Consider the following 72,089-nt stretch of genomic DNA (forward strand, 5'->3'; position numbering starts at 1 on the left):
TAAGGGCTCGTTTTTCCGTGTTTTAACACAATAATAATGAGATCTAACAGACAGTAATGCCAAGAAATGTAGAGGGAAAGTTATTAGAACCAATGGAATGTAAATAAGAAGAAAGATAAGTATATGAAAAAATAACCACCCGTGAGCAGGAATCGAACCTACGACCTTCGAATAATTCGTTCGATGTTCTAACCACTGAGCTACCACAGCGGCCTTCCCTCCATCCAATTTTTTGGGATTATATGTGAATTTAGAATTAGGAGTGACAGTCAGCGCCACCTATAGGCCAAACGACAAGTGTGAAAACACTCTTATGTGCACGTTCGCGTCACGTAGAACGTGAACCTATTATGAGCGGGCAGCTGATTAATTGTCCCTCTTATACAACCTGAACACACCAAGTCTGCCATTACGAGACCCTCGTTCAATGAAATAAGGGAGAGAAGTGTATACCTGAGCGCTCGTTTTTCCGTGTTTTATTACAATAATAATGAGATCTAACAGTCAGTAAAGCCAAGGAATGTACAGGGGAAGTTATTAGAACCAAAGGAATGTAAATAAGAAGAAAGAAAAGTGGATGAAAAATTAACCACCCGTGAGGAGGAATCGAACCTACGACCTTCGAATAACTCGTTCGATGTTCTAACCACTGAGCTACCACAGCGGCCTTCCCTCCATCCAATTTTTTGGATTTATATGTGAATTTAGAAGTAGGTGTGACAGTCAGCGCCATCTATAGGCCAAACGACAAGTGTGAAAACACTCTTATGCGCATGTTTGGCGTCACGTAGCACGTGAACTTATTATGAGCGGGCAGCTGATTAATTGTCCCTCTTATACAACCTAAACACACCAAGTCTGCCATTACGAGACCCTCGTTCAATGAAATAAGGGAGAGAAGTGTATACCTAAGCGCTCTTTTTTCCGTGTTTTATTACAATAATAATGAGATCTAACAGAGAGTAATGCCAAGGAATGTAGAGGGGAAGTTATTAGAACCAAAGGAATGTAAATAAGAAGAAAGAAAAGTGGATCAAAAATTAATTACCCGTGAGGAGGAATCGAACCTACGACCTTCGAATAATTCGTTCGATGTTCTAACCACTGAGCTACCACAGCGGCCTTCCCTCCATCCAATTTTTTGGGATTATATGTGAATTTAGAATTAGGAGTGACAGTCAGCGCCATCTATAGGCCAAACGACAAGTGTGAAAACACTCTTATGTGCACGTTCGCGTCACGTAGAACGTGGACCTATTATGAGCGGGCAGCTGATTAATTGTCCCTCTTATACAACCTGAACACACCAAGTCTGCCATTACGAGACCCTCGTTCAATGAAATAAGGGAGAGAAGTGTATACCTAAGCGCTCGTTTTTCCGTGTTTTATTACAATAATAATGAGATCTAACAGTCAGTAAAGCCAAGGAATGTACAGGGGAAGTTATTAGAACCAAAGGAAAGTAAATAAGAAGAAAGAAAAGTGGATGAAAAATTAACCACCCGTGAGGAGGAATGGAACCTACGACCTTTGAATAACGCATTCGACGATCTAACTACTGAGCTACCGCAGTGGCCTTCGCTCCAATCACTTTTTTGGGTTTATATGTGAATTGAGAAGTGGCAGTGACAGTCAGCGCCATCTATAGGCCAAACGACAAGTGTGAAAACACTCTTATGCGCATGTTTGGCGTCACGTAGCACGTGAACATATTATGAGCGGGCAGGCGAATAAATGTCCCTCTTATACAACCTAAACACACCAAGTCTGCCATTACGAGACCCTCGTTCAATGAAATAAGGGAGAGAAGTGTATACCAAAGGGCTCGTTTTTCCGTGTTTTAATAGAATATTAATGAGATCTAACAGACAGTAATGCCAAGGAATGTACAGGGAAAGTTATTGGAACCAATGGAATGCAAATAAGAAAGAAGAAAAGCGGATAAAAAAATAACCAGCCGTGAGCAGGAATCGAACCTACGACCTTCGAATAGCGCGTTCGATGCTCTAACCACTGAACTACCACAGCGGCTTTCCCGCCATCCACTTTTTTGGGTTTGTATGAGAATTTAGAAGTAGGAGTGACAGTCAGCGCCATCAAAAAGCCAAACGACAAGTGTGAAAACACTCTTATGCGAATGTTTGGCGTCACGTAGAACGTGAACCTATTACGAGCGGGCAGCTGATTATTTGTCCCTCTTATACAACCTAAACACACCAAGTCTGCCATTACGAGACCCTCGTTCAATGAAATAAGAGAAAGAAGTGTATACCTAAAAGCTCGATTTTCCGTGTTTTAACACAGTATGATGATATGGGGGTTTAACGTCTCAAAACCACTATATGATTATTAGAGACGCCGTAGTGAAGGGCTCCGCAAATTTAGACCACCTGGGGTTCTTTAACGTGCACCCAAATCTGAGCACACGGGCCTACAACATTTCCACCTCCATCGAAAATGCAGCCGCCGCAGCCGGAATTCAAACCCGCGCCCGGCGGGTCAGCAGCCGAGTACCATGGCCACTAGACCACCATGGCGGGGCGGTTTTAACACAATGATAATGAGATCTAACATATAGTAATGCCAAGGAATGTACAGGGGAAGGTAATACAACGAATGGAATGTAAATAAGAAGAAAGAAAAGTGGTTGAAAAAATAACCAGCCGTGAGCAGGAATCGAACCTACGACCTTCGAATAACGCGTTAAATGCTCTAACCACTGAGCTACCACAGCGGCCTTCCCTCCATCCACTTTTTTGGGTTTATATAAAAAATTAGAAGTAGGAGTGACAGTCAGTGCCATCTATAAGCCAAACGACAAGTGTGAAAACGCTCTTATGCGCATGTTTGGCGTGACGTAGCACGTGAACTTATTATGAGCGGGCAGCTGATTAATTGTCCCTCTTATACAACCTAAACACACCAAGTCTGCCAATACGAGACCCTCGTTCAATGAAATAAAGGAGAGAAGTGTATCCCTAAGGGCTCGTTTTCCGTGTTGTAACACAATATTATTGAGATCTAACAGACAGTAATGCCAAGGAATGTACAGAGGAAGTGATTAGAACCAATGAAATGTAAATAAGAAGAAAGAAAAGTTGATAAAAAATTAACCAGCCGTGAGCACGTATCGAACATACGACCTTCGAATAACGCGTTCGATGCTCTAACCACCGAGCTAAAACAGCGGCTTTCCCTCCATCCAGTTTTTTGGGTTTCTATGTGAATTCAGATGTGGCAGTGACAGTCAGCGCCATCTATAGGCCAAACGACAAGTGTGAAAATACTCTTATGCGCATGTTTGGCGTCACGTAGCACGTGAAGAGATTATGAGCGGGCAGCTGATTATTTGTCCTTCTTATACAACCTAAACACACCAAGTCTGCCATTACGAGACCCTCGTTCAGTGAAATAAGGGAAAGAAGTGTATACCTAAGGGCTCGTTTTTCCGTGTTTTAACACAATAATAATGAGATCTAACAGACAGTAATGCCAAGAAATGTACAGGGAAAGTTATTAGAACCAATGGAATGTAAATAAGAAGAAAGATAACTATATGAAAAAATAACCACCCGTGAGCAGGAATCGAACCTACGACCTTCGAATAATTCGTTCGATGTTCTAACCACTGAGCTACCACAGCGGCCTTCCCTCCATCCAATTTTTTGGGTTTATATGTGAATTTAGAAGTAGTAGTGACAGTCAGCGCCATCTATAGGCCAAACGACAAGTGTGAAAACACTCTTATGCGCATGTTTGGCGTCACGTAGCACGTGAACTTATTATGAGCGGGCAGCTGATTAATTGTCCCTCTTATACAACCTAAACACACCAAGTCTGCCATTACGAAACCCTCGTTCAATGAAATAAGACAGAGAAGTGTATACCTAAAAGCTCGATTTTCCGTGTTTTAACACAGTATGATGATATGTGGGTTTAACGTCTCAAAACCACTATACCATTATTAGAGACGCCGTAGTGGAGGGCTCTGGAAATTTAGACCACCTGGGGTTCTTTAACGTGCACCCAAATATGAGCACACGGGCCTACAACATTTCCACCTCCATCGTAAATGCAGCCGCCGCAGCCGGGATTCGAACCCGCGCCCTGCGGGTCAGCAGCCGAGTACCATAGCCACTAGACCACCGCGGCGGGGTGGTTTTAACACAATCATAATGAGATCTAACAGATAGTAATGCCAAGGAATGTACAGGGGAAGGTAATAGAACCAATGGAATGTAAATAAGAAGAAAGAAAAGTGGTTGAAAAAATAACCAGCCGTGAGCAGGAATCGAACCTACGACCTTCGAATAACGCGTTAAATGCTCTAACCACTGAGCTACCACAGCGGCCTTCCCTCCATCCACTTTTTTGGGTTTATATGTAAATTTAGAAGTAGGAGTGACAGTCAGCGCCATCTATAAGCCAAACGACAAGTGTGAAAACACTCTTATGCGCATGTTTGGCGTGACGTAGCACGTGAACTTATTATGAGCGGGCACCTGAATAATTGTCCCTCTTATACAACTTAAACACACCAAGTCTGCCATTACGAGACCCTCGTTCAATGAAATAAAGGAGAGAAGTGTATCCCTAAGGACTCGTTTTTCCGTGTTTTAACACAATGTTATTGAGATCTAACAGACAGTAATGCCAAAGAATGTACAGAGGAAGTCATTAGAACCAATGAAATGTAAATAAGAAGAAAGAAAAGTTGATGAAAAATTAACCAGCCGTGAGCAGGTATCGAACATACGACCTTCGAATAACGCATTCGATGCTCTAACCACCGAGCTAAAACAGCGGCTTTCCCTCCATCCAGTTTTTTGGGTTTACATATGAATTCAGAAGTGGCAGTGACAGTCAGCGCCATCTATAGGCCAAACGACAAGTGTGAAAATACTCTTATGCGCCTTTTTGGCGTCACGTAGCACGTGAACAGATTATGAGCGGGCAGCTGATTATTTGTCCTTCTTATACAACCTAAACACACAAAGTCTGCCAGTACGAGACCCTCGTTCAGTGAAATAAGGGAAAGAAGTGTATACCTAAGGGCTCGTTTTTCCGTGTTTTAACACAATAATAATGAGATCTAACAGACAGTAATGTCAAGAAATGTACAGCGAAAGTTATTAGAACCAATGGAATGTAAATAAGAAGAAAGATAAGTATATGAAAAAATAACCACCCGTGAGCAGGAATCGAACCTAAGACCTTCGAATAACTCGTTCGATGTTCTAACCACTGAGCTACCACAGCGGCCTTCCCTCCATCCAATTTTTTGGGTTTATATGTGAATTTAGAAGTAGGAGTGACAGTCAGCGCCATCTATAGGCAAAACGACAAGTGTGAAAACACTCTTATGCGCATGTTTGGCGTTACGTAGCACGTGAACCAATTATGAGCGGGCAGCTGATTAATTGTCCCTCTTATACAACCTAAACACACCAAGTCTGCCATTACGAGACCCTCGTTCAATGAAATAAAGGAGAGAAGTGTATACCTAAGGGCTCGTCTTTCCGTGTTTTATTACAATATTATTGAGATCTAACAGACAGTAATGCCAAGGAATGTACAGGGGAAGTTATTAGAACCAATGGAATGTAAATAAGAAGAAAGAAAAGCGGATGAAAAATTAACCACCCATGAGGAGGAATCGAACCTTCGACCTTCGAATAACGCGTTCAATGTTCTAACTACTGAGCTACCACAGCGGCCTTCCCTCCATTCACTTTTTTGGGTTTATATTTGAATTTAGAAGTAGGAGTAACAGTCAGCGCCATCTATAAGCCAGACGACAAGTGTGAAAACACTCCTATGCGCATATTTGGCGTTACGTAGCACGTGAACCTATTATGAGCGGGCAGCTGATTAATTGTCCCTCTTATACAACCTAAACACACCAAGTCTGCCATTACGAGACCCTCGTTCAATGAAATAAGGGAGAGAAGTGTATACCTAAGGGCTCGTCTTTCCGTGTTTTATTACAATATTAATGAGATCTAACAGACAGTAATGCCAAGGAATGTACAGGAGAAGTTATTAGAACCAATAGAATGTAAATAAGAAGAAAGAAAAGCGGATGAAAAATTAACCACCCGTGAGGAGGAATCGAACCTTCAACCTTCGAATGACGCGTTCGAAGTTCTAACTACTGAGCTACCACAGCGGCCTTCCCTCCATTCACTTTTTGGGTTTAATTGTGAATTTAGAAGTAGGAGTAACAGTCAGCGCCATCTATAAGCCAGACGACAAGTGCGAAAACACTCTTATGCGCATGTTTGGCGTGACGTAGCTCGTGAACTTATTATGAGCGGGCAGCTGATTAATTGTCCCTTTTATACAACCTAAACACACCAAGTCTGCTGTTACGAGACTCTCGTTCAATGAAATAAGGGAAAGAAGTGTATAGCTAAGGGCTCGTTTTTCCGTGTTTTAACACAATATTACAGAGATCTAACAGTCAGTAATGCCAAGGAATGTACAGGGGAAGTTATTAGAACCAATGGAATGCAAATAAGAATGAAGAAAAGTGGATGAAAAAATAACCAGCCGTGAGCAGGAATTGAACCTACGACCTTCGAATAGCGCGTTCGATGCTCTAACCACTGAACTACCACAGCGGCTCTCCCGCCATCCACTTTTTTGGGTTTATATGTGAATTTAGAAGTAGGAGTGACAGTCAGCGCCATCTATAAGCCAAACGACAAGTGTGAAAACACTCTTATGTGAATGTTTGGCGTCACGTAGCACGTGAACCTATTACGAGCGGGCAGCTGAATAATTGTCCCTCTTATACAACCTAAACACACCAAGTCTGCCATTACGAGACCCTCGTTCAATGAAATAAGAGAAAGAAGTGTATACCTAAAAGCTCGATTTTCCGTGTTTTAACACAGTATGATGATATGTGGGTTTAACATCTCAAAACCACTATATGATTATTAGAGACGCCATAGTAGAGGGCTCCGGAAATTTATAACACCTGGGGTTCTTTAACGTGCACCCAAATATGAGCACACGGGCCTACAACATTTCCACCTCCATCGGAAATGCAGCCGCCGCCGCCGGGATTCGAACCCGCGCCCTGCGGGTCAGCAGCCGAGTACCATAGCCACTAGACCACCGCGGCGGGGTAGTTTTAACACAATGATAATGAGATCTAACAGATAGTAATGCCAAGGAATGTACAGGAGAAGTTATTAGAACCAATAGAATGTAAATAAGAAGAAAGAAAAGCGGATGAAAAATTAACCACCCGTGAGGAGGAATCGAACCTTCAACCTTCGAATGACGCGTTCGAAGTTCTAACTACTGAGCTACCACAGCGGCCTTCCCTCCATTCACTTTTTGGGTTTAATTGTGAATTCAGAAGTGGCAGTGACAGTCAGCGTCATCTAAAGGCCAAACGACAAGTGTGAAAACACTCTTATGCGCATGTTTGGCGTGACGTAGCACGTGAACTTATTATTAGCGGGCAGCTGATTAATTGTCCCTCTTATACAACTTAAACACACCAAGTCTGCCATTACGAGACCCTCGTTTAATGAAATAAAGGAGAGAAGTGTATCCCTAAGGGCTCGTTTTTCCGTGTTTTAACACAATACAATTGAGATCTAACAGACAGTAATGCCAAGGAATGTACAGAGGAAGTTATTAGAACCAATGAAATGTAAATAAGAAGAAAGAAAAGTTGATGAAAAATTAACCACCCGTGAGCAGGTATCGAACATACGACCTTCGAATAACGCATTCGATGCTCTAACCACCGAGCTAAAACAACGGCTTTCCCTCCATCCAGTTTTTTGGGTTTATATGTGAATTCGGAAGTGGTAGTGACAGTCAGCGCCATCTATAGGCCAAACGACAAGTGTGAAAACACTCTTATGCGCATGTTTGGCGTCACGTAGCACGTGAACTTATTATGAGCGGGCAGCTGAATAATTGTCCCTCTTATACAACCTAAACACACCAAGTCTGCCATTACGAGACGATAGTTCAATGAAATAAGGGAAAGAAGTGTATACCTAAGGGCTCGTTTTTCCGTGTTTTAACACAATATTAATGAGATCTAACAGAAAGTAATGCCAAGGAATGTACAGGGGAAGTTATTAGAACCAATGGACTGTAAATAAGAAGAAAGATAAGTGGATGAAAAAAATAATCACCCGTGAGCAGGAATCGAACCTACGACCTTCGAATAACTCGTTCAATGTTCTAACCACTGAGATACCACAGCGGCCTTCCCTCCATCCAAGTTTTTGGGTTTATATGTGAACTTAGAAGTAGGAGTGACAGTCAGCGCCATCTATAGGCCAAACGACAAGTGTGAAAACACTCTTATGCGCATGTTCGCGTCACGTAGAACGTGAACCTATTATGAGCGGGCAGCTGATTAATTGTCCCTCTTATACAATATAACACACCAAGTCTGCCATTACGGGACCCTCGTTCAATGAAATAAGGGAAAGAAGTGTATACCTAATGGCTCGTCTTTCCGTGTTTTATTACAATAATAATGAGATCTAACAGACAGTAATGCCAAGGATTGTACAGAGAAAGTTATTAGAACCAATGGAATGTAAATAGGAAGAAAGAAAATATGATGAAAAAATAACAAGCCATGAGTAGGAATCGAACCTACGACCTTCGAATAACGCATTCAATGCTCTAACCACCGAGCTACCACAGCAGCTTTCCCTCCATCCAGTTTTTTGGGTTTATATGTGAATTCAGAAGTGGGAGTGACACTCAGCCCCATCTTTAAGCCAAACGACAAGTGTGAAAACCTTCTTAAGCGAATGTTTGGCGTCACGTAGAACGTGAACCTATTACGAGCGGGCAGCTGATGAATTGTCCCTCTTATGCAACCTAAACACACCAAGTCTGCCATTACGAGACCCTCGTTCAATGAAATAAGAGAAAGAAGTGTATACCTAAAAGCTCGATTTTCCATGTTTTAACACAGTATGATGATATGGGGGTTTAACGTCTCAAAACCACTATATGATTATTAGAGACGCTGTAGTGAAGGGCTCCGCAAATTTAGACCACCTGGGGTTCTTTAACTTGCACCTAAATCTGAGCACACGGGCCTGCAACATTTCCACCTCCATCGAAAATGCAGCCGCCGCAGCCGGAATTCGAACCCGCGCCCGGCGGGTCAGCAGCCGAGTACCATGGCCACTAGACAACCATGGCGGGGCGGTTTTAACACAACGATAATGAGATCTAACAGATAGTAATGCCAAGGAATGTACAGGGGAAGGTAATACAACGAATGGAATGTAAATAAGAAGAAAGAAAAGTGGTTGAAAAAATAACCAGCCGTGAGCAGGAATCGAACCTACGACCTTCGAATAACGCGTTAAATGCTCTAACCACTGAGCTACCACAGCGGCCTTCCCTCCATCCACTTTTTTGGGTTTATATGTAAATTTAGAAGTAGGAGTGACAGTCAGTGCCATCTATAAGCCAAACGACAAGTGTGAAAACGTTCTTATGCGCATGTTTGGCGTGACATAGCACGTGAACTTATTATGAGCGGGCAGCTGAATAATTGTCCCTCTTATACAACTTACACACACCAAGTCTGCCATTACGAGACCCTCGTTCAATGAAATAAAGGAGAGAAGTGTATCCCTAAGGGCTCGTTTTTCCGTGTTTTAACACAATATTATTGAGATCTAACAGACAGTAATGCCAAGAAATGTACAGGGAAAGTTATTAGAACCAATGGAATGTAAATAAGAAGAAAGATAAGTATATGAAAAAATAACCACCCGTGAGCAGGAATCGAACCTACGACCTTCGACTAATTCGTTCGATGTTCTAACCACTGAGATACCACAGCGGCCTTCCCTGCATCCAATTTTTTGGGATTATATGTGAATTTAGAAGTAGGAGTGACAGTCAGCGCCATCTATAGGCCAAACGACAAGTGTGAAAACACTCTTATGTGCATGTTCGCGTCACGTAGAACGTGAACCTATTATGAACGGGCAGCTGAATAATTGTCCCTCTAATACTACCTGAACACACCAAGTCTGCCATTACGAGACCCTCGTTCAATAAAATAAGGGAGAGAAGTGTATACTTAAGCGCTCGTTTTTCCGTGTTTTATTACAATAATAATGAGATCTAACAGACAGTAAAGCCAAGGAATGTACAGGGGAAGTTATTAGAACCAAAGGAATGTAAATAAGAAGAAAGAAAAGTGGATGAAAAATTAACCACCCGTGAGGAGGAATGGAACCCACGACCTTTGATTAACGCATTCGACGGCCTAACCACTGAGCTACCACAGCGGCCTTCGCTCCATTCACTTTTTTGGGTTTATATGTGAATTTAGAAGTAGGAGTGAAAGTCAGCGCCATCTATAGGCCAAACGACAAGTGTGAAAACACTCTTATGTACATGTTTGGCGTCACGTAGCACGTGAACATATTATGAGCGGGCAGCTGATTAATTGTCCCTCTTATACAACCTAAGCACACCAAGTCTGAAATTACGAGACCCTCGTTCAATGAAATAAGGGAGAGAAGTGTATACCAAAGGACTCGTTTTTCCGTGTTTTAACACTATATTAATGAGATCTTACAGACAGTAATGCCAAGGAATGTACAGGGGAAGTTATTAGAACCAATGGAATGTAAATAAGAAGAAAGATAAGTGGATGAAAAAATAACCACCCGTGAGCAGGAATCGAACCTACGACCTTCGAATAACTCGTTCGATGTTCTAACCACTGAGCTACTACAGCGGCCTTCCCTCCATTCAATCTTTTGGGTTTATATCTGAATTTAGAAGTAGGAGTGACAGTCAGCGCCATCTATAGGCCAAACCACAATTGTGAAAACACTCTTATGCGCATGTTCGCGTCACGTAGAACGTGAGCCTATTATGAGCGGGCAGCTGATTAATTGTCCCTCTTATACAACCTAAACACATCAAGTCTGCCATTACGAGACCCTCGTTCAATGAAATAAGAGAAAGAAGTGTATACCTAAAAGCTCGATTTTCCGTGTTTTAACACAGTATGATGATATGGGGGTTTAACGTCTCAAAAGCACTATATGATTATTAGAGACGCCGTAGTGAAGGGCTCTGCAAATTTAGACCACCTGGGGTTCTTTAACGTGCACCCAAATCTGAGCACACGGGCCTACAACATTTCCACCTCCATCGAAAATGCAGCCGCCGCAGGCGGAATTCAAACCCGCGCCCGGCGGGTCAGCAGCCGAGTACCATGGCCACTAGACCACCATGGCGGGGTGGTTTTAACACAATGATAATGAGATCTATTAGATAGTAATGCCAAGGAATGTACAGGGGAAGGTAATACAACGAATGGAATGTAAATAAGAAGAAAGAAAAGTGGTTGAAAAAATAACCAGCCGTGAGCAGGAATCGAACCTACGACCTTCGAATAACGCGTTAAATGCTCTAACCACTGAGCTACCACAGCGGCCTTCCCTCCATCCACTTTTTTGGGTTTATATAAAAATTTAGAAGTAGGAGTGACAGTCAGTGCAATCTATAAGCCAAACGACAAGTGTGAAAACACTCTTATGCGCATGTTTGCCGTGACGTAGCACGTGAACTTATTATGAGCGGGCAGCTGAATAATTGTCCCTCTTATAACACTTAAACACACCAAGTCTGCCATTACGAGACCCTCGTTCAATGAAATAAAGGAGAGAAGTGTATCCCTAAGGGCTCATTTTTCCGTGTTTTAACACAATGTTATTGAGATCTAACAGACAGTAATGCCAAAGAATGTACAGAGGAAGTCATTAGAACCTATGAAATGTAAATAAGAAGAAAGAAAAGTTGATGAAAAATTAACCAGCCGTGAGCAGGTATCGAACATACGACCTTCGAATAACGCATTCGATGCTCTAACCACCGAGCTAAAACAGCGGCTTTCCCTCCATCCAGTTTTTGGGTTTACATATGAATTCAGAAGTGGCAGTGACAGTCAGCGCCATCTATAGGCCAAACGACAAGTGTGAAAATACTCTTATGCGCATGTTTGGCGTCACGTAGCACGTGAACAGATTATGAGCGGGCAGCTGATTATTTGTCCTTCTTATACAACCTAAACACACAAAGTATGCCATTACGAGACCCTCGTTCAGTGAAATAAGGGAAATAAGTGTATACCTAAGGGCTCGTTTTTCCATGTTTTAACACAATAATAATGAGATCTAACAGACAGTAATGCCAAGAAATGTACAGGGAAAGTTATTAGAACCAATGGAATGTAAATAAGAAGAAAGATAAGTATATGAAAAAATAACCACCCGTGAGCAGGAATCGAACCTAAGACCTTCGAATAACTCGTTCGATGTTCTAACCACTGAGCTACCACAGCGGCCTTCCCTCCATCCAAATTTTTGGGTTTATATGTGAATTTAGAAGTAGGAGTGACAGTCAGCGCCATCTATAAGCCAAACGACAAGTGTGAAAACACCCTTATGCGCATGTTTGGCGTTACGTAGCACGTGAACCAATTATGAGTGGGCAGCTGATTAATTGGCCCTCTTATACAACCTAAACACACCAAGTCTGCAATTACGAGACCCTCGTTCAATGAAATAAGGGAGAGAAGTGTATACCTAAGGGCTCGTCTTTCCGTGTTTTATTACAATATTAATGAGATCTAGCAGACAGTAATGCCAAGGAATGTACAGGGGAAGTTATTAGAACCAATGGAATGTAAATAAGAAGAAAGAAAAGCAGATGAAAAATTAACCACCCATGAGGAGGAATCGAACCTTCGACCTTCGAATAACGCGTTCGATGTTCTAACTACTGAGCTACCATAGCGGCCTTCCCTCCATTCACTTTTTTGGGTTTATATTTGAATTTAGAAGTAGGAGTAACAGTCAGCGCCATCTATAAGCCAGACGACAAGTGCGAAAACACTCTTATGCGCATATTTGGCGTTACGTAGCACGTGGACCTATTATGAGCGGGCAGCTGATTAATTGTCCCTCTTATACAACTTAAACACACCAAGTCTGCCATTACGAGACCCTCGTTCAATGAAATAAAGGAGAGAAGTGTATCCCTGAGGGCTCGTTTTTCCGTGTTTTATCACAATATTATTGAGATCTAACAGACAGTAATGCCAAGGAATGTACAGAGGAAGTTATTAGAACCAATGAAATGTAAATAAGAAGAAAGAAAAGTTGATGAAAAATTAACCAGCCGTGAGCAGGAATCGAACCTAAGACCTTCGAATAACTTGTTCGATGTTCTAACCACTGCGCTACCACAGCGGCCTTCCCTCCATTCACTTTTTTGGCTTTATATGTGAATTTAAAAGTAGGAGTGACAGTCAGCGCCATCTATAAGCCAAACGACAAGTGTGAAAACACTCTTATGCGAATGCTTGGCGTCACGTAGCACGTGAACCTACTACGAGCGGGCAGCTGATTAATTGTCCCTCTAACACAACCTAAACACACCAAGTCTGCCATTACGAGACCCTCGTTCACTGAAATAAGAGAAGGGAGTGTATACCTAAAAGCTCGATTTTCCGTGTTTTAACACAGTATGATGATATGTGGGTTTAACGTCTCAAAACCACTATACCATTATTAGAGACGCCGTAGTGGAGGGCTCTGAAAATTTAGACCACCTGGGGTTCTTTAACGTGCACCCAAATATGAGCACACGGGCCTACAACATTTCCACCTCCATCGGAAATGCAGCCGCCGCAGCCGGGATTCGAACCCACGCCCTGCGGGTCAGCAGCCGAGTACCATAGCCACTAGACCACCGCGGCGGGGTGGTTTTAACACAATCATAATGAGATCTAACAGATAGTAATGCCAAGGAATGTACAGGGGAAGGTAATAGAACCAATGGAATGTAAATAAGAAGAAAGAAAAGTGGTTGAAAAAATAACCAGCCGTGAGCAGGAATCGAACCTACGACCTTCGAATAACGCGTTAAATGCTCTAACCACTGAGCTTCCACAGCGGCCTTCCCTCCATCCACTTTTTTGGGTTTATAAGTAAATTTAGAAGTAGGAGTGACAGTCAGTGCCATCTATAAGCCAAACGACAAGTGTGAGAACACTCTTATGCGCATGTTTGGCGTGACGTAGCACGTGAAATTATTATGAGCGGGCAGCTGAATAATTGTCCCTCTTATACAACTTAAACACACCAAGTCTGCCATTACGAGACCCTCGTTCAATGAAATAAAGGAGAGAAGTGTACCCTAAGGGCTCGTTTTTCCGTTTTTTAACACAATGTTATTGAGATCTAACTGACAGTAATGCCAAAGAATGTACAGAGGAAGTCATTAGAACCAATGAAATGTAAATAAGAAGAAAGAAAAGTTGATGAAAAATTAACCAGCCGTGAGCAGGTATCGAACATACGACCTTCGAATAACGCGTTCGATGTTCTAACTACTGAGCTACCACAGCGGCCTTCCCTCCATTCACTTTTTTGGGTTTATATTTGAATTTAGAAGTAGGAGTAACAGTCAGCGCCATCTATAAGCCAGACGACAAGTGCGAAAACACTCTTATGCGCATATTTGGCGTTACGTAGCACGTGAACCTATTATGAGCAGGCAGCTGATTAATTGTCCCTCTTATACAACCTAAACACACCAAGTCTGCCATTACGAGGCCCTCGTTCAATGAAATAAGGGAGAGAAGTGTATACCTAAGGGCTCGTCTTTCCGTGTTTTATTACAATATTAATGAGATCTAACAGACAGTAATGCCAAGGAATGTACAGGGGAAGTTATTAGGACCAATGGAATGTAAATAAGAAGAAAGAAAAGCGGATGAAAAATTAACCACCCGTGAGGAGGAATCGAACCTTCAACCTTCGAATAACGCGTTCGATGTTCTAACTACTGAGCTACCACAGCGGCCTTCCCTCCATTCACTTTTTTGGGTTTAAATGTGAATTTAGAAGTAGGAGTAACAGTCAGCGCCATCTATAAGCCAGACGACAAGTGTGAAAAGACTCTTATGCGCATGTTTGGCGTGACGTAGCTCGTGAACTTATTATGAGCGGGCAGCTGATTAATTGTCCCTTTTATACAACCTAAACACACCAAGTCTGCTGTTACGAGACTCTCGTTCAATGAAATAAGGGAAAGAAGTGTATAGCTAAGGGCTCGTTTTTCCGTGTTTTAACACAATATTACAGAGATCTAACAGTCAGTAATGCCAAGGAATGTACAGGGGAAGTTATTAGAACCAATGGAATGCAAATAAGGATGAAGAAAGTGGATGAAAAAATAACCAGCCGTGAGCAGGAATCGAACCTACGACCTTCGAATAGCGCGTTCGATGCTCTAACCACTGAACTACCACAGCGGCTTTCCCGCCATCCACTTTTTTGGGTTTATAAGTGAATTTAGAAGTAGGAGTGACAGTCAGCGCCATCAATAAGCCAAACGACAAGTGTGAAAACACTCTTATGCGAATGTCTGGCGTCACGTAGCACGTGAACCTATTACGAGCGGGCAGCTGATTAATTGTCCCTCTTATACAACCTAAACGCACCAAGTCTGCTATTACGAGACCCTCGTTCAATGAAATAAGAGAAAGAAGTGTATACCTAAAAGCTCGATTTTCCGTGTTTTAACACAGTATGATGATATGTGGGTTTAACGTCTCAAAACCACTATATGATTATTAGAGACGCCATAGTAGAGGGCTCCGGAAATTTAGACCACCTGGGGTTTTTTAACGTGCACCCAAATATGAGCACACGGGCCGACAACATTTCCACCTCCATCGGAAATGCAGCCACCGCAGCCGGGATTCGAACCCGCGCCCTGCGGGTCAGCAGCCGAGTACCATAGCCACTAGACCACCGCGGCGGGGTGGTTTTAACACAATGATAATGAGATCTAACAGATAGTAATGCCAAGGAATGTACAGGGGAAGGTAATAGAACCAATGGATTGTAAATAAGAAGAAAGAAAAGTGGTTGAAAAAATAACCAGCCGTGAGAAGGAATCGAACCTACGACCTTCGAATAACGCGTTAAATGCTCTAGCCACTGAGCTACCACAGCGGCCTTCCCTCCATCCACTTTTTTGGGTTTATATGTGAATTCAGAAATGGCAGTGACAGGCAGCGCCATCTATAGGCCAAACGACAAGTCTGAAAACACTCTTATGCGCATGTTTGGCGTGACGTAGCACGTCAACTTATTATTAGCGGGCAGCTGATTAATTGTCCCTCTTATACAACTTAAACACACCAAGTCTGCCATTACGAGACCCTCGTTCAATGAAATAAAGGAGAGAAGTGTATCCCTGAGGGCTCGTTTTTCCGTGTTTTATCACAATATTATTGAGATCTAACAGACAGTAATGCTAAGGAATGTACAGAGGAAGTTAATAGAACCAATGAAATGTAAATAAGAAGAAAGAAAAGTCGATGAAAAATTAACCAGCCGTGAGCAGGTATCGAACATACGACCTTCGAATAACGCATTCGATGCTCTAACCACCGAGCTAAAACAGCGGCTTTCCCTCCATCCAGTTTTTTGGGTTTATATGTGATTTCGGAAGTGGTAGTGACAGTCAGCGCCATCTATAGGCCAAACGACAAGTGTGAAAATACTCTTATGCGCATGTTTGGCGTCACGTAGCACGTGAACAGATTATGAGCGGGCAGCTGATTATTTGTCCTTTTTACACAACCTAAACACACCAAGTCTGCCATTACGAGACCCTCGTTCAGTGAAATAAGGGAAAGAAGTGTATACCTAAGGGCTCGTTTTTCCGTGTTTTAACACAATAATAATGAGATCTAACAGACAGTAATGCCAAGGAATGTACAGGGGAAGTTATTAGAACCAATGGAATGTAAATAAGAAGAAAGAAAAGCAGATGAAAAATTAACCACCCGTGAGGAGGAATCGAACCTTCGACCTTCGAATAACGCGTTCGATGTTCTAACTACTGAGCTACCACAGCGGCCTTCCCTCCATTCACTTTTTTGGGTTTATATTTGAATTTAGAAGTAGGAGTAACAGTCAGCGCCATCTATAAGCCAGACGACAAGTGCGAAAACACTCTTATGCGCATATTTGGCGTTACGTAGCACGTGAACCTATTATGAGCAGGCAGCTGATTAATTGTCCCTCTTATAGAACCTAAACACACCAAGTCTGCCATTACGAGGCCCTCGTTCAATGAAATAAGGGAGAGAAGTGTATACCTAAGGGCTCGTCTTTCCGTGTTTTATTACAATATTAATGAGATCTAACAGACAGTAATGCCAAGGAATGTACAGGGGAAGTTATTAGGACCAATGGAATGTGAATAAGAAGAAAGAAAAGCGGATGAAAAATTAACCACCCGTGAGGAGGAATAGAACCTTCAACCTTCGAATAACGCGTTTGATGTTCTAACTACTAAGCTACCACAGCGGCCTTCCCTCCATTCACATTTTTTGGTTTAAATGTAAATTTAGAAGTAGGAGTAACAGTCAGCGCCATCTATATGCCAGACGACAAGTGTGAAAAGACTCTTATGCGCATGTTTGGCGTGACGTAGCTCGTGAACTTATTATGAGCGGGCAGCTGATTAATTGTCCCTTTTATACAACCTAAACACACCAAGTCTGCTGTTACGAGACTCTCGTTCAATGAAATAAGGGAAAGAAGTGTATAGCTAAGGGCTCGTTTTTCCGTGTTTTAACACAATATTACAGAGATCTAACAGTCAGTAATGCCAAGGAATGTACAGGGGAATTTATTAGAACCAATGGAATGCAAATAAGGATGAAGAAAAGTGGATGAAAAAATAACCAGCCGTGAGCAGGAATCGAACCTACGACCTTCGAATAGCGCGTTCGATGCTCTAACCACTGAACTACCACAGCGGCTTTCCCGCCATCCACTTTTTTGGGTTTATAAGTGAATTTAGAAGTAGGAGTGACAGTCAGCGCCATCAATAAGCCAAACGACAAGTGTGAAAACACTCTTATGCGAATGTCTGGCGTCACGTAGCACGTGAACCTATTACGAGCGGGCAGCTGATTAATTGTCCCTCTTATACAACCTAAACGCACCAAGTCTGCTATTACGAGACCCTCGTTCAATGAAATAAGAGAAAGCAGTGTATACCTAAAAGCTCGATTTTCCGTGTTTTAACACAGTATGATGATATGTGGGTTTAACGTCTCAAAACCACTATATGATTATTAGAGACGCCATAGTAGAGGGCTCCGGAAATTTAGACCACCTGGGGTTTTTTAACGTGCACCCAAATATGAGCACACGGGCCGACAACATTTCCACCTCCATCGGAAATGCAGCCACCGCAGCCGGGATTCGAACCCGCGCCCTGCGGGTCAGCAGCCGAGTACCATAGCCACTAGACCACCGCGGCGGGGTGGTTTTAACACAATCATAATGAGATCTAACAGATAGTAATGCCAAGGAATGTACAGGGGAAGGTAATAGAACCAATGGAATGTAAATAAGAAGAAAGAAAAGTGGTTGAAAAAATAACCAGCCGTGAGCAGGAATCGAACCTACGACCTTCGAATAACGCGTTAAATGCTCTAACCACTGAGCTTCCACAGCGGCCTTCCCTCCATCCACTTTTTTGGGTTTATAAGTAAATTTAGAAGTAGGAGTGACAGTCAGTGCCATCTATAAGCCAAACGACAAGTGTGAGAACACTCTTATGCGCATGTTTGGCGTGACGTAGCACGTGAAATTATTATGAGCGGGCAGCTGAATAATTGTCCCTCTTATACAACTTAAACACACCAAGTCTGCCATTACGAGACCCTCGTTCAATGAAATAAAGGAGAGAAGTGTACCCTAAGGGCTCGTTTTTCCGTTTTTTAACACAATGTTATTGAGATCTAACTGACAGTAATGCCAAAGAATGTACAGAGGAAGTCATTAGAACCAATGAAATGTAAATAAGAAGAAAGAAAAGTTGATGAAAAATTAACCAGCCGTGAGCAGGTATCGAACCTAAGACCTTCGAATAACTTGTTCGATGTTCTAACCACTGCGCTACCACAGCGGCCTTCCCTCCATTCACTTTTTTGGCTTTATATGTGAATTTAGAAGTAGGAGTAACAGTCAGCGCCATCTATATGCCAGACGACAAGTGTGAAAAGACTCTTATGCGCATGTTTGGCGTGACGTAGCTCGTGAACTTATTATGAGCGGGCAGCTGATTAATTGTCCCTTTTATACAACCTAAACACACCAAGTCTGCTGTTACGAGACTCTCGTTCAATGAAATAAGGGAAAGAAGTGTATAGCTAAGGGCTCGTTTTTCCGTGTTTTAACACAATATTATTGAGATCTAACAGACAGTAATGCCAAGGAATGTACAGAGGAAGTTATTAGAACCAATGAAATGTAAATAAGAAGAAAGAAAAGTTGATGAAAAATTAACCAGCCGTGAGCAGGAATCGAACCTAAGACCTTCGAATAACTTGTTCGATGTTCTAACCACTGCGCTACCACAGCGGCCTTCCCTCCATTCACTTTTTTGGCTTTATATGTGAATTTAAAAGTAGGAGTGACAGTCAGCGCCATCTATAAGCCAAACGACAAGTGTGAAAACACTCTTATGCGAATGCTTGGCGTCACGTAGCACGTGAACCTACTACGAGCGGGCAGCTGATTAATTGTCCCTCTAACACAACCTAAACACACCAAGTCTGCCATTACGAGACCCTCGTTCACTGAAATAAGAGAAGGGAGTGTATACCTAAAAGCTCGATTTTCCGTGTTTTAACACAGTATGATGATATGTGGGTTTAACGTCTCAAAACCACTATACCATTATTAGAGACGCCGTAGTGGAGGGCTCTGAAAATTTAGACCACCTGGGGTTCTTTAACGTGCACCCAAATATGAGCACACGGGCCTACAACATTTCCACCTCCATCGGAAATGCAGCCGCCGCAGCCGGGATTCGAACCCACGCCCTGCGGGTCAGCAGCCGAGTACCATAGCCACTAGACCACCGCGGCGGGGTGGTTTTAACACAATCATAATGAGATCTAACAGATAGTAATGCCAAGGAATGTACAGGGGAAGGTAATAGAACCAATGGAATGTAAATAAGAAGAAAGAAAAGTGGTTGAAAAAATAACCAGCCGTGAGCAGGAATCGAACCTACGACCTTCGAATAACGCGTTAAATGCTCTAACCACTGAGCTTCCACAGCGGCCTTCCCTCCATCCACTTTTTTGGGTTTATAAGTAAATTTAGAAGTAGGAGTGACAGTCAGTGCCATCTATAAGCCAAACGACAAGTGTGAGAACACTCTTATGCGCATGTTTGGCGTGACGTAGCACGTGAAATTATTATGAGCGGGCAGCTGAATAATTGTCCCTCTTATACAACTTAAACACACCAAGTCTGCCATTACGAGACCCTCGTTCAATGAAATAAAGGAGAGAAGTGTACCCTAAGGGCTCGTTTTTCCGTTTTTTAACACAATGTTATTGAGATCTAACTGACAGTAATGCCAAAGAATGTACAGAGGAAGTCATTAGAACCAATGAAATGTAAATAAGAAGAAAGAAAAGTTGATGAAAAATTAACCAGCCGTGAGCAGGTATCGAACATACGACCTTCGAATAACGCGTTCGATGTTCTAACTACTGAGCTACCACAGCGGCCTTCCCTCCATTCACTTTTTTGGGTTTATATTTGAATTTAGAAGTAGGAGTAACAGTCAGCGCCATCTATAAGCCAGACGACAAGTGCGAAAACACTCTTATGCGCATATTTGGCGTTACGTAGCACGTGAACCTATTATGAGCAGGCAGCTGATTAATTGTCCCTCTTATACAACCTAAACACACCAAGTCTGCCATTACGAGGCCCTCGTTCAATGAAATAAGGGAGAGAAGTGTATACCTAAGGGCTCGTCTTTCCGTGTTTTATTACAATATTAATGAGATCTAACAGACAGTAATGCCAAGGAATGTACAGGGGAAGTTATTAGGACCAATGGAATGTAAATAAGAAGAAAGAAAAGCGGATGAAAAATTAACCACCCGTGAGGAGGAATCGAACCTTCAACCTTCGAATAACGCGTTCGATGTTCTAACTACTGAGCTACCACAGCGGCCTTCCCTCCATTCACTTTTTTGGGTTTAAATGTGAATTTAGAAGTAGGAGTAACAGTCAGCGCCATCTATAAGCCAGACGACAAGTGTGAAAAGACTCTTATGCGCATGTTTGGCGTGACGTAGCTCGTGAACTTATTATGAGCGGGCAGCTGATTAATTGTCCCTTTTATACAACCTAAACACACCAAGTCTGCTGTTACGAGACTCTCGTTCAATGAAATAAGGGAAAGAAGTGTATAGCTAAGGGCTCGTTTTTCCGTGTTTTAACACAATATTACAGAGATCTAACAGTCAGTAATGCCAAGGAATGTACAGGGGAAGTTATTAGAACCAATGGAATGCAAATAAGGATGAAGAAAGTGGATGAAAAAATAACCAGCCGTGAGCAGGAATCGAACCTACGACCTTCGAATAGCGCGTTCGATGCTCTAACCACTGAACTACCACAGCGGCTTTCCCGCCATCCACTTTTTTGGGTTTATAAGTGAATTTAGAAGTAGGAGTGACAGTCAGCGCCATCAATAAGCCAAACGACAAGTGTGAAAACACTCTTATGCGAATGTCTGGCGTCACGTAGCACGTGAACCTATTACGAGCGGGCAGCTGATTAATTGTCCCTCTTATACAACCTAAACGCACCAAGTCTGCTATTACGAGACCCTCGTTCAATGAAATAAGAGAAAGAAGTGTATACCTAAAAGCTCGATTTTCCGTGTTTTAACACAGTATGATGATATGTGGGTTTAACGTCTCAAAACCACTATATGATTATTAGAGACGCCATAGTAGAGGGCTCCGGAAATTTAGACCACCTGGGGTTTTTTAACGTGCACCCAAATATGAGCACACGGGCCGACAACATTTCCACCTCCATCGGAAATGCAGCCACCGCAGCCGGGATTCGAACCCGCGCCCTGCGGGTCAGCAGCCGAGTACCATAGCCACTAGACCACCGCGGCGGGGTGGTTTTAACACAATGATAATGAGATCTAACAGATAGTAATGCCAAGGAATGTACAGGGGAAGGTAATAGAACCAATGGATTGTAAATAAGAAGAAAGAAAAGTGGTTGAAAAAATAACCAGCCGTGAGAAGGAATCGAACCTACGACCTTCGAATAACGCGTTAAATGCTCTAGCCACTGAGCTACCACAGCGGCCTTCCCTCCATCCACTTTTTTGGGTTTATATGTGAATTCAGAAATGGCAGTGACAGGCAGCGCCATCTATAGGCCAAACGACAAGTCTGAAAACACTCTTATGCGCATGTTTGGCGTGACGTAGCACGTCAACTTATTATTAGCGGGCAGCTGATTAATTGTCCCTCTTATACAACTTAAACACACCAAGTCTGCCATTACGAGACCCTCGTTCAATGAAATAAAGGAGAGAAGTGTATCCCTGAGGGCTCGTTTTTCCGTGTTTTATCACAATATTATTGAGATCTAACAGACAGTAATGCTAAGGAATGTACAGAGGAAGTTAATAGAACCAATGAAATGTAAATAAGAAGAAAGAAAAGTCGATGAAAAATTAACCAGCCGTGAGCAGGTATCGAACATACGACCTTCGAATAACGCATTCGATGCTCTAACCACCGAGCTAAAACAGCGGCTTTCCCTCCATCCAGTTTTTTGGGTTTATATGTGATTTCGGAAGTGGTAGTGACAGTCAGCGCCATCTATAGGCCAAACGACAAGTGTGAAAATACTCTTATGCGCATGTTTGGCGTCACGTAGCACGTGAACAGATTATGAGCGGGCAGCTGATTATTTGTCCTTTTTACACAACCTAAACACACCAAGTCTGCCATTACGAGACCCTCGTTCAGTGAAATAAGGGAAAGAAGTGTATACCTAAGGGCTCGTTTTTCCGTGTTTTAACACAATAATAATGAGATCTAACAGACAGTAATGCCAAGGAATGTACAGGGGAAGTTATTAGAACCAATGGAATGTAAATAAGAAGAAAGAAAAGCAGATGAAAAATTAACCACCCGTGAGGAGGAATCGAACCTTCGACCTTCGAATAACGCGTTCGATGTTCTAACTACTGAGCTACCACAGCGGCCTTCCCTCCATTCACTTTTTTGGGTTTATATTTGAATTTAGAAGTAGGAGTAACAGTCAGCGCCATCTATAAGCCAGACGACAAGTGCGAAAACACTCTTATGCGCATATTTGGCGTTACGTAGCACGTGAACCTATTATGAGCAGGCAGCTGATTAATTGTCCCTCTTATAGAACCTAAACACACCAAGTCTGCCATTACGAGGCCCTCGTTCAATGAAATAAGGGAGAGAAGTGTATACCTAAGGGCTCGTCTTTCCGTGTTTTATTACAATATTAATGAGATCTAACAGACAGTAATGCCAAGGAATGTACAGGGGAAGTTATTAGGACCAATGGAATGTGAATAAGAAGAAAGAAAAGCGGATGAAAAATTAACCACCCGTGAGGAGGAATAGAACCTTCAACCTTCGAATAACGCGTTTGATGTTCTAACTACTAAGCTACCACAGCGGCCTTCCCTCCATTCACATTTTTTGGTTTAAATGTAAATTTAGAAGTAGGAGTAACAGTCAGCGCCATCTATATGCCAGACGACAAGTGTGAAAAGACTCTTATGCGCATGTTTGGCGTGACGTAGCTCGTGAACTTATTATGAGCGGGCAGCTGATTAATTGTCCCTTTTATACAACCTAAACACACCAAGTCTGCTGTTACGAGACTCTCGTTCAATGAAATAAGGGAAAGAAGTGTATAGCTAAGGGCTCGTTTTTCCGTGTTTTAACACAATATTACAGAGATCTAACAGTCAGTAATGCCAAGGAATGTACAGGGGAATTTATTAGAACCAATGGAATGCAAATAAGGATGAAGAAAAGTGGATGAAAAAATAACCAGCCGTGAGCAGGAATCGAACCTACGACCTTCGAATAGCGCGTTCGATGCTCTAACCACTGAACTACCACAGCGGCTTTCCCGCCATCCACTTTTTTGGGTTTATAAGTGAATTTAGAAGTAGGAGTGACAGTCAGCGCCATCAATAAGCCAAACGACAAGTGTGAAAACACTCTTATGCGAATGTCTGGCGTCACGTAGCACGTGAACCTATTACGAGCGGGCAGCTGATTAATTGTCCCTCTTATACAACCTAAACGCACCAAGTCTGCTATTACGAGACCCTCGTTCAATGAAATAAGAGAAAGCAGTGTATACCTAAAAGCTCGATTTTCCGTGTTTTAACACAGTATGATGATATGTGGGTTTAACGTCTCAAAACCACTATATGATTATTAGAGACGCCATAGTAGAGGGCTCCGGAAATTTAGACCACCTGGGGTTTTTTAACGTGCACCCAAATATGAGCACACGGGCCGACAACATTTCCACCTCCATCGGAAATGCAGCCACCGCAGCCGGGATTCGAACCCGCGCCCTGCGGGTCAGCAGCCGAGTACCATAGCCACTAGACCACCGCGGCGGGGTGGTTTTAACACAATGATAATGAGATCTAACAGATAGTAATGCCAAGGAATGTACAGGGGAAGGTAATAGAACCAATGGATTGTAAATAAGAAGAAAGAAAAGTGGTTGAAAAAATAACCAGCCGTGAGAAGGAATCGAACCTACGACCTTCGAATAACGCGTTAAATGCTCTAGCCACTGAGCTACCACAGCGGCCTTCCCTCCATCCACTTTTTTGGGTTTATATGTGAATTCAGAAATGGCAGTGACAGGCAGCGCCATCTATAGGCCAAACGACAAGTCTGAAAACACTCTTATGCGCATGTTTGGCGTGACGTAGCACGTCAACTTATTATTAGCGGGCAGCTGATTAATTGTCCCTCTTATACAACTTAAACACACCAAGTCTGCCATTACGAGACCCTCGTTCAATGAAATAAAGGAGAGAAGTGTATCCCTGAGGGCTCGTTTTTCCGTGTTTTATCACAATATTATTGAGATCTAACAGACAGTAATGCTAAGGAATGTACAGAGGAAGTTAATAGAACCAATGAAATGTAAATAAGAAGAAAGAAAAGTCGATGAAAAATTAACCAGCCGTGAGCAGGTATCGAACATACGACCTTCGAATAACGCATTCGATGCTCTAACCACCGAGCTAAAACAGCGGCTTTCCCTCCATCCAGTTTTTTGGGTTTATATGTGATTTCGGAAGTGGTAGTGACAGTCAGCGCCATCTATAGGCCAAACGACAAGTGTGAAAATACTCTTATGCGCATGTTTGGCGTCACGTAGCACGTGAACAGATTATGAGCGGGCAGCTGATTATTTGTCCTTTTTACACAACCTAAACACACCAAGTCTGCCATTACGAGACCCTCGTTCAGTGAAATAAGGGAAAGAAGTGTATACCTAAGGGCTCGTTTTTCCGTGTTTTAACACAATAATAATGAGATCTAACAGACAGTAATGCCAAGGAATGTACAGGGGAAGTTATTAGAACCAATGGAATGTAAATAAGAAGAAAGAAAAGCAGATGAAAAATTAACCACCCGTGAGGAGGAATCGAACCTTCGACCTTCGAATAACGCGTTCGATGTTCTAACTACTGAGCTACCACAGCGGCCTTCCCTCCATTCACTTTTTTGGGTTTATATTTGAATTTAGAAGTAGGAGTAACAGTCAGCGCCATCTATAAGCCAGACGACAAGTGCGAAAACACTCTTATGCGCATATTTGGCGTTACGTAGCACGTGAACCTATTATGAGCAGGCAGCTGATTAATTGTCCCTCTTATAGAACCTAAACACACCAAGTCTGCCATTACGAGGCCCTCGTTCAATGAAATAAGGGAGAGAAGTGTATACCTAAGGGCTCGTCTTTCCGTGTTTTATTACAATATTAATGAGATCTAACAGACAGTAATGCCAAGGAATGTACAGGGGAAGTTATTAGGACCAATGGAATGTGAATAAGAAGAAAGAAAAGCGGATGAAAAATTAACCACCCGTGAGGAGGAATAGAACCTTCAACCTTCGAATAACGCGTTTGATGTTCTAACTACTAAGCTACCACAGCGGCCTTCCCTCCATTCACATTTTTTGGTTTAAATGTAAATTTAGAAGTAGGAGTAACAGTCAGCGCCATCTATATGCCAGACGACAAGTGTGAAAAGACTCTTATGCGCATGTTTGGCGTGACGTAGCTCGTGAACTTATTATGAGCGGGCAGCTGATTAATTGTCCCTTTTATACAACCTAAACACACCAAGTCTGCTGTTACGAGACTCTCGTTCAATGAAATAAGGGAAAGAAGTGTATAGCTAAGGGCTCGTTTTTCCGTGTTTTAACACAATATTACAGAGATCTAACAGTCAGTAATGCCAAGGAATGTACAGGGGAATTTATTAGAACCAATGGAATGCAAATAAGGATGAAGAAAAGTGGATGAAAAAATAACCAGCCGTGAGCAGGAATCGAACCTACGACCTTCGAATAGCGCGTTCGATGCTCTAACCACTGAACTACCACAGCGGCTTTACCGCCATCCACTTTTTTGGGTTTATATGTGAATTTAGAAGTAGGAGTGACAGTCAGCGCCATCAATAAGAAAAACGACAAGTGTGAAAACACTCTTATGCGAATGTCTGGCGTCACGTAGCACGTGAACCTATTACGAGCGGGCAGCTGATTAATTGTCCCTCTTATACAACCTAAACGCACCAAGTCTGCTATTACGAGACCCTCGTTCAATGAAATAAGAGAAAGAAGTGTATACCTAAAAGCTCGATTTTCCGTGTTTTAACACAGTATGATGATATGTGGGTTTAACATCTCAAAACCACTATATGATTATTAGAGACGCCATAGTAGAGGGCTCCGGAAATGTAGACCACCTGGGGTTCTTTAACGTGCACCCAAATATGAGCACACGGGCCGACAACATTTCCACCTCCATCGGAAATGCAACCACCGCAGCCGGGATTCGAACCCGCGCCCTGCGGGTCAGCAGCCGAGTACCATAGCCACTAGACCACCGCGGCGGGGTGGTTTTAACACAATGATAATGAGATCTAACAGATAGTAATGCCAAGGAATGTACAGGGGAAGGTAATAGAACCAATGGATTGTAAATAAGAAGAAAGAAAAGTGGTTGAATAAATAACCAGCCGTGAGCAGGAATCGAACCTACGACCTTCGAATAACGCGTTAAATGCTCTAACCACTGAGCTACCACAGCGGCCTTCCCTCCATCCACTTTTTTGGGTTTATATGTGAATTCAGAAGTGGCAGTGACAGGCAGCGCCATCTATAGGCCAAACGACAAGTGTGAAAACACTCTTATGCGCATGTTTGGCGTGACGTATCACGTCAACTTATTATTAGCGGGCAGCTGATTAATTGTCCCTCTTATACAACTTAAACACACCAAGTCTGCCATTACGAGACCCTCGTTCAATGAAATAAAGGAGAGAAGTGTATCCCTAAGGGCTCGTTTTTCCGTGTTTTATCACAATATTATTGAGATCTAACAGACAGTAATGCCAAGGAATGTACAGAGGAAGTTATTAGAACCAATGAAATGTAAATAAGAAGAAAGAAAAGTTGATGAAAAATTAACCAGCCGTGAGCAGGTATCGAACATACGACCTTCGAATAACGCATTCGATGCTCTAACCACCGAGCTAAAACAGCGGCTTTCCCTCCATCCAGTTTTTTGGGTTTATATGTGAATTCGGAACTGGTAGTGACAGTCAGCGCCATCTATAGGCCAAACGACAAGTGTGAAAATACTCTTATGCGCATGTTTGGCGTCACGTAGCACGTGAACAGATTATGAGCGGGCAGCTGATTATTTGTTCTTCTTATACAACCTAAACACACCAAGTCTGACATTACGAGACCCTCGTTCAGTGAAATAAGGGAAAGAAGTGTATACCTAAGGGCTCGTTTTTCCGTGTTTTAACACAATAATAATGAGATCTAACAGACAGTAATGCCAAGAAATGTACAGGGAAAGTTATTAGAACCAATGGAATGTAAATAAGAAGAAAGATAAGTATATGAAAAAATAACCACCCGTGAGCAGGAATCGAACCTAAGACCTTCGAATCACTCGTTCGATGTTCTAACCACTGAGCTACCACAGCGGCCTTCCCTCCATCCAATTTTTTGGGTTTATATGTGAATTTAGAAGTAGGAGTGACAGTCAGCGCCATCTATAGGCCAAACGACAAGTGTGAAAACACTCTTATACGCATGTTTGGCGTTACGTAGCACGTGAACCAATTATGAGCGGGCAGCTGATTAATTGTCCCTCTTATACAACCTAAACACATCAAGTCTGCCATTACGAGACCCTTGTTCAATGAAATAAGGGAGAGAAGTGTATACCTAAGGGCGCGTCTTTCCGTGTTTTATTACAATATTAATGAGATCTAACAGACAGTAATGCCAAGGAATGTACAGGGGAAGTTATTTGAACCAATGGAATGTAAATAGGAAGAAAGAAAAGCGGATGAAAAATTAACCACCCTTGAGGAGGAATCGAACCTTCGACCTTCGAATAACGCGTTCGATGTTCTAACTACTGAGCTACCACAGCGGCTTTCTCGCCATCCACTTTTTTGGGTTTATATGTGAATTTAGAAGTAGGAGTGACAGTCAGCGCCATCTATAAGCCAAACGACAAGTGTGAAAACACTCTTATGCGAATGTCTGGCGTCACGTAGCACGTGAACCTATTACGAGCGGGCAGCTGAATAATTGTCCCTCTTATACAACCTAAACACACCAAGTCTGCCATTACGAGACCCTCGTTCAATGAAATAAGAGAAAGAAGTGTATACCTAAGAGCTCGATTTTCCGTGTTTTAACACAGTATGAGGATATGTGGGTTTAACGTCTCAAAACCACTTTATGATTATTAGAGACGACATAGTAGAGGGCTCCGGAAATTTAGACCACCTGGGGTTCTTTAACGTGCACCCAAATATGAGCACACGGGCCGACAACATTTCCACCTCCATCGGAAATGCAGCCGCCGCAGCCGGGATTTGAACCCGCGCCCTGCGGGTCAGCAGCCGAGTACCATAGCCACTAGACCACCACGGCGGGGTGGTTTTAACACAATGATAATGAGATCTAACAGATAGTAATGCCAAGGAATGTACAGGGGAAGGTAATAGAACCAATGGATTGTAAATAAGAAGAAAGAAAAGTGGTTGAAAAAATAACCAGCCGTGAGCAGGAATCGAACCTACGACCATCGAATAACGCGTTAAATGCTCTAACCACTGAGCTACCACAGCGGCCTTCCCTCCATCCACTTTTTTGGGTTTATATGTGAATTCAGAAGTGGCAGTGACAGGCAGCGCCATCTATAGGCCAAACGACAAGTGTGAAAACACTCTTATGCGCATGTTTGGCGTGACGTAGCACGTCAACCTATCATTAGCGGGCAGCTGATTAATTGTCCCTCTTATACAACTTAAACACACCAAGTCTGCCATTACGAGACCCTCGTTCAACGAAATAAAGGAGAGAAGTGTATCCCTAAGGGCTGGTTTTTCCGTGTTTTATCACAATATTATTGAGATCTAACAGACAGTAATGCCAAGGAATGTACAGAGGAAGTTATTAGAACCAATGAAATGTAAATAAGAAGAAAGAAAAGTTGATGAAAAATTAACCAGCCGTGAGCAGGTATCGAACATACGACCTTCGAATAACGCATTCGATGCTCTAACCACCGAGCTAAAACAGCGGCTTTCCCTCCATCCTGTTTTTTGGGTTTATATGTGAATTCGGAAGTGGTAGTGACACTCAGCGCCATCTATAGGCCAAACGACAAGTGTGAAAATACTCTTATGCGCATGTTTGGCGTCACGTAGCACGTGAACAGATTATGAGCGGGCAGCTGATTATTTGTCCTTCTTATACAACCTAAACACACCAAGTCTGCCATTACGAGACCCTCGTTCAGTAAAATAAGGGAAAGAAGTGTATACCTAAGGGCTCGTTTTTCCGTGTTTTAACACAATAATAATGAGATCTAACAGACAGTAATGCCAAGAAATGTACAGGGAAAGTTATTAGAACCAATGGAATGTAAATAAGAAGAAAGATAAGTATATGAAAAAATAACCACCCGTGAGAAGGAATCAAACCTAAGACCTTCGAATAACTCGTTCGATGTTCTAACCACTGAGCTACCACAGCGGCCTTCCCTCCATCCAATTTTTTGGGTTTATATCTGAATTTAGAAGTAGGAGTGACAGTCAGCGCCATCTATAGGCCAAACGACAAGTGTGAAAACACTCTTATGCGCATGTTTGGCGTTACGTAGCACGTGAACCAATTATGAGCGGGCAGCTGATTAATTGTCCCTCTTATACAACCTAAACACACCAAGTCTGCCATTACGAGACCCTCGTTCAATGAAATAAGGGAAAGAAGTGTATACCTAAGGGCTCGTTTTTCCGTGTTTTAACACAATATTACAGAGATCTAACAGTCAGTAATGCCAAGGAATGTACAGGGGAAGGTAATAGAACCAATGGAATGCAAATAAGAATGAAGAAAAGTGGATGAAAAAATAACCAGCCGTGAGCAGGAATCGAACCTACGACCTTCGAATAGCGCGTTCGATGCTCTAACCACTGAACTACCACAGCGGCTTTCCCGCCATCCACTTTTTTGGGTTTATATGTGAATTTAGAAGTAAGAGTGACAGTCAGCGCCATCTATAAGCCAAACGACAAGTGTGAAAACACTCTTATGCGAAATTTTGGCGTCACGTAGCACGTGAACCTATTACGAGCGGGCAGCTGATTAATTGTCCCTCTTACACAACCTAAACACACCAAGTCTGCCATTACGAGACCCTCGTTCAATGAAATAAGAGAAAGAAGTGTATACCTAAAAGCTCGATTTTCCGTGTTTTAACACAGTATGATGATATGTGGGTTTAACGTCTCAAAACCACTATATGATTATTAGAGACGCCATAGTAGAGGGCTCCGGAAGTTTATACCACCTGGGGTTCTTTAACGTGCACCCAAATATGAGCACACGGGCCTACAACATTTCCACCTCCATCGGAAATGCAGCCGCCGCAGCCGGGATTCGAACCCGCGCCCTGCGGGTCAGCAGCCGAGTACCATAGCCACTAGACCACCGCGACGGGGTGGTTTTAACACAATGATAATGAGATCTAACAGATAGTAATGCCAAGGAATGTACAGGGGAAGGTAATAGAACCAATGGATTGTAAATAAGAAGAAAGAAAAGTGGTTGAAAAAATAACCAGCCGTGAGCAGGAATCGAACCTACGACCTTCGAATAACGCGTTAAATGCTCTAACCACTGAGCTACCACAGCGGCCTTCCCTCCATCCACTTTTTTGGGTTTATATGTGAATTCAGAAGTGGCAGTGACAGGCAGCGCCATCTATACGCCAAACGACAAGTGTGAAAACACTCTTATGCGCATGTTTGGCGTGACGTAGCACGTGAACTTATTATTAGCGGGCAGCTGATTAATTGTCCCTCTTATACAACTTAAACACACCAAGTCTGCCATTACGAGACCCTCGTTCAATGAAATAAAGGAGAGAAGTGTATCCCTAAGGGCTCGTTTTTCCGTGTTTTATTACAATATTAATGAGATCTAACAGACAGTAATGCCAAGGAATGTACAGGGGAAGTTATTAGAACCAATGGAATGTAAATAAGAAGAAAGAAAAGCGGATGAAAAATTAACTACCCATGAGGAGGAATCGAACCTTCGACCTTCGAATAACGCGTTCGATGTTCTAACTACTGAGCTACCACAGCGGCCTTCCCTCCATTCACTTTTTTGGGTTTATATTTGAATTTAGAAGTAGGAGTAACAGTCAGCGCCATCTATAGGCCAGACGACAAGTGTGAAAACACTCTTATGCGCATATTTGGCGTTACGTAGCACGTGAACCTATTATGAGCGGGCAGCTGATTAATTGTCCCTCTTATACAACCTAAACACACCAAGTCTGCCATTACGAGACCCTCGTTCAATGAAATAAGGGAGAGAAGTGTATACCTAAGGGCTCGTCTTTCCGTGTTTTATTACAATATTAATGAGATCTAACAGACAGTAATGCCAAGGAATGTACAGGAGAAGTTATTAGAACCAATGGAATGTAAATAAGAAGAAAGAAAAGCGGATGAAAAATTAACCACCCGTGAGGAGGAATCGAACCTTCAACCTTCGAATGACGCGTTCGATGTTCTAACTACTGAGCTACCACAGCGGCTTTCCCGCCATCCACTTTTTTGGGTTTATATGTGAATTTAGAAGTAGGAGTGACAGTCAGCGCCATCTATAAGCCAAACGACAAGTGTGAAAACACTCTTATGCGAATGTCTGGCGTCACGTAGCACGTGAACCTAATACGAGCGGGCAGCTGAATAATTGTCCCTCTTATACAACCTAAACACACCAAGTCTGCCATTACGAGACCCTCGTTCAATGAAATAAGAGAAAGAAGAGTATACCTAAAAGCTCGATCTTCCGTGTTTTAACACAGTATGATGATATGTGGGTTTAACGTCTGAAAACCACTATATGATTATTAGAGACGCCATAGTAGAGGGCTCCGGAAATTTAGACCACCTGGGGTTCTTTAACGTGCACCCAAATATGAGCACACGGGCTGACAACATTTCCACCTCCATCGGAAATGCAGCCGCCGCAGCCGGGATTCCAACCCGCGCCCTGCGGGTCAGCAGCCGAGTACCATAGCCACTAGACCACCACGGCGGGGTGGTTTTAACACAATGATAATGAGATCTAACAGATTGTAATGCCAAGGAATGTACAGGGGAAGGTAATAGAACCAATGGATTGTAAATAAGAAGAAAGAAAAGTGGTTGAAAAAATAACCAGCCGTGAGCAGGAATCGAACCTACGACCTTCGAATAACGCGTTAAATGCTCTAACCACTGAGCTACCACAGCGGCCTTCCCTCCATCCACTTTTTTGGGTTTATATGTGAATTCAGAAGTGGCAGTGACAGGCAGCGCCATCTATAGGCCAAACAACAAGCGTGAAAACACTCTTATGCGCATGTTTGGCGTGACGTAGCACGTCAACTTATTATTAGCGGGCAGCTGATTAATTGTCCTTCTTATACAACTTAAACACACCAAGTCTGCCTTTACGAGACCCTCGTTCAATGAAATAAAGGAGAGAAGTGTATCCCTAAGGGCTCGTTTTTCCGTGTTTTATCACAATATTATTGAGATCTAACAGACAGTAATGCCAAGGAATGTACAGAGGAAGTTATTAGAACCAATGAAATGTAAATAAGAAGAAAGAAAAGTTGATGAAAAATTAACCAGCCGTGAGCAGGTATCGAACATACGACCTTCGAATAACGCATTCGATGCTCTAACCACCGAGCTAAAACAGCGGCTTTCCCTCCATCGAGTTTTTTGGGTTTATATGTGAATTCGGAAGTGGTAGTGACAGTCAGCGCCATCTATAGGCCAAACGACAAGTGTGAAAATACTCTTATGCGCATGTTTGGCGTCACGTAGCACGTGAACAGATTATGAGCGGGCAGCTGATTATTTGTCCTTCTTATACAACCTAAACACACCATGTCTGCCATTACGAGACCCTCGTTCAGTGAAATAAGGGAAAGAAGTGTATACCTAAGGGCTCGTTTTTCCGTGTTTTAACACAATATTACAGAGATCTAACAGTCAGTAATGCCAAGGAATGTACAGGGGAAGTTAATAGAACCAATGGAATGCAAATAAGAATGAAGAAAAGTGGATGAAAAAATAACCAGCCGTGAGCAGGAATCGAACCTACGACCTTCGAATAGCGCGTTCGATGCTCTAACCACTGAACTACCACAGCGGCTTTCCCGCCATCCACTTTTTTGGGTTTATATGTGAATTTAGAAGTAAGAGTGACAGTCAGCGCCATCTATAAGCCAAACGACAAGTGTGAAAACACTCTTATGCGAAATTTTGGCGTCACGTAGCACGTGAACCTATTACGAGCGGGCAGCTGATTAATTGTCCCTCTTACACAACCTAAACACACCAAGTCTGCCATTACGAGACCCTCGTTCAATGAAATAAGAGAAAGAAGTGTATACCTAAGGGCTCGTTTTTCCGTGTTTTATCACAATATTATTGAGATCTAACAGACAGTAATGCCAAGGAATGTACAGAGGAAGTTATTAGAACCAATGAAATGTAAATAAGAAGAAAGAAAAGTTGATGAAAAATTAACCAGCCGTGAGCAGGTATCGAACATACGACCTTCGAATAACGCATTCGATGCTCTAACCACCAAGCTAAAACAGCGGCTTTCCCTCCATCGAGTTTTTTGGGTTTATATGTGAATTTAGAAGTAGGAGTGAAGGTCAGCGCCATCTATAAGCCAAACGACAAGTGTGAAAACACTCTTATGCGAATGTCTGGCGTCACGTAGCACGTGAACCTATTACGAGTGGGCAGCTGATTAATTGTCCCTCTTATACAACCTAAACACACCAAGTCTGCCATTACGAGACCCTCGTTCAATGAAATAAGAGAAAAAAGTGTGTACCTAAAAGCTCGATTTTCCGTGTTTTATTACAATATTAATGAGATCTAACAGACAGTAATGCCAAGGAATGTACAGGGGAAGTTATTAGAACCAATGGAATGTAAATAAGAAGAAAGAAAAGCGGATGAAAAATTAACCATCCGTGAGGAGGAATTGAACCTTCAACCTTCGAATAACGCGTTCGATGTTCTAACTACTGAGCTACCACAGCGGCCTTCCCTCCATTCACTTTTTTGGGTTTAAATGTGAATTTAGAAGTAGGAGTAACAGTCAGCGCCATCTATAAGTCAGACGACAAGTGTGAAAAGACTCTTATGCGCATGTTTGGCGTGACGTAGCTCGTGAACTTATTATGAGCGGGCAGCTGATTTATTGTCCCTTTTATACAACCTAAACACACCAAGTCTGCTGTTACGAGACTCTCGTTCAATGAAATAAGGGAAAGAAGTGTATAGCTAAGGGCTCGTTTTTCCGTGTTTTAACACAATATTACAGAGATCTAACAGTCAGTAATGCCAAGGAATGTACAGGGGAAGTTATTAGAACCAATGGAATGCAAATAAGAAGAAAGAAAAGCGGATGAAAAATTAACCACCCATGAGGAGGAATCGAACCTTCGACCTTCGAATAACGCGTTCGATGTTCTAACTACTGAGCTACCACAGCGGCCTTCCCTCCATTCACTTTTTTGGGTTTATATTTGAATTTAGAAGTAGGAGTAACAGTCAGCGCCATCTATAGGCCAGACGACAAGTGTGAAAACACTCTTATGCGCATGTTTGGCGTGACGTAGCACGTGAACTTATTATTAGCGGGCAGCTGATTAATTGTCCCTCTTATACAACTTAAACACACCAAGTCTGCCATTACGAGACCCTCGTTCAATAAAATAAAGGAGAGAAGTGTATCCCTAAGGGCTCGTTTTTCCGTGTTTTAACACAATATTATTGAGATCTAACAGACAGTAATGCCAAGGAATGTACAGAGGAAGTTATTAAAACCAATGAAATGTAAATAAGAAGAAAGAAAAGTTGATGAAAAATTAACCAGCCGTGAGCAGGTATCGAACATACGACCTTCGAATAACGCATTCGATGCTCTAACCACCGAGCTAAAACAGCGGCTTTCCCTCTATCCAGTTTTTTGGGTTTATATGTGAATTCGGAAGTGGTAGTGACAGTCAGCGCCATCTATAAGCCAAACGACAAGTGTGAAAACACTCCTATGCGCATGTTTGGCGTCACGTAGCACGTGAACAGATTATGAGCGGGCAGCTGATTATTTGTCCTTCCTATACAACCTAAACACACCAAGTCTGCAATTACGAGACCCTCGTTCAATGAAATAAGGGAGGGATGTGTATACCAAGGGCTCGTTTTTCCGTGTTTTATTACAATATTATTGAGATCTAACAGACAGTAATTCCAAGGAATGTACAGGCGAAGTTATTAGAACCAATGCAATGTTAATAATAAGAAAGAAAAGTGGATGAAAAATTAACCACCCGTGACGAGGAATCGAACCTACGACCTTCGAATAACGCGTTCGATGTTCTAAACACTGAACTACCACAGCGGCCTTCCCTCCATTCACTTTTTTGGGTTTATATGTGAATTTAGAAGTAGGAGTGACAGTCAGCGCCATCTATAGGCCTAACGACAAGTGTGAAAACACTCTTATGCGCATGTTTGGCGTCACGTAGCACGTGAACTTATTATGAGCGGGCAGCTGATTATTTGTCCCTCTTATACAACCTAAACACACCAAGTCTGCCATTACGAGACACTCGTTCAATGAAATAAGGGAGAGAAGTGTATACCTAAGGGCTCGTCTTTCCGTGTTTTATTACAATAATATTGAGATCTAACAGACAGTAATGCCAAGGAATGTACAGGGGAAGTTATTAGAACCAATGTAATGTATATAAGAAGAAAGAAAAGTGGATGAAAAATTAACCACCCGTGAGGAGGAATCGAACCTTCGACCTTCGAATAACGCGTTCGATGTTCTAACTACTGAGCTACCACAGCGGCTTTCCCGCATCCACTTTTTTGGTTTTATATGTGAATTTAGAAGTAGGAGTGACAGTCAGCGCCATCTATAAGCCAAACGTCAAGTGTGAAAACGCTCTTATGCGCATGTTTGGCGTCACGTAGCACGTGATCATATTATGAGCGGGCAGGCGATTAATTGTCCTTCTTATACAACCTAAACACACCAAGTCTGCCATTACGAGACCCTCGTTCAATGAAATAAGGGAAAGAAGTGTATCCCTAAGGGCTCGTTTTTCCGTGTTTTATTACAATATTAATGAGATCTAACAGACAGTAATGCCAAGGAATGTACAGGGGAAGTTATTAGAACCAATGGAATGTAAATAAGAAGAAAGAAAAGCGGATGAAAAATTAACTACCCATGAGGAGGAATCGAACCTTCGACCTTCGAATAACGCGTTCGATGTTCTAACTACTGAGCTACCACAGCGGCCTTCCCTCCATTCACTTTTTTGGGTTTATATTTGAATTTAGAAGTAGGAGTAACAGTCAGCGCCATCTATAGGCCAGACGACAAGTGTGAAAACACTCTTATGCGCATATTTGGCGTTACGTAGCACGTGAACCTATTATGAGCGGGCAGCTGATTAATTGTCCCTCTTATACAACCTAAACACACCAAGTCTGCCATTACGAGACCCTCGTACAATGAAATAAGGGAGAGAAGTGTATACCTAAGGGCTCGTCTTTCCGTGTTTTATTACAATATTAATGAGATCTAACAGACAGTAATGCCAAGGAATGTACAGGAGAAGTTATTAGAACCAATGGAATGTAAATAAGAAGAAAGAAAAGCGGATGAAAAATTAACCACCCGTGAGGATGAATCGAACCTTCAACCTTCGAATGACGCGTTCGATGTTCTAACTACTGAGCTACCACAGCGGCTTTCCCGCCATCCACTTTTTTGGGTTTATATGTGAATTTAGAAGTAGGAGTGACAGTCAGCGCCATCTATAAGCCAAACGACAAGTGTGAAATTACTCTTATGCGAATGTCTGGCGTCACGTAGCACGTGAACCTAATACGAGCGGGCAGCTGAATAATTGTCCCTCTTATACAACCTAAACACACCAAGTCTGCCATTACGAGACCCTCGTTCAATGAAATAAGAGAAAGAAGTGTATACCTAAAAGCTCGATCTTCCGTGTTTTAACACAGTATGATGATATGTGGGTTTAACGTCTGAAAACCACTATATGATTATTAGAGACGCCATAGTCGAGGGCTCCGGAAATTTAGACCACCTGGGGTTCTTTAACGTGCACCCAAATATGAGCACACGGGCTGACAACATTTCCACCTCCATCGGAAATGCAGCCGCCGCAGCCGGGATTCCAACCCGCGCCCTGCGGGTCAGCAGCCGAGTACCATAGCCACTAGACCACCGCGGCGGGGTGGTTTTAACACAATGATAATGAGATCTAACAGATTGTAATGCCAAGGAATGTACAGGGGAAGGTAATAGAACCAATGGATTGTAAATAAGAAGAAAGAAAAGTGGTTGAAAAAATAACCAGCCGTGAGCAGGAATCGAACCTACGACCTTCGAATAACGCGTTAAATGCTCTAACCACTGAGCTACCACAGCGGCCTTCCCTCCATCCACTTTTTTGGGTTTATATGTGAATTCAGAAGTGGCAGTGACAGGCAGCGCCATCTATAGGCCAAACGACAAGCGTGAAAACACTCTTATGCGCATGTTTGGCGTGACGTAGAACGTCAACTTATTATTAGTGGGCAGCTGATTAATTGTCCTTCTTATACAACTTAAACACACCAAGTCTGCCTTTACGAGACCCTCGTTCAATGAAATAAAGGAGAGAAGTGTATCCCTAAGGGCTCGTTTTTCCGTGTTTTATCACAATATTATTGAGATCTAACAGACAGTAATGCCAAGGAATGTACAGAGGAAGTTATTAGAACCAATGAAATGTAAATAAGAAGAAAGAAAAGTTGATGAAAAATTAACCAGCCGTGAGCAGGTATCGAACATACGACCTTCGAATAACGCATTCGATGCTCTAACCACCGAGCTAAAACAGCGGCTTTCCCTCCATCGAGTTTTTTGGGTTTATATGTGAATTCGGAAGTGGTAGTGACAGTCAGCGCCATCTATAGGCCAAACGACAAGTGTGAAAATACTCTTATGCGCATGTTTGGCGTCACGTAGCACGTGAACAGATTATGAGCGGGCAGCTGATTATTTGTCCTTCTTATACAACCTAAACACACCATGTCTGCCATTACGAGACCCTCGTTCAGTGAAATAAGGGAAAGAAGTGTATACCTAAGGGCTCGTTTTTCCGTGTTTTAACACAATAATAATGAGATCCAACAGACAGTAATGCCAAGAAATGTACAGGGAAAGTTATTAGAACCAATGGAATGTAAATAAGAAGAAAGATAAGTGTATGAAAAAATAACCACCCGTGAGCAGGAATCGAACCTAAGACCTTCGAATAACTCGTTCGATGTTCTAACCACTGAGCTACCACAGCGGTCTTCCCTCCATCCAATTTTTTGGGTTTATATGTCAATTTAGAAGTAGGAGTGACAGTCAGCGCCATCTATAGGCCAAACGACAAGTGTGAAAACACTCTTATGCGCATATTTGGCGTTACGTAGCACGTGAACCTATTATGAGCGTGCAGCTGATTAAGTGTCCCTCTTATACAACCTAAACACACCAAGTCTGCCATTACGAGACCCTCGTTCAATGAAATAAGGGAAAGAAGTGTATACCTAAGGGCTCGTTTTTCCGTGTTTTAACACAATATTACAGAGATCTAACAGTCAGTAATGCCAAGGAATGTACAGGAGAAGTTATTAGAACCAATGGAATGTAAATAAGAAGAAAGAAAAGCGGATGAAAAATTAACCACCCGTGAGGAGGAATCGAACCTTCAACCTTCGAATGACGCGTTCGATGTTCTAACTACTGAGCTACCACAGCGGCTTTCCCGCCATCCACTTTTTTGGGTTTATATGTGAATTTAGAAGTAGGAGTGACAGTCAGCGCCATCTATAAGCCAAACGACAAGTGTGAAATTACTCTTATGCGAATGTCTGGCGTCACGTAGCACGTGAACCTAATACGAGCGGGCAGCTGAATAATTGTCCCTCTTATACAACCTAAACACACCAAGTCTGCCATTACGAGACCCTCGTTCAATGAAATAAGAGAAAGAAGTGTATACCTAAAAGCTCGATCTTCCGTGTTTTAACACAGTATGATGATATGTGGGTTTAACGTCTGAAAACCACTATATGATTATTAGAGACGCCATAGTAGAGGGCTCCGGAAATTTAGACCACCTGGGGTTCTTTAACGTGCACCCAAATATGAGCACACGGGCTGACAACATTTCCACCTCCATCGGAAATGCAGCCGCCGCAGCCGGGATTCCAACCCGCGCCCTGCGGGTCAGCAGCCGAGTACCATAGCCACTAGACCACCGCGGCGGGGTGGTTTTAACACAATGATAATGAGATCTAACAGATTGTAATGCCAAGGAATGTACAGGGGAAGGTAATAGAACCAATGGATTGTAAATAAGAAGAAAGAAAAGTGGTTGAAAAAATAACCAGCCGTGAGCAGGAATCGAACCTACGACCTTCGAATAACGCGTTAAATGCTCTAACCACTGAGCTACCACAGCGGCCTTCCCTCCATCCACTTTTTTGGGTTTATATGTGAATTCAGAAGTGGCAGTGACAGGCAGCGCCATCTATAGGCCAAACGACAAGCGTGAAAACACTCTTATGCGCATGTTTGGCGTGACGTAGCACGTCAACTTATTATTAGTGGGCAGCTGATTAATTGTCCTTCTTATACAACTTAAACACACCAAGTCTGCCTTTACGAGACCCTCGTTCAATGAAATAAAGGAGAGAAGTGTATCCCTAAGGGCTCGTTTTTCCGTGTTTTATCACAATATTATTGAGATCTAACAGACAGTAATGCCAAGGAATGTACAGAGGAAGTTATTAGAACCAATGAAATGTAAATAAGAAGAAAGAAAAGTTGATGAAAAATTAACCAGCCGTGAGCAGGTATCGAACATACGACCTTCGAATAACGCATTCGATGCTCTAACCACCGAGCTAAAACAGCGGCTTTCCCTCCATCGAGTTTTTTGGGTTTATATGTGAATTCGGAAGTGGTAGTGACAGTCAGCGCCATCTATAGGCCAAACGACAAGTGTGAAAATACTCTTATGCGCATGTTTGGCGTCACGTAGCACGTGAACAGATTATGAGCGGGCAGCTGATTATTTGTCCTTCTTATACAACCTAAACACACCATGTCTGCCATTACGAGACCCTCGTTCAGTGAAATAAGGGAAAGAAGTGTATACCTAAGGGCTCGTTTTTCCGTGTTTTAACACAATAATAATGAGATCTAACAGACAGTAATGCCAAGAAATGTACAGGGAAAGTTATTAGAACCAATGGAATGTAAATAAGAAGAAAGATAAGTGTATGAAAAAATAACCACCCGTGAGCAGGAATCGAACCTAAGACCTTCGAATAACTCGTTCGATGTTCTAACCACTGAGCTACCACAGCGGTCTTCCCTCCATCCAATTTTTTGGGTTTATATGTCAATTTAGAAGTAGGAGTGACAGTCAGCGCCATCTATAGGCCAAACGACAAGTGTGAAAACACTCTTATGCGCATATTTGGCGTTACGTAGCACGTGAACCTATTATGAGCGGGCAGCTGATTAATTGTCCCTCTTATACAACCTAAACACACCAAGTCTGCCATTACGAGACCCTCGTTCAATGAAATAAGGGAAAGAAGTGTATACCTAAGGGCTCGTTTTTCCGTGTTTTAACACAATATTACAGAGATCTAACAGTCAGTAATGCCAAGGAATGTACAGGGGAAGTAAATAGAACCAATGGAATGCAAATAAGAATGAAGAAAAGTGGATGAAAAAATAACCAGCCGTGAGCAAGAATCGAACCTACGACCTTCGAATAGCGCGTTCGATGCTCTAACCACTGAACTACCACAGCGGCTTTCCCTCCATCCACTTTTTTGGGTTTATATGAGAATTCAGAAGTGGCAGTGACAGGCAGCGCCATCTATACGCCAAACGACAAGTGTGAAAACACTCTTATGCGCATGTTTGGCGTGACGTAGCACGTGAACTTATTATTAGCGGGCAGCTGATTAATTGTCCCTCTTATACAACTTAAACACACCAAGTCTGCCATTACGAGACCCTCGTTCAATAAAATAAAGGAGAGAAGTGTATCCCTAAGGGCTCGTTTTTCCGTGTTTTAACACAATATTATTGAGATCTAACAGACAGTAATGCCAAGGAATGTACAGAGGAAGTTATTAAAACCAATGAAATGTAAATAAGAAGAAAGAAAAGTTGATGAAAAATTAACCAGCCGTGAGCAGGTATCGAACATACGACCTTCGAATAACGCATTCGATGCTCTAACCACCGAGCTAAAACAGCGGCTTTCCCTCTATCCAGTTTTTTGGGTTTATATGTGAATTCGGAAGTGGTAGTGACAGTCAGCGCCATCTATAAGCCAAACGACAAGTGTGAAAACACTCCTATGCGCATGTTTGGCGTCACGTAGCACGTGAACAGATTATGAGCGGGCAGCTGATTATTTGTCCTTCCTATACAACCTAAACACACCAAGTCTGCAATTACGAGACCCTCGTTCAATGAAATAAGGGAGGGATGTGTATACCAAGGGCTCGTTTTTCCGTGTTTTATTACAATATTATTGAGATCTAACAGACAGTAATTCCAAGGAATGTACAGGCGAAGTTATTAGAACCAATGCAATGTTAATAAAAAGAAAGAAAAGTGGATGAAAAATTAACCACCCGTGACGAGGAATCGAACCTACGACCTTCGAATAACGCGTTCGATGTTCTAAACAGTGAACTACCACAGCGGCCTTCCCTCCATTCACTTTTTTGGGTTTATATGTGAATTTAGAAGTAGGAGTGACAGTCAGCGCCATCTATAGGCCTAACGACAAGTGTGAAAACACTCTTATGCGCATGTTTGGCGTCACGTAGCACGTGAACTTATTATGAGCGGGCAGCTGATTATTTGTCCCTCTTATACAACCTAAACACACCAAGTCTGCCATTACGAGACCCTCGTTCAATGAAATAAGGGAGAGAAGTGTATACCTAAGGGCTCGTCTTTCCGTGTTTTATTACAATAATATTGAGATCTAACAGACAGTAATGCCAAGGAATGTACAGGGGAAGTTATTAGAACCAATGTAATGTATATAAGAAGAAAGAAAAGTGGATGAAAAATTAACCACCCGTGAGGAGGAATCGAACCTTCGACCTTCGAATAACGCGTTCGATGTTCTAACTACTGAGCTACCACAGCGGCTTTCCCGCATCCACTTTTTTGGTTTTATATGTGAATTTAGAAGTAGGAGTGACAGTCAGCGCCATCTATAAGCCAAACGTCAAGTGTGAAAACGCTCTTATGCGCATGTTTGGCGTCACGTAGCACGTGATCATATTATGAGCGGGCAGGCGATTAATTGTCCTTCTTATACAACCTAAACACACCAAGTCTGCCATTACGAGACCCTCGTTCAATGAAATAAGGGAAAGAAGTGTATACCTAAGGGCTCGTCTTTCCGTGTTTTATTACAATAATATTGAGATCTAACAGACAGTAATGCCAAGGAATGTACAGGGGAAGTTATTAGAACCAATGTAATGTATATAAGAAGAAAGAAAAGTGGATGAAAAATTAACCACCCGTGAGGAGGAATCGAACCTTCGACCTTCGAATAACGCGTTCGATGTTCTAACTACTGAGCTACCACAGCGGCTTTCCCGCATCCACTTTTTTGGGTTTATATGTGAATTTAGAAGTAAGAGTGACAGTCAGCGCCATCTATAAGCCAAACGACAAGTGTGAAAACACTCTTATGCGAAATTTTGGCGTCACGTAGCACGTGAACCTATTACGAGCGGGCAGCTGATTAATTGTCCCTCTTACACAACCTAAACACACCAAGTCTGCCATTACGAGACCCTCGTTCAATGAAATAAGAGAAAGAAGTGTATACCTAAAAGCTCGATTTTCCGTGTTTTAACACAGTATGATGATATGTGGGTTTAACGTCTCAAAACCACTATATGATTATTAGAGACGCCATAGTAGAGGGCTCCGGAAGTTTATACCACCTGGGGTTCTTTAACGTGCACCCAAATATGAGCACACGGGCCTACAACATTTCCACCTCCATCGGAAATGCAGCCGCCGCAGCCGGGATTCGAACCCACGCCCTGCGGGTCAGCAGCCGAGTACCATAGCCACTAGACCACCGCGACGGGGTGGTTTTAACACAATGATAATGAGATCTAACAGATAGTAATGCCAAGGAATGTACAGGGGAAGGTAATAGAACCAATGGATTGTAAATAAGAAGAAAGAAAAGTGGTTGAAAAAATAACCAGCCGTGAGCAGGAATCGAACCTACGACCTTCGAATAACGCGTTAAATGCTCTAACCACTGAGCTACCACAGCGGCCTTCCCTCCATCCACTTTTTTGGGTTTATATGTGAATTCAGAAGTGGCAGTGACAGGCAGCGCCATCTATACGCCAAACGACAAGTGTGAAAACACTCTTATGCGCATGTTTGGCGTGACGTAGCACGTGAACTTATTATTAGCGGGCAGCTGATTAATTGTCTCTCTTATACAACTTAAACACACCAAGTCTGCCATTACGAGACCCTCGTTCAATGAAATAAAGGAGAGAAGTGTATCCCTAAGGGCTCGTTTTTCCGTGTTTTAACACAATATTATTGAGATCTAACAGACAGTAATGCCAAGGAATGTACAGAGGAAGTTATTAAAACCAATGAAATGTAAATAAGAAGAAAGAAAAGTTGATGAAAAATTAACCAGCCGTGAGCAGGTATCGAACATACGACCTTCGAATAACGCATTCGATGCTCTAACCACCGAGCTAAAACAGCGGCTTTCCCTCCATCCAGTTTTTCGGGTTTATATGTGAATTCGGAAGTGGTAGTGACAGTCAGCGCCATCTATAAGCCAAACGACAAGTGTGAAAACACTCCTATGCGCATGTTTGGCGTCACGTAGCACGTGAACAGATTATGAGCGGGCAGCTGATTAATTGTCCCTCTTATACAACCTAAACACACCAAGTCTGCCATTACGAGACCCTCGTTCAATGAAATAAGGGAAAGAAGTGTATACCTAAGGGCTCGTTTTTCCGTGTTTTAACACAATATTACAGAGATCTAACAGTCAGTAATGCCAAGGAATGTACAGGGGAAGTTAATAGAACCAATGGAATGCAAATAAGAATGAAGAAAAGTGGATGAAAAAATAACCAGCCGTGAGCAGGAATCGAACCTACGACCTTCGAATAGCGCGTTCGATGCTCTAACCATTGAACTACCACAGCGGCTTTCCCTCCATCCACTTTTTTGGGTTTATATGAGAATTCAGAAGTGGCAGTGACAGGCAGCGCCATCTATACGCCAAACGACAAGTGTGAAAACACTCTTATGCGCATGTTTGGCGTGACGTAGCACGTGAACTTATTATTAGCGGGCAGCTGATTAATTGTCCCTCTTATACAACTTAAACACACCAAGTCTGCCATTACGAGACCCTCGTTCAATGAAATAAAGGAGAGAAGTGTATCCCTAAGGGCTCGTTTTTCCGTGTTTTAACACAATATTATTGAGATCTAACAGACAGTAATGCCAAGGAATGTACAGAGGAAGTTATTAAAACCAATGAAATGTAAATAAGAAGAAAGAAAAGTTGATGAAAAATTAACCAGCCGTGAGCAGGTATCGAACATACGACCTTCGAATAACGCATTCGATGCTCTAACCACCGAGCTAAAACAGCGGCTTTCCCTCCATCCAGTTTTTTGGGTTTATATGTAAATTCGGAAGTGGTAGTGACAGTCAGCGCCATCTATAAGCCAAACGACAAGTGTGAAAACACTCCTATGCGCATGTTTGGCGTCACGTAGCACGTGAACAGATTATGAGCGGGCAGCTGATTATTTGTCCTTCCTATACAACCTGAACACACCAAGTCTGCAATTACGAGACCCTCGTTCAATGAAATAAGGGAGGGATGTGTATACCAAGGGCTCGTTTTTCCGTGTTTTATTACAATATTATTGAGATCTAACAGACAGTAATTCCAAGGAATGTACAGGCGAAGTTATTAGAACCAATGCAATGTTAATAGTAAGAAAGAAAAGTGGATGAAAAATTAACCACCCGTGACGAGGAATCGAACCTACGACCTTCGAATAACGCGTTCGATGTTCTAACCACTGAGCTACCACAGCGGCCTTCCCTCCATTCACTTTTTTTGGTTTATATGTGAATTTAGAAGTAGGAGTGACAGTCAGCGCCATCTATAGGCCTAACGACAAGTGTGAAAACACTCTTATGCGCATGTTTGGCGTCACGTAGCACGTGAACTTATTATGAGCGGGCAGCTGATTAATTGTCCCTCTTATACAACCTAAACACACCAAGTCTGCCATTACGAGACCCTCGTTCAATGAAATAAGGGAGAGAAGTGTATACCTAAGGGCTCGTCTTTCCGTGTTTTATTACAATAATATTGAAATCTAACAGACAGTAATGCCAAGGAATGTACAGGGGAAGTTATTAGAACCAATGTAATGTAAATAAGAAGAAAGAAAAGTGGATGAAAAATTAACCACCCGTGAGGAGGAATCGAACCTTCGACCTTCGAATAACGCGTTCGATGTTCTAACTACTGAGCTACCACAGCGGCTTTCCCGCCATCCACTTTTTTGGTTTTATATGTGAATTTAGAAGTAGGAGTGACAGTCAGCGCCATCTATAAGCCAAACGTCAAGTGTGAAAACGCTCTTATGCGCAGGTTTGGCGTCACGTAGCACGTGATCATATCATGAGCGGGCAGGCGAATAATTGTCCTTCTTATACAACCTAAACACACCAAGTCTGCCATTACGAGACCCTCGTTCAATGAAATAAGGGAAAGAAGTGTATACCTAAGGGCTCGTCTTTCCGTGTTTTATTACAATAATAATGACATCTAACAGACAGTAATGCCAAGGAATGTACAGCGGAAGTTATTAGAACCAATGGAATGTAAATAAGAAGAAAGAAAATATGATGAAAAAATAACCAGCCATGAGCAGGAATCGAACCTACGACCTTCGATTAACGCATTCAATGCTCTAACCACCGAGCTACCACAGCGGCTTTCCCTCCATCCAGTTTTTTGGGTTTATATGTGAATTCAGAAGTGGGAGTGACAGTCAGCGCCATCTTTAAGCCAAAAGACAAGTGTGAAAACACTCTTATGCGCATGTTTGGCGTCGCGTAGCACGTTAACTTATTATGAGCGGGCAGCCGAATTATTGTCCCTCTTATACAACCTAAACACACCAAGTCTGCCATTACGAGACCCTCGTTCAATGAAATAAGGGAGAGAAGTGTATACCTAAGGGCTCGTTTTTCCGTGTTTTAATAGAATATTAATGATATCTAACAGACAGTAATGCCAAGGAATGTACAGGGGAAGTTATTAGAACCAATGAAATGTAAATAAGAAGAAAGAAAAGTGGATGAAAAATTAACCACCCGTGAGGAGGAATCGAACCTTCGACCTTCGAATAACGCGTTCGATGTTCTAACTACTGAGCTACCACAGCGGCCTTCCCTCCATCCAATTTTTTGGGTTTATATGTGAATTTAGAAGTAGGAGTGACAGTCAGCGCCATCTATAGGCCAAACGACAAGTGTGAAAACACTCTTATGCGCATATTTGGCGTTACGTAGCACGTGAACCTATTATGAGCGGGCAGCTGATTAATTGTCCCTCTTATACAACCTAAACACACCAAGTCTGCCATTACGAGACCCTCGTTCAATGAAATAAGGGAAAGAAGTGTATACCTAAGGGCTCGTTTTTCCGTGTTTTAACACAATATTACAGAGATCTAACAGTCAGTAATGCCAAGGAATGTACAGGGGAAGTTAATAGAACCAATGGAATGCAAATAAGAATGAAGAAAAGTGGATGAAAAAATAACCAGCCGTGAGCAGGAATCGAACCTACGACCTTCGAATAGCGCGTTCGATGCTCTAACCACTGAACTACCACAGCGGCTTTCCCTCCATCCACTTTTTTGGGTTTATATGAGAATTCAGAAGTGGCAGTGACAGGCAGCGCCATCTATACGCCAAACGACAAGTGTGAAAACACTCTTATGCGCATGTTTGGCGTGACGTAGCACGTGAACTTATTATTAGCGGGCAGCTGATTAATTGTCCCTCTTATACAACTTAAACACACCAAGTCTGCCATTACGAGACCCTCGTTCAATGAAATAAAGGAGAGAAGTGTATCCCTAAGGGCTCGTTTTTCCGTGTTTTAACACAATATTATTGAGATCTAACAGACAGTAATGCCAAGGAATGTACAGAGGAAGTTATTAAAACCAATGAAATGTAAATAAGAAGAAAGAAAAGTTGATGAAAAATTAACCAGCCGTGAGCAGGTATCGAACATACGACCTTCGAATAACGCATTCGATGCTCTAACCACCGAGCTAAAACAGCGGCTTTCCCTCCATCCAGTTTTTTGGGTTTATATGTAAATTCGGAAGTGGTAGTGACAGTCAGCGCCATCTATAAGCCAAACGACAAGTGTGAAAACACTCCTATGCGCATGTTTGGCGTCACGTAGCACGTGAACAGATTATGAGCGGGCAGCTGATTATTTGTCCTTCCTATACAACCTGAACACACCAAGTCTGCAATTACGAGACCCTCGTTCAATGAAATAAGGGAGGGATGTGTTTACCAAGGGCTCGTTTTTCCGTGTTTTATTACAATATTATTGAGATCTAACAGACAGTAATTCCAAGGAATGTACAGGCGAAGTTATTAGAACCAATGCAATGTTAATAGTAAGAAAGAAAAGTGGATGAAAAATTAACCACCCGTGACGAGGAATCGAACCTACGACCTTCGAATAACGCGTTCGATGTTCTAACCACTGAGCTACCACAGCGGCCTTCCCTCCATTCACTTTTTTTGGTTTATATGTGAATTTAGAAGTAGGAGTGACAGTCAGCGCCATCTATAGGCCTAACGACAAGTGTGAAAACACTCTTATGCGCATGTTTGGCGTCACGTAGCACGTGAACTTATTATGAGCGGGCAGCTGATTAATTGTCCCTCTTATACAACCTAAACACACCAAGTCTGCCATTACGAGACCCTCGTTCAATGAAATAAGGGAGAGAAGTGTATACCTAAGGGCTCGTCTTTCCGTGTTTTATTACAATAATATTGAAATCTAACAGACAGTAATGCCAAGGAATGTACAGGGGAAGTTATTAGAACCAATGTAATGTAAATAAGAAGAAAGAAAAGTGGATGAAAAATTAACCACCCGTGAGGAGGAATCGAACCTTCGACCTTCGAATAACGCGTTCGATGTTCTAACTACTGAGCTACCACAGCGGCTTTCCCGCCATCCACTTTTTTGGTTTTATATGTGAATTTAGAAGTAGGAGTGACAGTCAGCGCCATCTATAAGCCAAACGTCAAGTGTGAAAACGCTCTTATGCGCAGGTTTGGCGTCACGTAGCACGTGATCATATCATGAGCGGGCAGGCGATTAATTGTCCTTGTTATACAACCTAAACACACCAAGTCTGCCATTACGAGACCCTCGTTCAATGAAATAAGGGAAAGAAGTGTATACCTAAGGGCTCGTCTTTCCGTGTTTTATTACAATAATAATGACATCTAACAGACAGTAATGCCAAGGAATGTACAGCGGAAGTTATTAGAACCAATGGAATGTAAATAAGAAGAAAGAAAATATGATGAAAAAATAACCAGCCATGAGCAGGAATCGAACCTACGACCTTCGAATAACGCATTCAATGCTCTAACCACCGAGCTACCACAGCGGCTTTCCCTCCATCCAGTTTTTGGGTTTATATGTTAATTCAGAAGTGGGAGTGACAGTCAGCGCCATCTTTAAGCCAAAAGACAAGTGTGAAAACACTCTTATGCGCATGTTTGGCGTCGCGTAGCACGTTAACTTATTATGAGCGGGCAGCCAAATTATTGTCCCTCTTATACAACCTAAACACACCAAGTCTGCCATTACGAGACCCTCGTTCAATGAAATAAGGGAGAGAAGTGTATACCTAAGGGCTCGTTTTTCCGTGTTTTAATAGAATATTAATGATATATAACAGACAGTAATGCCAAGGAATGTACAGGGGAAGTTATTAGAACCAATGTAATGTAAATAAGAAGAAAGAAAAGTGGATGAAAAATTAACCACCCGTGAGGAGGAATCGAACCTTCGACCTTCGAATAACGCGTTCGATGTTCTAACTACTGAGCTACCACAGCGGCCTTCCCTCCATCCAATTTTTTGGGTTTATATGTGAATTTAGAAGTAGGAGTGACAGTCAGCGCCATCTATAGGCCAAACGACAAGTGTGAAAACACTCTTATGCGCATGTTTGGCGTCACGTAGCACGTGAACTTATTATGAGCGGGCAGCAGAATAATTGTCCCTCTTATACAACCTAAACACACCAAGTCTGCCAATACGAGACCCTCGTTCAATGAAATAAGGGAGAGAAGTGTATACCTAAGGGCTTGTCTTTCCGTGTTTTATTACAATATTATAGAGATCTAACAGACAGTATTGCCAAGGAATGTACAGGGGAAGTTATTAGAACCAATGGAATGTAAATAGGAATGAAGAAAAGTGGATGAAAAAATAACCAGCCGTGAGCAGGAATCGAACCAACGACCTTCGAATAGCGCGTTCGATGCTCTGACCACTGAACTACCACAGCGGCTTTCCCGCCATCCACTTTTTTGGGTTCATATGTGGATTTAGAAGTAGGAGTGACAGTCAGCGCCATCTATAAGCCAAACGACAAGTTTGAAAACACTCTTATGCGAATGTTTGGCGTCACGTAGCACGTGAACCTATTACGAGCGGGCAGCTGATTAATTGTCCCTCTTATACAACCTAAACACACCAAGTCTGCCATTACGAGACCCTCGTTCAATGGAATAAGAGAAAGAAGTGTATACCTAAAAGCTCGATTTTCCGTGTTTTAACACAGTATGATGATATGTGGGTTTAACGTCTCAAAACCACAATATGATTATTAGAGACGCCGTAGTGGAGGGCTCAGGAAATTTAGAGCACCTGGGGTTCTTTAACGTGCACCCAAATATGAGCACACGGGCCTACAACATTTCCACCTCCATAGGAAATGCAGCCGCCGCCGCCAAGATTCGAAACCGCGTCCTGCGGGTCAGCAGCTGAGTACCATAGCCACTAGACCACCGCGGCGGGGTGGTTTTAACACAATAATAATGAGATCTAACAGATAGTAATGCCAAGGAATGTACAGGGGAAGGTAATAGAACCAATGGAATGTAAATAAGAAGAAAGAAAAGTGGTTGAAAAAATAACCAGCCGTGAGCAGGAATCGAACCTACGACCTTCGAATAACGCGTTAAATGCTCTAACCACTGAGCTACCATAGCGGCCTTCCCTCCATCCACTTTTTTGGGTTTATATGTGAATTTAGAAGTAGGAGTGACAGTCAGCGCCATCTATAAGCCAAACGACCAGTGTGAAAACGCTCTTATGCGCATGTTTGGCGTGACGTAGCACGTGAACTTATTATGAGCGGGCAGCTGATTAATTGTCTCTCTTATACAACTTAAACACACCAAGTCTGCCATTACAAGACCCTCGTTCAATGAAATAAAGGAGACAAGTATATCCCATAGGGCTCGTTTTTCCGTGTTTTAACACAATATTAGTGAGATATAACAGACAGTAATGCCAAGGAATGTACAGAGGAAGTTATTAGAACCAATGAAATGTAAATAAGAAGAAAGAAAAGTTGATGAAAAATTAACCAGCCATGAGCAGGTATCGAACATACGACCTTCGAATAACGCATTCGATGCTCTAACCACCGAGCTAAAACAGCGGCTTTCCCTCCATCCAGTTTTTTGGGTTTATATGTGAATTCAGAAGTGGCAGTGACAGTCAGCGCCATCTATAAGCCAAACGACAAGTGTGAAAACACTCTTATGCGCATGTTTGGCGTCACGTAGCACGTGAACAGATTTTGAGCGGGCAGCTGATTATTTGTCCTTCTTATACAACCTAAACACACCAAGTCTGCCATTACGAGACCCTCGTTCAATGAAATAAGGGAGAGAAGTGTATACCTAAGGGCTCGTCTTTCCGTGTTTTATTACAATATTATAGAGATCTAACAGACAGTATTGCCAAGGAATTTACAGGGGAAGTTATTAGAAACAATGGAATGTAAATAGGAATGAAGAAAAGTGGATGAAAAAATAACCAGCCGTGAGCAGGAATCGAACCAACGACCTTCGAATAGCGCGTTCGATGCTCTGACCACTGAACTACCACAGCGGCTTTCCCGCCATCCACTTTTTTGGGTTTATATGTGGATTTAGAAGTAGGAGTGACAGTCAGCGCCATCTATAAGCCAAACGACAAGTTTGAAAACACTCTTATGCGAATGTTTGGCGTCACGTAGCACGTGAACCTATTACGAGCGGGCAGCTGATTAATTCTCCCTCTTATACACCCTAAACACACCAAGTCTGCCATTACGAGACCCTCGTTCAATGAAATAAGAGAAAGAAGTGTATACCTAAAAGCTCGATTTTCCGTGTTTTAACACAGTATGATGATAAGTGGGTTTAACATCTCAAAACCACAATATGATTATTAGAGACGCCGTAGTGGAGGGCTCAGGAAATTTAGACCACCTGGGGTTCTTTAACGTGCACCCAAATATGAGCACACGGGCCTCCAACATTTCCACCTCCATCGGAAATGCAGCCGCCGCAGCTGGGATTCGAACCCGCGCCCTGCGGGTCAGCAGCTGAGTACCATAGCCACTAGACCACCGCGGCGGGGTGGTTTTAACACAATAATAATGAGATCTAACAGATAGTAATGCCAAGGAATGTACAGGGGAAGGTAATAGAACCAATGGAATGTAAATAAGAAGAAAGAAAAGTGGTTGAAAAAATAACCAGCCGTGAGCAGGAATCGAACCTACGACCTTCGAATAACGCGTTAAATGCTCTAACCACTGAGCTACCACAGCGGCCTTCCCTCCATCCACTTTTTTGGGTTTATATGTGAATTTAGAAGTAGGAGTGACCGTCAGCGCCATCTATAAGCCATACGACCAGTGTGAAAACGCTCTTATGCGCATGTTTGGCGTGACGTAGCACGTGAACTTATTATGAGCGTGCAGCTGATCAATTGTCTCTCTTATACAACTTAAACACACCAAGTCTGCCATTACAAGACCCTCGTTCAATGAAATAAAGGAGACAAGTGTATCCCATAGGGCTCGTTTTTCCGTGTTTTAACACAATATTAGTGAGATCTAACAGACAGTAATGCCAAGGAATGTACAGAGGAAGTTATTAGAACCAATGAAATGTAAATAAGAAGAAAGAAGAGTTGATGAAAAATTAACCAGCCATGAGCAGGTATCGAACATACGACCTTCGAATAACGCATTCGATGCTCTAACCACCGAGCTAAAACAGCGGCTTTCCCTCGTCCCAGTTTTTTGGGTTTATATGTGAATTCAGAAGTGGCAGTGACAGTCAGCGCCATCTATAAGCCAAACGACAAGTGTGAAAACACTCTTATGCGCATGTTTGGCGTCACGTAGCACGTGAACAGATTTTGAGCGGGCAGCTGATTATTTGTCCTTCTTATACAACCTAAACACACCAAGTCTGCCATTACGAGACCCTCGTTCAGTGAAATAAGGGAAATAAGTGTATACCTAAGGGCTCGTTTTTCCGTGTTTTACCACAATAATAATGAGATCTAACAGACAGTAATGCCAAGAAATGTACAGGGAAAGTTATTAGAACCAATGGAATGTAAATAAGAAGAAAGAAAAGTGGATGAAAAATTAACCACCCGTGAGGAGGTATCGAACCTGCGACCTTCGAATAACGCGTTCGATGTTCTAACCACTGAGCTACCACAGCGGCCTTCCCTCTATTCACTTTTTTGGGTTTATATGTGAATTTATAAGTAGGAGCGACAGTCAGCGCCATGTATAAGGCAAACGACAAGTGTGAAAACACTGTTATGTACATGTTTGGCGTCACGTAGCACGTGAACATATTATGAGCGGGCAGGCGATTAATTGTCCGTCTTATACAACCTAAACACACCAAGTCTGCCATTACGAGACCCTCGTTCAATGAAATAAGGGAAAGTGTATACCTAAAAGGTCGTCTTTCCGTGTTTTATTACAATATAATGAGATCTAACAGACAGTAATGCCAAGGAATGTACAGAGGAAGTTATTAGAACCAATGGAATGTAAATAAGAAGAAAGAAAAGATGATGAAAAAATAACCAGCCATGAGCAGGAATCGAACCTACGACCTTCGAATACCGCATTCGATGCTCTAACCACCGAGCTACCACAGCGGCTTTCCCTTCATTCAGTTTTTTGGGTTTATATGTTAATTCAGAAGTGGGAGTGACAGTCAGCGCCATTTTTAAGCCAAACGACAAGTGTGAAAACACTCTTATGCGCATGTTTGGCGTCACGTAGCACGTGAACTTATTATGAGCGGGCAGTTGATTAATTGTCCCTCTTATATAAGCTAAACACACCAAGTCTGCCATTACGAGACCCTCGTTCATTGAAATAAGAGAAAGAAGTGTATACCTAAAAGCTCGATTTTTCGTGTTTTAATACAGTATGATGATATGTGGGTTTAACGTCTCAAAACCACTATATGATTATAGAGACGCTGTATTGGAGGGCTCTGGAAATTTAGACCACCTGGGGTTCTTTAACGTGCACCCAAATCTGAGCACACGGGCCTACAACATTTCCACCTCCATCGAAAATGCAGCTGCCGTAGCCGGGATTCGAACCCGCGCCCTGCGGGTCAGCAGCCGAGTACCATAGCCACTAGATCACCGCGGCGGGGCGGTTTTAACACAATGATAATGAGATCTGACAGATAGTAATGCCAAGGAATGTACAGGGGAAGGTAATAGAACCAATGGAATGTAAATAAGAAGAAAGAAAAGTGGTTGAAAAAATAACCAGCCGTGAGCAGGAATCAAACCTACGACCTTCGAATAACGCGTTAAATGCTCTAACCACTGAGCTACCACAGCGGCTTCCCTCCATCCACTTTTTTGGGTTTATATGTGAATTTAGAAGTAGGAGTGACAGTCAGCGCCATCTATAAGCCATGCGACAAGTGTGAAAACGCTCTTATGCGCATGTTTGGCGTGACGTAGCACGTGAACTTATTATGAGCGGGCAGCTGATTATTTGTCCCTCTTATACAAATTAAACACACCAAGTCTGCCATTACGAGACCCTCGTTCAATGAAATAAGGGAAAGAAGGGTATACCTAAGGGCTCGTTTTTCTGTATTTTAACACAATAATAATGAGATCTAACAGACAGTAATGCCAAGGAATGTACCGGGCAAGTTATTAGAACCAATGGAATGTAAATAAGTAGAAAGAAAAGTGGATGAAAAAATAACCAGCCGCGAGCAGGAATCGAACCTACCACCTTCGAATAACGCGTTCGACGCTCTAGCCACTGAGCTACCACAGCTTTTTCTTTTTTTTTTATTGCCTTCATGACTACAGGTCAAGCTAATATGACAATCAGTATCACACGTGTTTCATGCGTGATAACGCGTCAAACAAAGATATTACATCTTCAACACAGTCAGTATTCCTATACACATCTCGCAATTTTATAACAGCTTCCACGAAACACTCATTAACGGATAGAACTCTCACATCACAGTGTCTGTACAATAGCATACTAAGCCAAACCGAATGAAGACCAAGTAAAAATATAACATCCTAATTTTGCACAGAACTATCACAAGGCAAAAAACAAATTCCATATGAAATAAGAGGTAAATCTTTTTTTAAAGTCCTCTGTAAAATGTCCCAAAAGAAAATAGCGTTCTTACAATCAATAAACACATGTTCAATGGTCTCCGGTTTGTTACACAGGAGACAGCTGTTTCCCCATGGAACATACATTCCTCTCTCTTCAAGCCACGTTTTTACTGGCAAGGTTCCCGTATAAAGTTTAAAAAAGAAGGTTTTCACATTTGGTGGTATACACATGTTTTTCACTCGCTTTGGTAGGTCATGACCATAAGATTTTTCATACCTTGAACGGTACAGGGGCACAGGAAAGACCTTCTGTATTAGGTCTTTCATAAGGCGCTTTCTTTTCACATTAGTTAGGTAATCTATCAAAACCTCGCCTTTAAGAAACGATATGAGAACACAACTTCGCGCAGGAACGGCGACAAGGTGTGTCGTTCTCGCCTGTCTGAAGATACAAAGAAGTCAGACATGTGGTGTAACAGCGTTGTTTGAAATAAAGAACGTAAAAACGAGTCTTTCTTGTCTCTAATGAGCAGGAAACGTGATATTACTTGGTTAAGAAACAGATGGCCCATAGACAGCCCTCCTTGCTTAACTCGCCGAAACAAGTTCGTTCTAGATATTCTCTCCCACGTAGAGCTCCAGATGAACGTGGCGAATATCCTGTGAACTTTGTGAATGACTTTACGCTTACAACTAAGTACTTGCAGAAGGTACATAATTTTAGCAGCCAGAAACACGTTCCATACAGCTGACCGAGAGAAAACTGATAAGCCACGAGCGCCCCATCCTTCGGCGGTCGCGCGCAGTTCTTCTGCCTTTCCAAGCCAAAATGCTTTACTGTCTTGATACCTGTCCAATGGTACCCCTAGGTAACGACTAGGCGTCATGAGCCGCTGAATATTTCCAAAGGAACTGGGCGTAAGGTCCCAATCACCATGTCATAAACCAATGCTTTCCTCTTTGTTCATTAAACTTTCACTCGTGTCACAAAACCTTTCAGTGATTTTTAATAACGAAGTGACACTCTCTCTATCAAATGCAAAAAAAGCGATATCGTCGGCGTATGCAAAAACACGCACTTCACATGACTGCAACCTGAAACCATTAATTCCTGCATGGTGAATCACTTTCTCACACAATGATTCTAAAAATAGAGCCAAGAGCAAAGGACTTAAAGGACACCCCTGGCGCACGGAGGAAAGTACTTGTATGCGTTGTGAGAGTTCTCTATTTAAAATTAAATTGGTGGTTGAACTTTTGTATGCCAATCTAATACCTTTACATAATATCGCACCAAGACCAACGTACTCAGCTAGCTTGAAGAGTATATTGTGTGGAACCTTGTCGAAAGCCTTGGCTAGATCAATTTGCAACATAGCTACTTTTAGAAGCGCAGCGTCACAATACTCCAAAATGCTCCTGACAACATGAATATTCGTGAATATGCTGCTACGTTTGATGCCGCAAGTCTGATGTGACCCGACCAACTTGTATATAACTTCTTGCAACCTCCTAGCTAGAACTTTCATAAACACCTTATAACCTACGTTTCTTAGCGTGATTGGCCTGTATCCTGTCACTTTGCGTAAAACATGTTGCTCTTTCCCTTTAGGAATCAGCACGGTGTGTGCTCCATTAAACGATGGAGGCAGAGTTCCGCGACCTTAAGACTGAAAAAACCTCATGCAATGCGGCGGCCATATCCTCCTTGAACGCCTTGTAAAGGCGGCATTGATGCCATCTGGACCAGGTGATTTGCCCATGCCAAGATCATGGATAGCCTTCTGAATTTCCCCTATACTAATAGACATTTCCAATAAATTTGTGTTCTCAGCATTAAGTGTCGGCATTTCTTTCAAGAACTCATCTAAAAAACGCGGCTCCTTTGGTTCGCGATAAGCAAACAAGTCCCGATAACAGTTTTCAAAAGCTTTCGTAATATCTTTATGTTCTTTTATTATTTTACCATTCCATTCTACCTCTAGTATGTCGTGAGCTCGCGCATATGCCTTTTCATCTGACAAGGCTCGCTTTGTCGAGGCTTCACCCACGAGAAATCTCTCAGCTCTTGCTCGTATAATTGCACCTTTATATTTATCTTCTTCAAGACATTCAATTTTGTTTTTGACAACCTGCAGTTGATGTGTGAATAAGCCCGGGTTTTCTGCTTCAATATTCACCAAATCATTTAGCTCTGCCCGTAGCTCACGTTCCTGTTTTCGAAATTGATACTGTAGGTAGCAACCGCACTCTATTGCGTTCATTTTTATTTTTTGCATAAAATATTCCCATCTTTCCGTAGCACTCCTTTCTGCGTTTTTGAAAAAATTCTCGAATTCCTTCTTTGCCTTGTCTACAAACCCTTCGTGCGCAATTATCTTAGTATTCAGTTTCCATGTTTCCCATACAACCTTTTTTTGCACTTTCTACTTATCTCAAACGAAACTAAGCAATGATCACTGAAGGAAACTGCATAAACGTCATAGTTCTGACATAAAGGTACTATCTCAGAACGAACATATGTTTGATCTAGTCGTGCGTGACTCGAACCTTGAAAATGTGTGAAGTGTTGGCGACTGCGACCCATCGCAAACAGAGCTACGTCATGTAAAAAGTACTTATTAAGGCTGTCTCTAAGCAAACCAACGCTTTCATCACCTAATTTAGCAGTATACGTGCAATCTTCTTGGGTCAAAACACAATTGAAGTCATTCAACAGAATCACACATTTCTGACATTCAAAGTACGCTTGCATTTCCCGAAAAAACAAACATCTGTCTCTCGAATTTGTAGGTGCGTATACAGAGATAACTCTGAATTTAGTGTTACCGTAACAAAAGTCACACAAAACAAAACGCCCATGTAGGCAACTTTTGACCTATTCCACTACAATACCAAGAGAGTTCTTGACAAAAATATAACATCCGGCTGATGCTCCCACTGCATAGCTCACACACGCATTGTCCCGCAATGAAAATCCTGCTACCAAGCTATCAGTCGCGTCCTCAGTACTAACTTTAGTCTCCTGGACCGCGAACAAGTCAAGGTCTTTTTCTTGCATCAAGCCTTTCAACTGGTACTGTTTGTGACGCGTTCCAAGACCACGTACATTCAGCGTACCAATGCGTAAAGGCGCAGTCATGCTAGCCATGTTGATGACAAAGATGAAAATTACAATGCTGCTCTTACCGTGTCTCGTATACCGTGCAGTGGGAAAACCGGGGTCTTACGCGTCTCGATCCTGTCCCTGAACAGACGACGATGACGCCGACCGGGTTTCGAGGGCATATTTTTTACTCTTAGCACCCGTGACGCGATGCCACTGACGCTCCGGGCGTTTTAGGTTGCGTTCCGTGCTCTCCACTCAGTAACGCTTGCCGCGTCATGTGGTCGCTTCCGGAGACTTTGTGCTGGCTTCTGGCGTGGCGATATCGTCACTGGTACCCATGTCTTGCTCCATCGATTCTTGAATGTCCTGCTGGCCGCCTGTTGCGGCCATCTCCTCGGATTCTTTCGTTGAGTTATTGCCGTCTTGTGTTGTCGCGTCGGCTGTCTCTTCTCCAGTTGCCTGAACCGTGGCGTCGGGTCTCACGGCGTTGCTTCCAGGGGCCAACTTCTCAGCCTCTTCAGCGTCCATTAAATTATCTTGAGCGTCGTCTGTTGGCAGAACGGTCTTCGTAACTCTGGCATAACTCCTGACGCAATCTTGACTTTCATGTCCAAACGCTCAGCATACACCACCGCGGGGAGTCTGGCAGTCGCATCTTATATATCCTTGCATGTGACACCTCAAGCAAAGCGGAGACTGAGCCGGGGCCACAAGAAGGATGGTGCCCCCTCCAATCTTAAAAAGGTGCGGCAAGTCTTCTAGCACCACGCCTTCCTTCAGTTTCAGTCGCACCACCCTCGTCGTCGATATCGCATGTTCTAAGCCCGCGACAGTCCAGTTGTCGTTGGAAACCTCCAGAACTTCACCAAACTCACCTAACTCTTGTCGAATGCTCTCATTTGAGACCGCAAAGTCAACCCAGTGGAATTTCACGGTTACATCATGTTGGATAGGGTCGATGATAGCACGGAAGCCACCCTTGACTCAGATTCCACCTGTTTTGAGTAATGCTTCTTTGTCATCCTTGCTTCGTATCTTCACCGGCAAGATGTGATTAATCTGGAAGGCTCCAATGCCAGTGATCGCCATGATGAGTTCCACTTCTTCCAACGGGGCCCGAAAATCTTCCAACCGGTATGGTATTTTTTCCTAATCTCCGTGCAGAAACACAAACCCTTCCATACTGTCACCCGACGGCACTGTAGGCAACAAAAACCGGTAATCCGATGGTGCAGAAGGGAACCTGACACCGCGGCCAGCAGCGGCCGCCGAAGCACCTCGCACGGAGCGAGCCATCACACGTCCGTCTCCCACCGAAGCCGAAAGTGGAGTCACTGAGCTACCACAGCGGCCTTCCCTCCATTCACTCTTTTGGGTTTATATGGAAATTTAGAAGTAGGAGTGACAGTCAGCGCCATCTATAAGCCAAACGACAAGTGTTAAAACACTCTTATGCGCATGTTTGGCGTCACGTAGCACGTGAACTTATTATGAGTAGGCAGCTGATTAATTGTGCCTCTTATACAACCTGAAAACACCAAGTATGCCATTACGAGACCCTTGTTCAATGAAATAAGGGAAAGAAGTGTATACCTAGGGGCTCGTTTTTCCGTGTTTTAACACATTATTAATGAGATCTAACAGACAGTAATGCCAAGGAATGTACAGGGCAAGTTATTAAACCAATGGAATGTAAATAAGAAGAAAGAAAAGTGGATGAAAAAATAACCAGCCGTGAGCAGGAATCGAACCTATGACCTTCGAATAACGCGTTCGATGCTCTAACCACTGAGCTACCACAACAGCCTTCCCTCCATCCACTTTTTTTGGGTTTATATGTGAATTAGAAATAGAAGTGACAGTCAGCGCCATCTATAAGCCAAATGACAAGTGTGAAAACACTCTTATGCACATGTTTGGCGTCACGTAGTGCGTGAACTTATTATGAGCGGGCAGCTGATTAATTGTCCCTCTTATACAACCTAAACACACCAAGTCTGCCATTACGAGACCCTCGTTCAATGAAATAAGGGAAAGAAGTGTATACCTAAGGGCTCGTTTTTCCGTGTTTTAACACAGTATACTGAGATATAACAGACAGTAATGCCAAGGAATGTCCAGGGGAAGTTATTAGAAACAATGGAATGTAACTAGGAAGAAGGAAAAGTGGATGAAAAATAATAAGCCGTGAGCAGGAATCGAACCTACGACCTCGAATAACGCGTTCGATGCTCTATCCACTCAGCTACCACAGCGGCCTTCCCTCCATCCACTTTTTTGGGTTTACATGTGAATTTAAAAGTAGGAGTGACAGTCAGCGCCATCTATAGGCCAAATGAAAAGTGTGAGAACACTCTTATGCGCATGTTTGGCGTAACGTAGCACGTGAACTTATTATGAGCGGGCAGCTGATTAATTGTCCCTCTTATACAACCTAAACACACCAAGTCCGCCATTACGAGACCCTCATTCAATGAAATAAGGAAAAGAAGTGGATACCTAAGGGCTCGTTTTTCCGTGTTTTAACACAATAATAATGAGATGTAACAGACAGTAATGCCAAAGAATGTACAGGGGAAGTTATTAGAACCAATGGAATGTAAATAAGAAGAAAGGAAAGTGGATGAAAAATAGCCAGCCGTGAGCAGGAATGAAACCTATGACCTTCGAATAACACATTCGATGCTCTAACCACTGAGCTACCACAGCGGCCTTCCCTCCATCCACTTTTTTGGGTTTATGTGTTAATTTAGAAGTAGGAGTGACAGCCAGCGCCATCTATAAGCCAAACGACAAGTGTGAAAACACTCTTGTGCGCATGTTTTGCGTCACGTAGCACGTGAACCTATTATGAGCGGGCAGCTGATTAATTGTCCCACTTATACAACCTAAACACAACAAGTCTGCCATTACGAGACCCTAGTTCAATGAAATAAGGGAAAGAAGTGTATACCTAAGGGCTCGTTTTTCAGTGTTTTAACACAATAATAATGAGATGTAACAGACAGTAATGCCAAAGAATGTACAGGGGAAGTTATTAGAACCAATGGAATGTAAATAAGAAGAAAGGAAAGTGGATGAAAAATAGCCAGCCGTGAGCAGGAATGGAACCTATGACCTTCGAATAACGCATTCGATGCTCTAACCACTGAGCTACCACAGCGGCCTTCCCTCCATTCACTTTTTTAGGTTTATATGGAATTTAGAAGTAGGAGTGACAGTCAGCGCCATCTATAAGCCAAACGACAAGTGTAAAAACACTCTTATGCGCATGTTTGGCGTCACGTAGCACGTGAACTTATTATGAGCGGGCAGCTGATTAATTGTCCCTCTTATACAACCTAAACACACCAAGTCTGCCTTTACGAGACCCTCGTTCAATGAAATAAGGGAAAGAAGTGTTTACCTAGGGGCTCGTCTTTCCGTGTTTTATTACAATAATATTGAGATCTAACAGACAGTAATGCCAAGGAATGTACAGGGGAAGTTATTAGAACCAATGGAATGTAAATAAGAAGAAAGAAAATATGATGAAAAAATAACCAGCCATGAGCAGGAATCGAACCTACGACCTTCGAATAACGCATTCAATGCTCTAACCACCGAGCTACCACAGCGGCTTTCCCTCCATCCAGTTTTTTGGGTTTATATGTGAATTCAGAAGTGGGAGTGACAGTCAGCGCCATCTATAAGCCAAACGACCAGTGTGAAAACGCTCTTATGCGCATGTTTGGCGTGACGTAGCACGTGAACTTATTATGAGCGGGCAGCTGATTAATTGTCTCTCTTATACAACTTAAACACACCAAGTCTGCCATTACAAGACCCTCGTTCAATGAAATAAAGGAGACAAGTGTATCCCATAGGGCTCGTTTTTCCGTGTTTTAACACAATATTAGTGAGATCTAACAGACAGTAATGCCAAAGAATGTACAGAGGAAGTTATTAGAACCAATGAAATGTAAATAAGAAGAAAGAAAAGTTGATGAAAAATTAGGCAGCCATGAGCAGGTATCGAACATACGACCTTCGAATAACGCATTCGATGCTCTAACCACCGAGCGAAAACAGCGGCTTTCCCTCCATCCAGTTTTTTGGGTTTATATGTGAATTCAGAAGTGGCAGTGACAGTCAGCGCCATCTATAAGCCAAACGACAAGTGTGAAAACACTCTTATGCGCATGTTTGGCGTCACGTAGCACGTGAACAGATTTTGAGCGGGCAGCTGATTATTTGTCCTTCTTGTACAACCTAAACGCACCAAGTCTGTCATTACGAGACCCTCGTTCAATGAAATAAGGGAGAGAAGTGTATACCTAAGGGCTCGTCTTTCCGTGTTTTATTACAATATTATAGAGATCTAACAGACAGTATTGCCAAGGAATGTACAGGGGAAGTTATTAGAAACAATGGAAGGTAAATAGGAATGAAGAAAAGTGGATGAAAAAATAACCAGCCGTGAGCAGGAATCGAACCAACGACCTTCGAATAGCGCGTTCGATGCTCTGACCACCGAGCGAAAACAGCGGCTTTCCCTCCATCCACTTTTTTGGGTTTATATGTGGATTTAGAAGTAGGAGTGACAGTCAGCGCCATCTATAAGCCAAACGACAAGTTTGAAAACACTCTTATGCGAATGTTTGGCGTCACGTAGCACGTGAACCTATTACGAGCGGGCAGCTGATTAATTGTCCCTCTTATACAACCTAAACACACCAAGTCTGCCATTACGAGACCCTCGTTCAATGAAATAAGAGAAAGAAGTGTATACCTAAAAGCTCGATTTTCCGTGTTTTAACACAGTATGATGATATGTGGGTTTAACGTCTCAAAACCACAATATGATTATTAGAGACGCCGTAGTGGAGGGCTCAGGAAATTTAGACCACCTGGGGTTCTTTAACGTGCACCCAAATATGAGCACACGGGCCTACAACATTTCCACCTCCATCGGAAATGCAGCCGCCGCAGCCGGGATTCGAACCCGCGCCCTGCGGGTCAGCAGCTGAGTACCATAGCCACTAGACCACCGTGGCGGGGTGGTTTTAACACAATAATAATGAGATCTAACAGATAGTAATGCCAAGGAATGTACAGGGGAAGGTAATAGAACCAATGGAATGTAAATAAGAAGAAAGAAAAGTGGTTGAAAAAATAACCAGCCGTGAGCAGGAATCGAACCTACGACCTTCGAATAACGCGTTAAATGCTCTAACCACTGAGCTACCACAGCGGCCTTCCCTCCATCCACTTTTTTGGGTTTATATGTGAATTTAGAAGTAGGAGTGACAGTCAGCGCCATCTATAAGCCAAACGACCAGTGTGAAAACGCTCTTATGCGCATGTTTGGCGTGACGTAGCACGTGAACTTATTATGAGCGGGCAGCTGATTAATTGTCTCTCTTATACAACTTAAACACACCAAGTCTGCCATTACAAGACCCTCGTTCAATGAAATAAAGGAGACAAGTGTATCCCATAGGGCTCGTGTTTCCGTGTTTTAACACAATATTAGTGAGATCTAACAGACAGTAATGCCAAGGAATGTACAGAGGAAGTTATTAGAACCAATGAAATGTAAATAAGAAGAAAGAAGAGTTGATGAAAAATTAACCAGCCATGAGCAGGTATCGAACATACGACCTTCGAATAACGCATTCGATGCTCTAACCACCGAACTAAAACAGCGGCTTTCCCTCCATCCAGTTTTTTGGGTTTATATGTGAATTCAGAAGTGGCAGTGACAGTCAGCGCCATCTATAAGCCAAACGACAAGTGTGAAAACACTCTTATGCGCATGTTTGGCGTCACGTAGCACGTGAACAGATTTTGAGCGGGCAGCTGATTTTTTGTCCTTCTTATACAACCTAAACACACCAAGTCTGCCATTACGAGACCCTCGTTCAGTGAAATAAGGGAAATAAGTGTATACCTAAGGGCTCGTTTTTCCGTGTTTTACCACAATAATAATGAGATCTAACAGACAGTAATGCCAAGAAATGAACAGGGAAAGTTATTAGAACCAATGGAATGTAAATAAGAAGAAAGAAAAGTGGATGAAAAATTAACCACCCGTGAGGAGGTATCGAACCTGCGACCTTCGAATAACGCGTTCGATGTTCTAACCAATGAGCTACCACAGCGGCCTTCCCTCCATTCACTTTTTTGGGTTTATATGTGAATTTATAAGTAGGAGCGACAGTCAGCGCCATGTATAAGGCAAACGACAAGTGTGAAAACACTGTTATGTACATGTTTGGCGTCACGTAGCACGTGAACATATTATGAGCGGGCAGGCGATTAATTGTCCGTCTTATACAACCTAAACACACCAAGTCTGCCATTACGAGACCCTCGTTCAATGAAATAAGGGAAAGTGTATACCTAAAAGGTCGTCTTTCCGTGTTTTATTACAATATAATGAGATCTAACAGACAGTAATGCCAAGGAATGTACAGAGGAAGTTATTAGAACCAATGGAATGTAAATAAGAAGAAAGAAAAGATGATGAAAAAATAACCAGCCATGAGCAGGAATCGAACCTACGACCTTCGAATACCGCATTCGATGCTCTAACCACCGAGCTACCACAGCGGCTTTCCCTTCATTCAGTTTTTTGGGTATATATGTTAATTCAGAAGTGGGAGTGACAGTCAGCGCCATCTATAAGCCAAACGACAAGTGTGAAAACACTCTTATGCGCATGTTTGGCGTCACGTAGCACGTGAACAGATTTTGAGCGGGCAGCTGATTTTTTGTCCTTCTTATACAACCTAAACACACCAAGTCTGCCGTTACGAGACCCTCGTTCAGTGAAATAAGGGAAATAAGTGTATACCTAAGGGCTCGTTTTTCCGTGTTTTACCACAATAATAATGAGATCTAACAGACAGTAATGCCAAGAAATGTACAGGGAAAGTTATTAGAACCAATGGAATGTAAATAAGAAGAAAGAAAAGTGGATGAAAAATTAACCACCCGTGAGGAGGTATCGAACCTGCGACCTTCGAATAACGCGTTCGATGTTCTAACCACTGAGCTACCACAGCGGCCTTCCCTCCATTCACTTTTTTGGGTTTATATGTGAATTTATAAGTAGGAGCGACAGTCAGCGCCATGTATAAGGCAAACGACAAGTGTGAAAACACTGTTATGTACATGTTTGGCGTCACGTAGCACGTGAACATATTATGAGCGGGCAGGCGATTAATTGTCCGTCTTATACAACCTAAACACACCAAGTCTGCCATTACGAGACCCTCGTTCAATGAAATAAGGGAAAGTGTATACCTAAAAGGTTGTCTTTCCGTGTTTTATTACAATATAATGAGATCTAACAGATAGTAATGCCAAGGAATGTACAGGGGAAGGTAATAGAACCAATGGAATGTAAATAAGAAGAAAGAAAAGTGGTTGAAAAAATAACCAGCCGTGAGCAGGAATCAAACCTACGACCTTCGAATAACGCGTTAAATGCTCTAACCACTGAGCTACCACAGCGGCTTCCCTCTATCCACTTTTTTGGGTTTATATGTGAATTTAGAAGTAGGAGTGACAGTCAGCGCCATCTATAAGCCATACGACAAGTGTGAAAACGCTCTTATGCGCATGTTTGGCGTGACGTAGCACGTGAACTTATTATGAGCGGGCAGCTGATTATTTGTCCCTCTTATACAACTTAAACACACCAAGTCTGCCATTACGAGACCCTCGTTCAATGAAATAAGGGAAAGAAGGGTATACCTAAGGGCTCGTTTTTCTGTATTTTAACACAATATTAATGAGATCTAACAGACAGTAATGCCAAGGAATGTACCGGGCAAGTTATTAGAACCAATGGAATGTAAATAAGAAGAAAGAAAAGTGGATGAAAAAATAACCAGCCGCGAGCAGGAATCGAACCTACCACCTTCGAATAACGCGTTCGACACTCTAGCCACTGAGCTACCACAGCTTTTTCTTTTTTTTCTTTATTGCCTTCATGACTACAGCTCAAGCTAATATGACAATCAGTATCACACGTGTTTCATGCGTGATAACGCGTCAAACAAAGATATTACATCTTCAACACAGTCAGTATTCCTATACACATCTCGCAATTTTATAACAGCTTCCACGAAACACTCATTAACGGATAGAACTCTCACATCACAGTGTCTGTACAATAGCATACTAAGCCAAACCGAATGAAGACCAAGTAAAAATATAACATCCTAATTTTGCACAGAACTATCACAAGGCAAAAAACAAATTCCATATGAAATAAGAGGTAAATCTTTTTTAAAAGTCCTCTGTAAAATGTCCCAAAAGAAAATAGCGTTCTTACAATCAATAAACACATGTTCAATGGTCTCCGGTTTGTTACACAGGAGACAGCTGTTTCCCCATGGTACATACATTCCTCTCTCTTCAAGCCACGTTTTTACTGGCAAGGTTCCCGTATAAAGTTTAAAAAAGAAGGTTTTCACATTTGGTGGTATACACATGTTTTTCACTCGCTTTGGTATGTCATGACCATAAGATTTTTCATACCTTGAACGGTACAGGGGCACAGGAAAGACCTTCTGTATTAGGTCTTTCATAAGGCGCTTTCTTTTCACATTAGTTAGGTAATCTATCAAAACCTCGCCTTTAAGAAACGATATCAGAACACAACTTCGCGCAGGAACGGCGACAAGGTGTGTCGTTCTCGCCTGTCTGAAGATACAAAGAAGTCAGACATGTGGTGTAACAGCGTTGTTTGAAATAAAGAACGTAAAAACGAGTCTTTCTTGTCTCTAATGAGCAGGAAACGTGATATTACTTGGTTAAGAAACAGATGGCCCATAGACAGCCCTCCTTGCTTAACTCGCCGAAACAAGTTCGTTCTAGATATTCTCTCCCACGTAGAGCTCCAGATGAACGTGGCGAATATCCTGTGAACTTTGTGAATGACTTTACGCTTACAACTAAGTACTTGCAGAAGGTACATAATTTTAGCAGCCAGAAACACGTTGCATACAGCTGACCGAGAGAAAACTGATAAGCCACAAGCGCCCCATCCTTCGGCGGTCGCGCGCAGTTCTTCTGCCTTTCCAAGCCAAAATGCTTTACTGTCTTGATACCTGTCCAATGGTACCCCTAAGTAACGACTAGGCGTCATGAGCCGCTGAATATTTCCAAAGGAACTGGGCGTAAGGTCCCAATCACCATGTCATAAACCAATGCTTTCCTCTTTGTTCATTAAACTTTCACTCGTGTCACAAAACCTTTCAGTGATTTTTAATAACGAAGTGACACTCTCTCTATCAAATGCAAAAAAAGCGATATCGTCGGCGTATGCCAAAACACGCACTTCACATGACTGCAACCTGAAACCATTAATTCCTGCATGGTGAATCACTTTCTGACACAATGATTCTAAAAATAGAGCCAAGAGCAAAGGACTTAAAGGACACCCCTGGCGCACGGAGGAAAGTACTTGTATGCGTTGTGAGAGTTCTCTATTTACAATTAAATTGGTGGCTGAACTTTTGTATGCCAATCTAATACCTTTACATAGCATCGCACCAAGACCAACGTACTCAGCTAGCTTGAAGAGAATATTGTGTGGAACCTTGTCGAAAGCCTTGGCTAGATCAATTTGCAACATAGCTGCTTTTAGAAGCGCAGCGTCACAATACTCCAAAATGCTCCTGACAACATGAATATTCGTGAATATGCTGCTACGTTTGCTGCCGCAAGTCTGATGTGACCCGACCAACTTGTATATAACTTCTTGCAACCTCCTAGCTAGAACTTTCATAAACACCTTATAACCTACGTTTCTTAGCGTGATTGGCCTGTATCCTGTCACTTTGCGTAAAACATGTTGCTCTTTCCCTTTAGGAATCAGCACGGTGTGTGCTCCATTAAACGATGAAGGCAGAGTTCCGCGACCTTAAGACTGAAAAACCTCATGCAATGCGGCGGCCATATCCTCCTTGAACGCCTTGTAAAGGCGGCATTGATGCCATCTGGACCAGGTGATTTGCCCATGCCAAGATCATGGATAGCCTTCTGAATTTCCCCTATACTAATAGACATTTCCAATAAATTTGTGTTCTCAGCATTAGGCGTCGGCATTTCTTTCAAGAACTCATCTAAAAAACGCGGCTCCTTTGGTTCGCGATAAGCAAACAAGTCCCGATAACAGTTTTCAAAAGCTTTCGTAATATCTTTATGTTCTTTTATTATTTTACCATTCCATTCTACCTCTAGTATGTCGTGAGCTCGCGCATATGCCTTTTCATCTGACAAGGCTCGCTTTGTCGAGGCTTCACCCACGAGAAATCTCTCAGCTCTTGCTCGTATAATTGCACCTTTATATTTATCTTCTTCAAGACATTCAATTTTGTTTTTGACAACCTGCAGTTGATGTGTGAATAAGCCCGGGTTTTCTGCTTCAATATTCACCAAATCATTTAGCTCTGCCCGTAGCTCACGTTCCTGTTTTCGAAATTGATACTGCAGGTAGCAACCGCACTCTATTGCGTTCATTTTTATTTTTTGCATAAAATATTCCCATCTTTCCGTAGCACTCCTTTCTGCGTTTTTGAAAAAATTCTCGAATTCCTTCTTTGCCTTGTCTACAAACCCTTCGTGCGTAATTATCTTAGTATTCAGTTTCCATGTTTCCCATACAACCTTTTTTTGCACTTTCTACTTATCTCAAACGAAACTAAGCAATGATCACTGAAGGAAACTGCATAAACGTCATAGTTCTGACATAAAGGTACTATCTCAGAACGAACATATGTTTGATCTAGTCGTGCGTGACTCGAACCTTGAAAATGTGTGAAGTGTTGGCGACTGCGACCCATCGCAAACAGAGCTACGTCATGTAAAAAGTACTTATTAAGGCTGTCTCTAAGCAAACCAACGCTTTCATCACCTAATTTAGCAGTATACGTGCAATCTTCTTGGGTCAAAACACAATTGAAGTCATTCAACAGAATCACACATTTCTGACATTCAAAGTACGCTTGCATTTCCCGAAAAAACAAACATCTGTCTCTCGAATTTGTAGGTGCGTATACAGAGATAACTCTGAATTTAGTGTTACCGTAACAAAAGTCACACAAAACAAAACGCCCATGTAGGCAACTTTTGACCTATTCCACTACAATACCAAGAGAGTTCTTGACAAAAATATAACATCCGGCTGATGCTCCCACTGCATAGCTCACACACGCATTGTCCCGCAATGAAAATCCTGCTACCAAGCTATCAGTCGCGTCCTCAGTACTAACTTTAGTCTCCTGGACCGCGAGCAAGTCAAGGTCTTTTTCTTGCATCAAGCCTTTCAACTGGTACTGTTTGTGACGCGTTCCAAGACCACGTACATTCAGCGTACCAATGCGTAAAGGCGCAGTCATGCTAGCCATGTTGATGACAAAGATGAAAATTACAATGCTGCTCTTACCGTGTCTCGTATACCGTGCAGTGGGAAAACCGGGGTCTTACGCGTCTCGATCCTGTCCCTGAACAGACGACGATGACGCCGACCGGGTTTCGAGGGCATATTTTTTACTCTTAGCACCCGTGACGCGATGCCACTGACGCTCCGGGCGTTTTAGGTTGCGTTCCGTGCTCTCCACTCAGTAACGCTTGCCGCGTCATGTGGTCGCTTCCGGAGACTTTGTGCTGGCTTCTGGCGTGGCGATATCGTCACTGGTACCCATGTCTTGCTCCATCGATTCTTGAATGTCCTGCTGGCCGCCTGTTGCGGCCAACTCCTCGGATTCTTTCGTTGAGTTATTGCCGTCTTGTGTTGTCGCGTCGGCTGTCTCTTCTCCAGTTGCCTGAACCGTGGCGTCGGGTCTCACGGCGTTGCTTCCAGGGGCCAACTTCTCAGCCTCTTCAGCGTCCATTAAATTATCTTGAGCGTCGTCTGTTGGCAGAACGGTCTTCGTAACTCTGGCATAACTCCTGACGCAATCTTGACTTTCATGTCCAAACGCTCAGCATACACCACCGCGGGGAGTCTGGCAGTCGCATCTTATATATCCTTGCATGTGACACCTCAAGCAAAGCGGAGACTGAGCCGGGGCCACAAGAAGGATGGTGCCCCCTCCAATCTTAAAAAGGTGCGGCAAGTCTTCCAGCACCACGCCTTCCTTCAGTTTCAGTCGCACCACCCTCGTCGTCGATATCGCATGTTCTAAGCCCGCGACAGTCCAGTTGTCGTTGGAAACCTCCAGAACTTCACAAAACTCACCTAACTCTTGTCGAATGCTCTCATTTGAGACCGCAAAGTCAACCCAGTGGAATTTCACGGTTACATCATGTTGGATAGGGTCGATGATAGCACGGAAGCCACCCTTGACTCAGATTCCACCTGTTTTGAGTAATGCTTCTTTGTCATCCTTGCTTCGTATCTTCACCGGCAAGATGTGATTAATCTGGAAGGCTCCAATGCCAGTGATCGCCATGATGAGTTCCACTTCTTCCAACGGGGCCCGAAAATCTTCCAACCGGTATGGTATTTTTTCCTAATCTCCGTGCAGAAACACAAACCCTTCCATACTGTCACCCGACGGCACTGTAGGCAACAAAAACCGGTAATCCGATGGTGCAGAAGGGAACCTGACACCGCGGCCAGCAGCGGCCGCCGAAGCACCTCGCACGGAGCGAGCCATCACACGTCCGTCTCCCACCGAAGCCGAAAGTGGAGTCACTGAGCTACCACAGCGGCCTTCCCTCCATTCACTCTTTTGGGTTTATATGGAAATTTAGAAGTAGGAGTGACAGTCAGCGCCATCTATAAGCCAAACGACAAGTGTTAAAACACTCTTATGCGCATGTTTGGCGTCACGTAGCACGTGAACTTATTATGAGTAGGCAGCTGATTAATTGTGCCTCTTATACAACCTGAAAACACCAAGTATGCCATTACGAGACCCTTGTTCAATGAAATAAGGGAAAGAAGTGTATACCTAGGGGCTCGTTTTTCCGTGTTTTAACACATTATTAATGAGATCTAACAGACAGTAATGCCAAGGAATGTACAGGGCAAGTTATTAAACCAATGGAATGTAAATAAGAAGAAAGAAAAGTGGATGAAAAAATAACCAGCCGTGAGCAGGAATCGAACCTATGACCTTCGAATAACGCGTTCGATGCTCTAACCACTGAGCTACCACAACCGCCTTCCCTCC

The 72,089-nt window shown here is 42.7% G+C and overlaps 10 non-coding genes across 10 annotated transcripts; all 10 read right to left on the bottom strand.

Annotated features, from left to right (window-relative positions):
* Positions 1 to 1,955: 1,955 nt before the first annotated feature.
* On the bottom strand, positions 1,956 to 2,028 carry TRNAA-CGC (transfer RNA alanine (anticodon CGC)). The gene has a single exon. It is a non-coding gene; the product is annotated as a tRNA-Ala (tRNA).
* A 4,522-nt stretch (positions 2,029 to 6,550) lies between these two features.
* TRNAA-CGC (transfer RNA alanine (anticodon CGC)) lies at positions 6,551 to 6,623 on the bottom strand. The gene has a single exon. It is a non-coding gene; the product is annotated as a tRNA-Ala (tRNA).
* Positions 6,624 to 15,282: 8,659 nt separating this feature from the next.
* TRNAA-CGC (transfer RNA alanine (anticodon CGC)) lies at positions 15,283 to 15,355 on the bottom strand. The gene has a single exon. It is a non-coding gene; the product is annotated as a tRNA-Ala (tRNA).
* A 2,453-nt stretch (positions 15,356 to 17,808) lies between these two features.
* TRNAA-CGC (transfer RNA alanine (anticodon CGC)) lies at positions 17,809 to 17,881 on the bottom strand. The gene has a single exon. It is a non-coding gene; the product is annotated as a tRNA-Ala (tRNA).
* A 3,611-nt stretch (positions 17,882 to 21,492) lies between these two features.
* TRNAA-CGC (transfer RNA alanine (anticodon CGC)) lies at positions 21,493 to 21,565 on the bottom strand. Its single transcript has one exon. It is a non-coding gene; the product is annotated as a tRNA-Ala (tRNA).
* Positions 21,566 to 24,018: 2,453 nt separating this feature from the next.
* TRNAA-CGC (transfer RNA alanine (anticodon CGC)) lies at positions 24,019 to 24,091 on the bottom strand. Its single transcript has one exon. It is a non-coding gene; the product is annotated as a tRNA-Ala (tRNA).
* Positions 24,092 to 26,544: 2,453 nt separating this feature from the next.
* Positions 26,545 to 26,617, bottom strand: TRNAA-CGC (transfer RNA alanine (anticodon CGC)). Its single transcript has one exon. It is a non-coding gene; the product is annotated as a tRNA-Ala (tRNA).
* A 4,069-nt stretch (positions 26,618 to 30,686) lies between these two features.
* Positions 30,687 to 30,759, bottom strand: TRNAA-CGC (transfer RNA alanine (anticodon CGC)). Its single transcript has one exon. It is a non-coding gene; the product is annotated as a tRNA-Ala (tRNA).
* Positions 30,760 to 33,918: 3,159 nt separating this feature from the next.
* On the bottom strand, positions 33,919 to 33,991 carry TRNAA-CGC (transfer RNA alanine (anticodon CGC)). The gene has a single exon. It is a non-coding gene; the product is annotated as a tRNA-Ala (tRNA).
* A 13,869-nt stretch (positions 33,992 to 47,860) lies between these two features.
* Positions 47,861 to 47,933, bottom strand: TRNAA-CGC (transfer RNA alanine (anticodon CGC)). Its single transcript has one exon. It is a non-coding gene; the product is annotated as a tRNA-Ala (tRNA).
* Between the last annotated feature and the right edge of the window lie 24,156 nt (positions 47,934 to 72,089).

This window comes from Rhipicephalus microplus, chromosome 8 (assembly GCF_043290135.1).
Source record: "Rhipicephalus microplus isolate Deutch F79 chromosome 8, USDA_Rmic, whole genome shotgun sequence".
Classification (NCBI taxonomy): domain Eukaryota; kingdom Metazoa; phylum Arthropoda; class Arachnida; order Ixodida; family Ixodidae; genus Rhipicephalus; species Rhipicephalus microplus.